At 34.2% G+C, this 72,089-nt stretch overlaps 1 protein-coding gene and 1 pseudogene across 2 annotated transcripts; both read right to left on the bottom strand.

Moving 5' to 3' along the window:
* Positions 1-18,001: 18,001 nt before the first annotated feature.
* On the bottom strand, positions 18,002-19,870 carry LOC149540458 (uncharacterized). Its single transcript, XM_089802686.1, has 2 exons — positions 19,836-19,870; positions 18,002-19,704 (listed from the first exon to the last, which is right to left on the bottom strand). The coding sequence occupies exon 2, from the start codon at positions 19,232-19,234 to the stop codon at positions 18,002-18,004; it is 1,233 nt and encodes a 410-aa protein (XP_089658812.1). The 5' UTR covers positions 19,235-19,704; positions 19,836-19,870.
* Positions 19,871-36,298: 16,428 nt separating this feature from the next.
* On the bottom strand, positions 36,299-51,269 carry LOC149540459 (ISWI chromatin-remodeling complex ATPase CHR11-like; annotated as a pseudogene). The gene is made up of 26 exons (XR_016356532.1): positions 50,925-51,269; positions 50,712-50,808; positions 50,211-50,338; positions 45,469-45,572; positions 45,309-45,355; positions 44,971-45,068; positions 44,685-44,864; positions 44,359-44,580; positions 44,047-44,181; positions 43,668-43,950; positions 43,472-43,545; positions 43,167-43,387; positions 42,955-43,080; positions 42,232-42,326; positions 41,132-41,320; positions 40,852-40,883; positions 40,602-40,678; positions 40,419-40,515; positions 40,264-40,333; positions 38,534-38,591; positions 38,383-38,441; positions 38,127-38,292; positions 37,721-37,899; positions 37,273-37,488; positions 36,962-37,081; positions 36,299-36,852 (listed from the first exon to the last, which is right to left on the bottom strand). The product of XR_016356532.1 is annotated as an ISWI chromatin-remodeling complex ATPase CHR11-like (transcript).
* Between the last annotated feature and the right edge of the window lie 20,820 nt (positions 51,270-72,089).

Raw genomic sequence — 72,089 nt, forward strand, 5'->3', positions numbered from 1 at the left:
CTATAGGAATGATATCAAGACTCAGAGGGAGCTTGACACTTCTTCAAAAGAAATCATGGATAAGGAGCTCTAATAATGATATTCAAAGGGAGTTCAAAAGTTGTTATGAGTAATAAAATAATTTTAATGGGTCTACAATTTGTGAACATCATAAGAAAATGAAAAATTCCTTAAATAACTGGCATGATCATACACTGGGTATTGAGTATGTAAAATTGTTTGATGATATAAGAGTTGGAATTTCACATTGTGGGGGGTAAATATAATAAACAATGTTCCAATTCCCACTTGAATTTGACATTTATGGATTGTCATAGAAAAATAAGTAATTCTTACTCTTGAGCATTATAGTTATCTACTCACTATAGTCTCTCTCTTTTTTGGTTATAAATTTATATGTACTATAAGAGTTAATTTTCTTTGACCTTTTCTTTTTTACTTCATATCTGAGGATGTTCTTGTAGGAAAAGAAGGTCAGTACTATACATATGCTACCAAATATTGTGCAGACTCAATCTTATGAAGTAGCTCCAAAGAAGTTGTGATCTAGAATTCATTAGTCTTATGATGATTAAGTTGGATAATGTGAGGATCTTGAAACAAATATCCATGATGATTGAGATTATGAGTATCCTTCTTTATTAAGAGGGAGTCTAACATTTCTTCTAAGGCAACATTGGAGCTCAAAATATTTATAATCAAAGGGAGTCTAGAAATACATGGGTGTGTCTTCGTGATTTTGATGGGCCTACTCTATGTACGTCATGAGGAAGTATTGACTTATCACCTAAAGGTTGAAAAGATTATTATTAGATTCAGAGGGAGTAGACCATATCACTTCAGAGGTAAACTTAATATGATTAATGTTTTTTGTTTCTTATGCACTTATTGACTAACATCATATGGTTGATGATTATATGCATACAGTGATAAATCTACTCTTGTAGAAAATGCTCCATGACTTAATGTCATGTGACCTTGTGATATGTATCTTAAGAGTGATATTGGTGCACTTATCACAAGGATGATTTATATCATTTAGTTGATATGGAGGTGCACTTGCATCATTTAGTTGGTGTCTATATGTCATGAAAGGTGATGATCTTTCATTAACATATGTTTCAAGGTATCTATTGTAAGGTGACGATCTTATCAATAGATGACCCTCCTTCAAATGTGTTGAAGGTAAATTGGTGTCATTTTTCTTCGGGTTGCATTTTTCCGGACACATTGATAACCATCATGGTTCTTCGGGCCAGATTTTGTTAGACATCATGAAAAATCTATTATGGTTCTTCGGGCCAGATTTTGCTAGACACCATAATTTGACCACATTTTAAGTGGTGTATAACCTTGTGTTATAATTCTTTAAATTCCCTCTTTGCTAAAGAGGGAGAGTTGAGCAATTTAGCCTCATAGTGAATTGAATTAAATTCCATATGTTAAATATGATGTGTGTTGATGGATTTATATTGATATTCTTAATATGCCATTCTAAGATCATATCTCTTCATATACTCAAGAGAATAATGTGTTATATATCAATCTTCCCTATTTAAGAGGGAGTATTAAGGATGTTAGTAATTCTATATATTGAAACTACTAGTGGATATTCTATTAGCCACATTTGAGTGGTACTCATACCTAGTAGTATAAAGATGTTTCAAACCCTCATTGCTAAAGAGGGAGTGTTGAATGTAGTTTTGATAAGTTTTAATGTCTGATGGAGTATATGCTTAGACATGATTAAATCAATTTGGATATAATGCTTTGCATTATTATTACAATCAAATTATTATCTTGATTGTAATATTAATGCAAATCGCTCTCCTTAAAATTGTTCTTGTTTAACCTTTAATAGAACTCCTTGTGTATTTGTATAGATCAATCTGGTTAAAAGATGGTCTAATTAAGGAGATGTTAAATAAACTAATCTATTAGTTAGTGGGTAAAGAATAGACATGATCTATGTGACCATATTCATGAAGAGTTAGGATTCTTTCACTTACTAACCCTTTGTATGATATATGATAGAATTATATCATAATTAATTCATTAAGTGTTGTCTCAAACCAAGTCTGATATCATAATATCTAAGTTTATTATCATGATAATTTATTCTATAACAATCCTCCTGAGCTAAGAGGGAGTGTTAAATTGTAGCTTCTATAGGATTGAACTATCCTAGAATTAATCCTTCTATGGTTATTGGTAATCATTAATTAGACATACTCATATATATATATATATATATATATATATATATATATATATATATATATATATATATATATATATATATATATATATATATATATATATATATATATATATATATATATATATATATATAATGTAGATATGTTATAATTAATGATTAATTAATATATATAACCATAGAGACATGTCTCTTCACAAGACATGTCTCTTAAAGATATATTTATATATCTTGGAAATATGCAATTGAAACACATAGAATTACAACAATGTTATTACATTTGCAGAGATACTAAAATTTAACAGTTTTTGGATGTTTCTAATGTAAATTCATTACAATATTTATAACATTAATTGTAATAGATTTATACAATCCATGATATTCTATTTATGCTTCTCGGTGAGATTGTGTGTGAGTTTATCAACATCAACATTTTAGATCATACTCTATGGTCCACCATCAGGATGAGAGAGCTAAGAAAAGAATTGAGTATGATCCAAAACATTGACATTGATAAACTCACACACAATCTCACCCAGAAGCATAAATAGAATATTAATAACAACTTGCCCTTCATTTCTAATCGTCACATCAAGTCTGTGATCTTATTTTTTCTTTTCTTATTTAATAAATTTTACATTGGCCATGCTCTTCAAATGCTATTTAAATTGTGATCTAGGTAAATCATGGGGCCCTTTCAATTTTTGAGACTTGGATTTGTACCATGGTACTCAACCAGATATTGAGATAAAAATGTCTTGTTTGGATGTCAAAATTTTTTGTAAAGTGGCTATGAGTATGGTCTGTTGCATTTTTTGTTGTTCAAATTTTGTATTACTTTTTAGTTTTAGAAACATTTTAATGCATTTTTTATACCCTAATAATAAAATGTTACTGTATGAAGCACCATGACATCAAATATTATTGAAATTTGTTACCGATGAATTTTTAAGTCCATTAATAATTAGTCTACATTAAAATTTTATAATTTCTTAATCACTAGCACATATTCTATAATCAATATTATGTCATCTTATGTCATTATGTGTTTCTTTAAGAATGTTCCTATGGGTATTCCCAATTCTACTATGGGGGATACGATGATCTTGAATCCTCTAGCTGAAATGCTAAGAAATAGACAAGGTCAAAATATTACTATGATGGTGCATGAGGTAAGTTTTAAAATGATCTTTTATAGGCTCAATTATACCATGTTTTATATTATATTATGTTAATTTATGTTTGTGAAATGCAGGCCATCTCTAAAGTTGTTCAATCCCCTATTACGTCTTTCAATACTTCTAATACTATGCCAGTTGTAAGATGTTTTCTAAATTTTTATGCACTTAATTTACTTATTTCAGCTTTTATATTTTACTAATATTTTTAATTTTTTGATAGGGCATTCCTATAGTAGCTCCACCAAGCACACATCTTGTTGGTATGCAAGACCCGATTATGTCATCTGATACATCCAATGTTATGTAAAAGGTAAGATTCAATCGTATCTTTGTGTGGGATTAAAAATAAATTTAAGGAAAGGTGCACGGAGCCACTATATAATCATTATTAATATAGAAGCTAGTTTAGAATGTTGTCTTGAAAATGAATCTACAATCTCTTATAAAACTCTTACATAGTGTAGAAGGAAATTCCCCATACAAAAAATGATACAACATCCTCCATCTTTAATAGCATAATTCTTGAAATGTACTACTAGACTCTTATGCACTTGATGTTAAAATCCCTTTTATATATTAAATGAACACATCTTCCCTACATTCTTAACTATTATAAGCTCTCCACTTTTGTGTATCTCTATTGTGATATCTGATCCACTAATAAGCTCACCTCTCATGTATGATTGTGGATAGATAGACTAGTTGGGTAAAAGTACAAAGTTGTGTCACCTTTCAGGCTGGCTTATAAGAATGAATGAATTTGAGTATTTCCATGTAGATATCAATTATGTTCAAACATATGATCTTGATAAATTTATTCTAGCTAAGTTATATATGGTCTCACACTTTTCCAATTGGAAATGTCTATTAAATAGATGTTTTATACTAGTTAGTATCCAATTACTAAAGAAATAATATTATTTCATAAAACTGACCTTTCAATAACTCTTACTATTTTTTATGATATTTTTTTAATAACATATAAACATCATTTTATAGAGCTCAAAGTCAAGAATATTCTCATATAGAGTTCATAGTATTTTAATTAGATATAGTATATTGTAAGTAAAAAATTCTACAAGTACATATTTTAATAGTCGAGAAGATTTTGATTTTGAGAAAGAAAGAAATATTAAATCATATCAAAAAAAATAAAAAATTATATGATGTTCTAGAAGAGAGAGTCCTCTTCCAAAATGTATAATTTTTCTTTTGGTCAGAATAGATTTTTTTTTTTAATGTGATGGGAGATGAAAACTATCAATTTGAGGTGAGTTGAAATTTGAGTTGTTATAAAAGAGAAAATATAGGTCTAAAGCCAATTTTTTATTTTTTATTGTTCTAGCTACATATGTTATCTATAACATAATCTAAGATCAAAAGGAAAAAAAATTATTTCCATGTACTTTTGTGGTGGGAACTAGACCCCTAGTTTCCAACGTTTTTCAACAACTAAATAGTTATCTTTTAAAAATAGGAATATATATAATTTCTTATTGCAAAAAAATATTAAATATTATAATCCTAAACTTCATCCATTTCTACATATTTCATTAGTTTACTTCATTTTCAAATTTTAAATAATAATACCAATTTTATGTCATTGAAGGTGAACAGTTACACTTTTGTTAGCCTTTTCCTTTGTAAAAGGGTGACACAGGTTTGTGCTTTTACCTAGTTAGAATATGTTTTAAACCTTCTCTGACCTCTTCATCAATTAGAATGTTAAAGCTCCCAAATTCTAGTCCTTCCTCTCCAAGAATTCGAACAACCTTCAGACTAAAGCCACAACATCGCTCTTCTGGAGTGCCCTTCACAAATTACATGATTGGCATGGAATTAATGATTTCTTCTAGTTGAGAACTTAATGATTCAATTATACTAATTGAGTCCACTCTACTGCCATTGCTATATTTTGAGATAACAATATCAAGCTTGGGTTCATAGAAGTAGCTTTTTCAATCAATACAATAGACTTTTAGTAGTTAAGAGAAAGTCATAGTCGTTAAATATTTGTCCAGTTCCCCACTTTAATGTAGTTCAAGGGTGATATCACAACCTCCAAGAAGCTCTCCCATACAATAAACTTATAAAGTTGTGGAAATCTCAACTAGTTGGATAATGCTTTCAAGCCCTCCCCCCACTTGTTCATCACTTAGAATATTAAATCTTCCATATTACATGCCCTCTATTTTCAAAATATCCACAACCTTTCTAGTAAATACACATATTGGTTCCTCGAGTATCTCTTTTATATACAACATGATATATTTTGAATTGACAAGTTGTTGCAATTTTCTCTTAACAACATTACTGATTTCTATATCATTTTAGCAATCTAAAATGATTTATCTATTTATTTCATTGTCTCAATAATTGTTGAACTAGCAAACATTTCAAGACCAGTAGGACTAGTTGTATCAACAATGTCAATGGAAACATGCACCTTTTTTGGCCAATTCTGATGGATTTGCACCCTCTAGTGTATCTACAACCTTCCCACCCTTAAAGAAGACAAAATATGTCATCAAGACAGAGTTTGCATCAGAAATATTTGGTTGTTGTCCAACTTCAAACCTGAGGAATCTGATTATGTTATTTATCTTATTATAACATTTTTAGATTTATGTTTGTGCCTCATAGGATATTTCAAGATGTGTCATGCTCTCCAATCAAGAGTGGATACACCCATCACAAGAGTGACATCAAGTGCAATATTTCATGGCACACCATCTACACCAAACGTGGATGGTCCTAGTATTTCTATCGAAATAGACAATCATGCCCCTGTTAGGAGTACATCACGATTAATAAATAATCCATCATGTGTGGGTTCAGTTTGAATTCTTCCATTAACACCTGAATAAGTTTCCTTAGGAGTGTTATGGAGTCACAATCAAGAATGTTAAGGCTTTTACCTGACACTGTTGAAAATGTTGAAATGAGGAAAGAAATACTAAAACAAATTGACTTACGTGAGAGGACATTGCTGGGGAGTGGAGGGATTACTTCAACTGAATAGCTAAAATTATCTTTAAGTATTATCTTATTACTCTTTTGTAGTTTTTTTTTTCTTCAGCTTTATATATTTTATTTTTCACTGTTAAATATTATTTAACTTTTAGTACACAACACTTTTTTTTATTTGAAACACCTTTGTAAGGTCTAAACCTTATACTACACCTATTAACAAGGTATAACTACTCCCATGTTTAAAAAGGTATAACTACAAACTTTTATTGTTTGATTGACACTTCTCTCTTATTATTTTGTTGTTATTTATCCATTGTAGTTGTCATTTCATACCACTTGTGTTTCAAGGTATGACTCTAATATTTTTTATTTTTTTGACATGTTTAACCTTATTTGTTAGCTCTTTGTTTGTATTTATATGAAATATTATACAAGGTTATTTCCAATGTATTCTCTTTTTATTCTTGTCATAACTTTACTTGGACTATCTTGGTTTGGGTCAATATAATTTAATATTGTTATCTTACCTTTACTTGGTTCATGCATTCTAAAATGAATTTCTTCCTCCAAACTTATTTTTCAATGCCATAACCTACCATTTGTTGTCCACTAATGATGTACTTTGTTTTGTCATCAAAAATTTTGTATTTTCATAAAATATTTTAGACATGATTATTGTCAATATAATTTATTTTTATTGTTGTTGTGACTTTACTTGGATCAATATAATTTAATATTGTTGTCTTATCTTTACTTGGTCTATTTCTTCAAACTTGGTTTTCACTGCTATAACTTTCTATTTGTTGTCCACTAAGCATGTTTGCTCATTCCTCGTAATAAAATTTGTTCTTTTTCCATTGGACTTATTGTCCTCTTAATGGAATGTACTCCTTCAAAGTAATATTGTTATTTTCTTGATTTGCATATGTTGTCTTGTCCTTCAAAAAAAATTGTTCATTAGGATAAATCTGCATCATTTTTCAAGAATTCGTTTAACTCTCAATGCAAAAATACAATTTTAAATCTAAAAATACTTGCATATTTTGGTTGGGCTTATATCAATTTCACAATCATTATGTAATTACAGGAAATAATTAAGGAGTGACAGATGGACCTATAGGTGCACCTACCTCAACACCTAAGACATCAACAATATCTTCAGTCACTATAAAAGAGATGCAATAAGTCACAATCTTACTCTCCTCTGATGGTAATGTTTTGAAAGATGAAATGGGTATGAAATTTTTCACTTTATTTATCATTGTGCAAAGAGTTTTTTTGGTAATACAATTCAGATGGATTTGAGAAAACAAATGAATGCCAACAAAGATCAAATTTTTAAAGATGTAATATTAGAGTTTGGAAATCCTGGTTTTAATTAGGAATTTATTTTCGATATTGTAAGAATATATATTCATTCTAAACAAGATAATTTAAGGTCTAAGTTGACAAAGGATTTGAGATATCCACATCCAGCTTGGATTATAGATCAATTAACATGGGATGAACTTATAAAAGATGCAAAATTCAAGAGGAAGATACACAATAATCTGAACGATTGGCCATCTCCACGAGTAGGAGCTAAAAGGTGTCTTTGAGACAAGCAACTGTATCAAGTATTGGATCCCATAGATGAGGATCTAGTGGATACAATAGCATTCATGGTGGCTACATGAGTAATTTCATCTTTAGTATTTTCTAATTCATAAAAAACTCATAATAAACATGTTTCAATTGTATCTTTTAATTCATTGTAGCTTACACTTTTGTTATATTTGTTTATGTAGGTTCACCAATTTCAAAAGGAGGCTTCAGAGGAGGACTTATAATATGCCTTACTGTATGGTTCTCAAGGTCTTCAACAACACTTTCTAGACCAAGGGGAGAAATTAGTCACTGACCTTGAATATTAGGTAAATTCTTTATAATATTCTATGACATGCCATAATTTAATCAGGTGTATTCAGTTATTTTAATAAGTAATGTGTAGGAAGCCCAACAAACATACTCATCCAATAGTAAGCATGAAGAGGAACATACTAAAAAAATTGTTGTACATAATGATTCAACTACCATTTCAGAAGTTCAGCAGGAAATTATCCTTGAATTCCAACAAGTTGGAAAAAACTATAATGAGGGTGTTCAATGTTATGACAATCCACACGCACAATCACAACAATGCCTCATAGAAAGAGGACGCAAAGAAAGAGGATGGATTAAAGATAGTGTTGAATTTGAAAATTGGGTATGTAGTAAGAAATTACTAGAATATATTACTGTTTGAAAGATCCAAGAATCCTTGAACTTGAAGACAAACTTTATGTTTATTGTTACAATATTCTTGTCACAATTGTTTTCTTTAAACTCTATCAAAGTATAGTTTATAATAAGTCCACTTTTCCACTTTTCTTGTATATTTTTCATGAATGGATTGTTACTCCTTTCAAATAGATTGATGTTCATTAACATATGTAAACTGCTATATATGCATTCTTCTTGTCATTCTATTCACAAAATTCATTATTCTTCTAATCTGAAAATTATGGTCTCATCTTTCTCTCAGGCAACTAGAGAAACATTAAGAATATGGAATGGCTCGTGTTTATTTGAAAAAGATTGTTGTGTAATTACATCTTCAAGTGGTCATTAACATGTTGAAAAAACTACAGCTCCAACATGTTGAAGCTAAAATATTTTCTTCTTGATATCTCAATAAAAATATGTATTTAGATTAGAATTGTCAATTAATAAGAGATGATGGTTATTGGTACTTATAATATGTAATGACAGCCAATGCAAAAGATACACTTGAGGCTGAAATAAAGAGTTTATTGTGCAATTTCAAGTTTCAATATTCTAATGTGAGATTTTATCAAATAACTGACTTTTATCTTGATCGTCTTTGTAAAGTTTACTTGTGTATACTCTTTGATTTTGAAGTCTCTTTTCCAACAACTTATTATACGATAGATCATGTTTCTTTTTATGTTCCTTTTTTATATGTCCAAACTTGTGACATTAATGACATTTGATTATGTTTAAAACTATACTTGGTCACTTTTTAAAAATTCACATTGCCCGTCCTCCCTATCATCAAGATTACAGGATCATTCATCTTGACCAGTTGATACTTGTATCATCCATTCATAATTGTTTGGAGTTAAATATTTGATGTTGTTAAGAGTAAATTAGATTTGTATTGAGAAAACAATAGCCAATGTAACATTTCAGTTTTGACATTTAAACTTTTTCCTAGCCAACACATGATTGACCAAGAAAATTTGATTAGCTCCATGTATTTTTCAACAGACTTAGTGCAGATGAATATTGGATTGTAGCAGAGTTTTTATTGTATTTTTTCAGCTCGGCACTAAGACTAATTTTGGTAAGTAATAGAGTTTTTCTAGTATGGAAATCATTTTTTGTATTATTAAGTATGGTAAAAGGACTTGATATGGTGGAATAACCATGAGAATAACCATATGCTACATATTTAGGAAGAAAATCATGTAGTTGTGGTCATTTTCTATGTGGGTGAATGATTTGTGTGCCTATTTCTCTTCAAAGAGGGGTATATTGCAGTGTATGCAGCGAAGTTGTTTTTCACACGACTACAAAGAGGGGTGGTTGAAAGACAACTTTTGAGACAACTTTGTAATGAATTGTCTTCATTTGAGATAAAATGAAAAATTTATCATCCCGCATATGTCTGCAATTGAGCATCTTAATATGTTAAAAATTGTCTCTGTAAGACAAATATTACTTTAGTTTCATATTGTCTAACAGAGACAATTTTTAAAGATAATATATTAAGACACTTGCTTAAAGGCATATTTTAGACAATACACAACTTTTTATTTGTCTTAAATGAAGACAATTTATTGTAGTCTCTTCCCTACTTGTAATTCTATACATACTATAAGAGTTAATTGCATTGATCTTTTCCTTTATGTGTAAGGATGTTCTTACAGGAAAAGAAGGTTGGTACTTTACACATACTATCAAATATTGTGTAGACTCAATCTTATGACATTACTTCTAAAGAAGTTGTAATCTAGAAACCATTAGTCATAATCTAGAAACCATTAGTCATCTGATGACTAGGCTAAATAAAGTGAGACCCTCGAAGCAAATATTCGCGATGACTCAAATTATGAGTACCCTTCTATATTAAGAGGGAGTCTGACACTTCTTCAAAGGCAATGGAGGAGCTCAAAATATGTGTATAACTACATGATTTTGATAGGCCTACCTCTATGTACATAATGAGGAAGTAATGACTTATCACCAGAAAGTCAGAAAGATCGAAATCAGATTTAGAGGGAGTTCGACAGGCATCCTTAAGTGAAGAGAGATCTAAGGGAGTAACTAGAGGACTTGACTTCCCAAGATTTTTGTTCAAAGGGAGAATTTTGAAGTGTTATCTCTTCTTTATAAGGGAAAAGTTTGAAGTGAAATTCCTTGTAATACATTCTTCTCTATGAGAGAGAATTGAGGTGAAAGTCCTTGTACCATCCTCTAACTTTGTTCATGGTGGTCACTATTTCGCATATGATATGTAATGAAAGGTGACAATCTTTCATTGACATATATAAATAGAAGGTAACCATTATAAGGTAACGATCTTATAAATGGTAGACATGTTATGATGAAAAACTTCATCAAGTTATCCTAGAGTGTTGGAAGTCATGATAACGAATGTATCATGCACAGACTTCATTAAGTTGTTGTCCCAGAGTGCTAGATATCATGATACTTGTCATGATAGAGTTCATTACATAGTAATTCCTAGTTTTCTAATCAACTTCATTAAGTTGTTGTCCCAGAGTGCCAGAAATCAGATAACTCATATTGTACTAGGATATAACATATTGTTTTGGTAGGCATCAAGGATTTGATGCTAGTGCACATCCCAAAAGAATATAAGTATGAAAAACATCACATGATTGACATTTCTTGTTGAATCATACTTAGGCTTATATTGAAAGATAACATCTAAATTGATGGATATATGTTGATATGTCATTCCAAAAATATCATATTGAGATGATATCTCTCTATATGCTTGAGAGCATAATGTGTTCTATAAATCCTCCCTAGCTAAGAGGGAGTGTAAAAGTTGTAGCTTTAGTCATATTAATTCAGTCTAAGATACATTGTTGTTATTTGGTAAATTATCATTTCCTCTGTGTGTGTGTGTGTGTGTGTGTGTGTAATTTTATATATACTAATTAAATGATGATTAAAAACAATGTCTCGTCCTCTCGTATTTATGAGGTTCAAATTTGCATTTGGAACACGTCAATTACAATGTCCATGCTAGTACATTTGCAAAAAATTATCTATGTTTCTCAATATGGTATCCTCGGGCTTTACCTAATCCACATCCACAACTCATTGTTCCACTTAACTGGTTGTGCGGTAATCGTCAATTTATGATACCTTTTGCCTAATTTAATTTAATCTTATTAGATTTCCACAATCCATTTGAGATATGAATATTTGTTTACAAATTTGATTGTCTATTTTTTTAGCATCAACATTTCAAAGCACACTCTATGATCCATTATCACAATGAGAGAATGTAAGAATGTATTACATTCCATATATCCATATAGTTATAGTCTAGCCAGCTCTATAGACGTAGACAGACGAATCCCCCCCCCCCCCCCCCCGTTAGTTTAGTTAAGGGCAATGGAAGGATCCTCCCTCTCCCAGAGTGGAGGTTGGACGGAAACATGCCTACTCCAAACCCTTATCCTTAGAAGTATGTAGTTTCTTTAGGCCCTCGGCCCCCCAACACTAGAAAAAAGGACAACCTAGCTCTTGACCAGGATCAATCTGAGATGAAGGAGGCAGCTAGTAAGTTGTTGGAGCTGAAGATTAGTGCAGTAGAAATGCTGAGAGATATAGCCTAAGTACCCTAGCTTTTTGGGGGTAGTCTTAGCTTTTTGGGGGTAGTCCTAGTTTTTTGGCATCTCTCCCTAGCTTTATTTTTGTTTTTATTTTTGTTTAGGGAGATGTTTTTTCTTTCTACTTTTTGGCTATGTTCGAGGCCTTAAGTGTACTATTGTTGACCGTACTTTATTTTGTTCAAGTTTCAAGGCCCTTCTAAAGCCTAATTTCCATAATCAAAAACATTGTGATAATATTTCATGTAATTATTTAATATTGAGGGGAAAAAATTCCAATATTAAATGTGGGGTCAATGGGTTAGGTAGAACATGGTTTTAGCACATGGTTTAAGTAATACCACCTGGTGGTTTTGTGAGACTTGCTACTATATAAGCAGCCACAAGGGTAGTTCTTGGTGAAAGGAGAAGACAGAAGGCAAAAAAAAAGGAAAGAGTCAATCGGGACAAGGCTTGACAAGTTAGCCAAGGGAGCATTTGTGAAGGTTGGAGCACTAGTACATTTGACCTCAATTTTCGACCAAAATTTTTTACCATCTATTAAAATGTTTTAGATTGGTCGGAATATGGAAGGAAAAATATCTTTTTTTTAAATCCATGCCCGTGTTGGTCAAAATTTTAACCAACGCCAGCTTACAATGTTAAAATGAAAAAGGGCAATTTCCTATTTCATTATTATGTTTAACATGAAGCACGGGAGCTGCAGGAGCTGTAGGAGCAAAGGAGCAGGGTTTCCAATCAAGAGCTAACAACATATCAATCGAAGGAGCAGGGTTTGCACTTGAGGCAATTTGTGAGGTGATGTGTGAAGGGTTCTTGAAGAGCGACGGGCGGAGCTATTAGGGGCTAAGTTATATTATGGGATGTGCCATAGTCATTAAGAGACCCAATTGAAAACTTCTACTTTATGCACTAGAGTTCAAGAGATTGTTTCAAAGCATCATGTAGTGTGCCACAACAGAGAATTATTAAGGTATTAAGGTATGAAGTATATTGAGCCTTCCAAACTTAGGTGAAAGTGTTCATAATTTGTCCTTGATGTTGATATTTGCTATATTGGATATGAACATTTGATTAAGTTTGATGATGTGGACCAAAGACACATTTATTGGTTGGCTTTATTACCATGGTTGAAATTTGTTAATAACATATTCAATGACATGGTTTGTGATTTGGCATCTGACCTAGGTTTAGAAACTGTGATCATATTATGGATTGCTTTGGTTTAACACCTTGGTCAAAGATATGCCATGTGGTGACTTTGTATAGATGAATTTCAAAGTTTATATTTCAATCATTAACAAAATTCTCAAAAACTAAAGGTATTATAAAGCTTCTCTTACGAACCCTAGCAAACAGGTCACCGCCATGGACTTTTGCTTGATCATTTTGAAGATTTTTTTTGTTGAGATTTGTTCATGGGTTCAATATATGTCAATCTACATAATGTGACAAGTTTTTTTGGTGGTCTTTTTGTGTCAAAAGACAAGGATATGAACAGTTAAGAATGAGATTTCTGTTTTGAACAAGATTTTTTTGTGTTTCATCTAAAATAACTAACATTCAATGACAATTTTTTCAAGTAATCTTTATTTCATTATTGGCAGTACATAATTTATTTCTAGTTTTAACATCATTTGTGTCTAATGTAATATTATGAAAAAATAGAGTAGTACTGGGATTTGTGTGAATCACACTATTCATGAAGGATCAATGAATTTGTCTCAAAAACTACATAGTTAAATTTTAATAGAAATATCACAATTTAACTTCTTGTGAAAAATATCTACTACTTATCATATTATGTTTTGTTTTCTTGTATAAATACGTTGAAGAAAAAAGTTTAGACAACACAATTTGGCAGTTGTGATTATACATGACACTGATGATAAAGTTACTTCTTTTTTATTAGAAAAAGTTATAGTTATGTTTGATTAAACACAATAGTTTAAAGAGGACTAATATCTATCCATAGTTATGGTTTTTTAATGTATTGAAACATTTTTTATTTAGGGGCTAACAAAAGGTTCATTATAACCAAATAGTTACAGCCTGTTGTAACTGATATGGAATAGTGAATGACATATTTTGCATCCCTATATAAGGAAGTATAGGTATGCACATGATATATAGTAAGTGTGTGTATTCATACTTTATTTTGTATGGAATGTGAGCAGTATTGATTGAATATTATAAAGTTATATGTATATGTATGAATGCATAAGTTTGAAATATACTTGTGTATGTATATATGATAGTTTATGTTAATGTTAGCATTGAGTTGTTAACAAATTGATGTCATTATGCAAAGACAAAATGTTAATCCATTCTCAGAAATTACTAATCATGAATAGGTACCTTGATGATGGTAATCAAGCCTGATATGGATTAAGATAGCGAATTATGATATGTTCTGATAAGTAATTAATAATGGAAGGAGGCAATTAAAAGGCTGTGTTACAATTAGCTATTATGAAGAGTGACATTACAAAGAGATAGAGAGAATTATTTATCCTACATGACTTCTCACACCAAGCGCATGGTATAAAAGGACATTCGTTATCATTTATTTCAACATCAATTTGAAATAAACATGTTATGTTGAATGACTGCCTTTGGCATTATTGGTTGTACACATTTAAAGAAAGATCAGACATAGCACCCATGTTGCAAGAATTATTCGATCATATCAGGCATGGTGGCATTTCTAGAATTTCATAAGCCTATTAGCAAATCGGAAACATCAAATCTCACTTTAAGCAATAATTAGATTTGATTGCAAGCATTGAAGGATTATATTAGAAACAACATTAATATAGTTGTATTGCCATTAGCAATAAATAAGGATTAGATATTGCATGTTATCAAAGTCATACTAGTGACAACAATTTGCATTGGTAGAAGCAATACCATTACATCTCCATTGCATATAGTTTATATTGACATAATTGACATAGCAAGGATCATTCCACTAAGTGCAAGAAGTATCAATTCTTTTTAGCATATATATAATTGTATATATCAGAGATAGCAAGTGAAATTGTTCATTGTTATTTTCCACACAATTATATTCATAGCGTCCATTACATAGTTCAATTGTGAACTCAAATCTTCTAAGTTTAGGGATTGCAGTAATTATCTTATAATGAAATTAAATCTGCCAATCAATTATCGTTGACATAAATGAAATTAAAATGTTGAAATCACTTATAAAATATACTATGGTAAATGTTGTCTGATGACCCATAGCCATTTCTATCCTAGCTTTGATAATGCTTATTTGGACCACCTTCATACCAAGGAATTGAAAAACCCAAATCCATCTACCTCTCATCTTCTCATCCCAATAAGTCATCTTTTCTGCCACTTTTATTTGGAAGGGTCTAAAGCCTAATCAATTCATCATCTGCATATCTTGAAATCATAATGCTCCAAAGAAAAGAATGATGTGCTTGAATAATGCACACTATTTCTTTAACCCACTTTATTTGGATGCCAATTGCTTGCATCACCAAGTTCAGGTAGTGTAACTTGTAAAGTGCCAAAAATATGTGCTCATATCTTGCCTCAACTGATGTAGAGTCTACAACCTTAATCCACCAAAATCTTCTTAAGTGCCTAGTAGCACCCAACCCACTGCAAGATGCCAAGCAAGGTTAACAGCCTTTATCCACCAAAATCTTCTTAAGTGCCTAGTAGCACCCAACCCACTGCAAGATGCCAAGCAAGGTTACCAGCCTTTACCCAATGCTGACTCTGTCTCTCCAAGTGGACTCCACTTCTCTAAGGTCTTACCCCCTCTCTAGGGCTCTTAGCAAACTTGGGTCAAAATTAAGGCTTTAGGGACACTAGCTCTCAACTGGTCCAAATATGGCAAATTAGGCAACATGTTTTCAAGGCTTCAAACGAAGATTGGTTTTGTAATTCCTAGTCCTATATACCTTAGTTTTTATTGAATACAGATAGAAGAACTCCACCACTTAACCTTTGATTCAAATATGACCCCATTTTCCAACAAGATTATCTAATATGAATCCTAAAATCTCTTCCCATGATAGTGGTTGGCTTTGACATGATTTATGCTAAGTTCATTTTTGTGTATACAGGTTGGAATGGAGCATTGGGCTCACTGGGTTCACCAAAAATTCTAGCATGGTGCTCTCTGGAATATCCACGAGGTATGAAATTAATGCTATTGTAGTTTGAGCTAAAGTGGATGAAAAAATGATCTTCAACCCTAAAATTCCACTATAACAAAAAAAAAAAGGTTTACTTACTCTTTTCTAATCAAACATTCACTTAGTTTTGCAGTCTTGTCACAGGCCTAGCGATGGACCTTTTGAAATAAACAATATATTTACCATCCTCAATTCCATCCTTGCCAATGTCTTACTAACATACGGACTCTACTGCAAAGACCTTGTGCCAAGTCTTTGTTTTGGTGCTGTATGGACTAACCCTTACCTTGTCTTCTATATTTTTATGAATTCAATCTTGGAAAACGGTGCAATAATGTTAAGGATCCTGAGATGATATAGCATCTACTCATACAGGCCAAGGATCGGTTGCCACTTACTAGAAAGACCTTTTAGCTTGCATTCAGGAAAAGAAGTTTATTTGTCTCTTCCTTTGCACAAGTTACCTTAACTGTTTACTAATTTCTTTATAACCAATACATGAACTTGTCCTCATAGCAATTTCTTAAATGTTTTTCATATTCAAATTTGATCTATTGCATTGTAATATTCCAATTTTCTTCTTGCATTTTGTTCCCAGTGAATCTAAAGAATACTTGGCCAAGGAGAACTCATATGCATATGTACATGTTTATAATTTCAGAATCGCTTTACAGCATAAGCTGTAGTAATTGCTCATGATATTGTTGTTTTAAACCTTTCCTTTTAGGAAGGACTTGTAGTTCCACGTTTTGGTTACTACCTTTTATTTTTTATATTAGAATAGTTTAATCACTGGATATAATCAGTTGAGCTGGATATATTCAACAGAAAAGTATGTCAGGAGGTCAACAACAGGTTCATCTTCTATAGTGTTATCTTGGTTGAACGAAAATTTTCAAATCATCTACATAAACCCATATTAAGGCTATGTTAATTGAATAATGTTGGCTTTTATTTGGTAGTAAAAAAGAAAAAGAAAGCTCATTTCAAACTGCCAAACAATAGCATGTTTACCTAGAGATCGGCTTCACTTGAGAAGGGTTGATCAAAATCATGCAGCAAACGAACATTACCTTTTGCTCCAAAACTTGCAACCACTAACTATCCTACTTCTAATTGTGACATTGCTTTACATATGGTAATGAGAGCTTCAAGTGCCATATGACCACACTGACTTTCTGACATGCTTCGAGAATCATCAAGTGCTAAAACAACCTGGTATTGTCATTTATTGGGCTTTGTGCGATGTAGCCAGATCTTATCTTTTCGAAACTGATTGGCAATATAAGGAATGACTTGAAATATGCAATGCATAGAAAATTCCAGAATACTTTAAATTGCAATAAAGAAAAATTATATAAATGTAATGTCTCACATCACTTACAAAAGAACGAACAAATTGATTTTCTTACCTTTTTCATATTAATACGCTTCCCAGTTTGGTAATCACCTTCAAGCCTGCTTGCTAAGGTTGGTTCCATGATCAATCTTAGCTGCTCTGTCAAGTCTTGTGAAAGCCTTGTAGTAAGTTGGTCATACTTAATTTGCCCAAACTACTAAAGCATTTTCAGAAGCATTGTGATGTTCCTTGAATATCATCTCAATGTCCTTCCTCAATTTTTTGTTATCTTCCTCAGTCCAAGAAGAGTCACTAATTGTTGACACATTATTTGGGTATAGATTTTTATGTTGATGTTGTCTTTCAATTGACACAAAACTTCCAAGTTGATCCCTTGCTTGATTTTCGTGATCTAAAGCCATGTCAACATTCACACTTTTTGTTGAAAATGATGATTCATTTCCAATAACTGTATCATGCTCTATCTTTGATTTATTCTTCATGATTTTAAGAATCTTCTCTAAGACAGGGTTATCTTCTGCTTCTATTTCTTCAGTCTCATTTAAAAAGTATGAATTCTCCATCACACTAACATCTTCCTCCATAATTGAATTGTTTGTATTTAGGTTCTGGTCAAGTTGATCAACAGTAGCAGTTTCTAGTGCTTGGGCATGACCTTGATCTCCTTCACACACAAATTGAAACTCCTCTCCCCCATCCATGTCCAACTCATCCACTTGCTTAGAAGATTCATCTCTATTAGGATCTTGTGATGCCATATCTGATATTTTTACCCTCTCTTTCCAGTCTTTCAAGGCATTGCCAATGCTACGAAAAGGATTGGCACTCATTCTTTCTAAAGATTGCAAATGTCTTTCAGATGATGCAGGTACATTAGGATCAGGCATGCCTTCCTTTCCATTATCAAGAAATGATGATGGCAACTCAGTAGTTGCTACACTTAACGCACCTCCAATATAACTATGTCCATCTGCATGACTATCTTCAAGAATAATATCATTTTGAACCTCAGAAATAATGTTGTTTTCTAATCCTTGATTTGTTTTATGATAATCATTTCTTTTTGCCATATTTGGAATATGTTGAAAATCTGGAAGATTCTGAGAAGCCCCAACTTGGGAGGAACTTTCATAATCTTCAACTGATTGTTCAACTCCTCCAGATGAATTTTCTTTAATTTCATCATTTTCAATATGTTCATCTTGTTTTTGCTCCATAGAATCATTTTCAACTTGCTTGCAATCTTCCATGTAAGAGTCTTCTTTTGTTGATTCCCCATCTTGCATATTATTTTCAGTGGTCATATCATCGAGGCATGAATCAGATTCATCCTTAGCCTCATCTGAACCTTCGGGCTCATCCACCTCCATATCATCATTAAGTTTGAATTCCTCCTCCACATCGGGTTGCATCCCTGTAGGTTCTGAATATGCATCATCTTAGTTCATGGTTAACCCCTCAGGAATGTCAGTCACATCAGCACCTGAATTGTCAGGAATTTCCATGTCATCATTTTCAACACCTTCCTTGTCATCCTTATTTTGTTGGCTTGTTTCACCATCATCCATATCCTGCTTTGCTCTAAGCTCCACACAATCTACACCCGTCTGCTGCACAGAAGATCCTCTTTCATATGCTCTTTTTTATTTTGTGGTTGAACATCATCCTCTTTGTTCCATAGCTATTCATCAACCATCTTGTCATCCTCACCTGTCTCCCCCATAGTTGAATCCAAATTTACATCCTCATCATTCTCCCCACTATCATCCCCTAAATCCTCGCTAACATTGTACATATCACTTGCAGAAAAGTCTTGCTCCATTTCTATGCCTTTATCATATTCACTAGGACCTTTTGCAGATGTAGAAGGTTCCTCACTTGGCTGAGACATGAAATGAAAAGGATGGTAATTAAAAATCCTACATGCTAAATGAATGGACCATAAAAATGAAGCCTTAGATATATGTGACAAAACTAAGCATAGCAATAAAAACCAAAGTGTATAATAAATACCTTGTCAAAACTGCCAAGAAGTTGATCCTCGTCTTGGATCTAATCACTTACATCCTTGGCACCTTCACCCTCTCCCATGCCTGTTCCAGTAGCATCTTCAAACTTGAGATTATCTCCCTCATTCTCAAGATCTTCTTTAGTTACACAGAAACCATCAGTATACAATGCTACAAAGATGTTTGAGAGGATATAATCCAATTTCACTACCTACACAAACACAAATCAAAGGTGTAATATATGATCGGAGACATAATATATGACATTATAGACATGCCATAAAAACAAAAACAAAAATTGAAAATCTAGAAAATCTAGAAGGTCAAATCAAAATCCCTTCTCAAAATAGTTGGCTAATTAAGGACCAGCAAACTGAATAGAATGCCTATCGGGGAACAAAAAAGAACTTACTGTCTTATGCATGTTTACATAATCAAAATAAAAAAGGACTGCCTTTCCAGCACTTATGATCATATGCACAAATAAATATAAACTGCCTAACATTTTTTCTGTGGAGATACAAAGCTCGTTTTTTATCTTGAGCTCCACAGTTGATGAATTTAACCTAAAAAAAAGATAACATTGGAGGAATGAGAAATATGAAGAATATAAAGTGAATGAATCAACTGCACACCAATAACATATGAAACATGACAAAAAATTATTAAATAGAACAGGAGAATCGTCTTACAGCAGCTGAAATTGTTTCAAAAAGTGTCCTCTATATGGTACCCAAGCGAAGGTTTGATATTTGTTGGCTAAACAGGGATTCCCATGTTTTCAAATTTCCTCCGAGATCCATATTCTCAACTGCCAAAGAAGACACTTGCGTATGAGACAAACCATGATCTCCCACTCTATCATTCAATTTCTTGATATTTTGCACTGCAATCATGATTGCTGAAATAGATCTTTCATGAGATTCTTGAAAACAGGTATTCAGTTCATTGATGTTGCAAGAGAGCCTTTCAGTATCATTAATGTATTCATGAAACAAATAAAATCAAAAAGCATACAGCTACTAAAATGTTTTTGGTCAATTGTAAAAATTAAGATCATTTTAGAAATCATGAGGGATATTGGTGCATCTATCTTATAATGATCTTACTCAATATTTTAATCTATCAGTGAATCCAACAGATTGGAATGAAAGGATTGTTATTCATGCAAATCTTTAGCCCTTCTAGACTAAAGATTCGTCCAAACACAGTTCAAAAGCTCTGGCAGCCAAAAGTTGTGAAAAATCAAACTATTGCAGTCACTGATTATTAATCTCGTATCACAAATGATTATTAAACTGCTGAAAATAAATTCCCAGCTAATATCGAAGAATAACACAACTGCAACTTCACTTATAAAATACGGAAAGAAATGCGCAACACAATGAACACAATATTTTCGGACAAATTGTCCCTGGAAAAACCCCTAAGGGAAAACCAGTTCTATAGATGAGAAATTATATTAAACTTCAGCAAATCAAGAGATACAAAATTCCTTGCCTCACACTGGCAGAACTCCGACAACCTCCTAATTTCTCCCGCTGATATTTCTCACTGCTATCCCTGCGCTAACACTGCGCCCTTGCTAACACTGCAAGACTGTTTGCTAACACTGCAAACTGCTTCACAAAAGCTTCTCACTGTGCCCTTGCTAACACTGCAAGACTGTTTGCTAACACTGCAAACTGCTTCTCCAAAGCTTCATTGCTAACACTGCAAGACTGTTTGCTAACACTGCAAACTGCTTCTCCAAAGCTTCTTCACTATGCCCTTGCTAACACTGCAAGACTGTTTGCTAACATTACAAACTGCTTTTCCAAAGCTTCATTGGTAACACTACAAGACTGTTTGCTAACACTGCAAACTGCTTCTCCAAAGCTTCTTTTTGTGCCCTTGCTAACACTGCAAGACTGTTTGCTAACACTGCAAACTGCTTCACCAAAGCTTCTATGTTGTGCCCTTGCTAACACTGCAAGACTATTTGCTAACACTGCAAACTGCTTCACGAAAGCTTCTTTACTATGCCCTTGCTTTGGTCTTGGAGCTTCTATTGGCTGCTCATTCTGATCATCTGCTGGCAAATCTCTGGATCTCTTGAATGCCTTGTCCTCCATGAACTTGACATCCCGTCTGACAATAACTCTTTTAGTCCCCGGAATGAAAATCCTGTATGCCTTTGAGGTCTCACTGTACCCAATAAAGTACCCCCTCTCTGCAGTCTGATCTAACTTTGTACGTGTATCTCCAGGAATATGACAATATGCCAAACTCCCAAATATCCTGAAGTGACTAACATCTGGCTTCTTCCCTTTGAAAGCATCCTCTGGTGTCATCTTCCCTAGCACCTTGTGTGGAACTCTATTCTGAATGTAGACTGTTGTATTACACGCCTCTGCCCATAAGTAACGGGGCATGTCCTGGTCATGTAGCATAGCTCTTGCTGCCTCCGATATAGAACGGTTCTTCCTCTCAGCAACTCCATTCTGCTATGGATTGTAAGGAACAGTCCATTCTCTCTTGATTCCTTCTCTGGTGCAGAACTCCTGGAAGACATTTCCTTTGTACTCGCCTCCATTGTCTGACCGAAGAACCTTTATCTTCTTTCCTGTCAAGTTCTCCACAAGAGCCTTGAACTCTTGGAATCGACTGAAAACCTCATCTTTAGTCTTCAAGAAGTATATCCAGGTCTTTCTAGAGAAGTCATCAATAAAAGTAACATAGTACTCATATCCTCTGAGAGATTTCGTTGACATTGGTCCACAAACATCTGAATGTACTAGATCAAGAACACCCTTAGATCTGGTGTCACTCCTTGGAAAAGATGCTTTCGCAAACTTCCCCAACACACATCGTCATGCTCTGTGCTCACCTCTGGAACACCTGTCACGGTCTCACGAAGCAATCTAAGTTCTCCATGATGAATATGGCCCAACCTCCTATGCCATAGCTCTCCAAGATCTCTAGGATTATTGTTGCTCATAAGTGCCTTAGGAGTATCAAACTGCAATCTATAAATGCAACCACTCCTAACTCCAATAGTTATGGGTGATTTCCAATCCTTGTGCTTAATCAACACATGTGTCCCTCTAAAGAGTACATTATACCCCCTATCCTGAAGAACAGATACAGAAATCAAATTCATACCTAAGCCCGGCACATATAACACATCATGAAGAGGAATTATCTTTCCATTCTCCCTCTGAAACTGAACAATCCCTTTCCCAACAGGGTTGAGTTTGGACAAGTTTCCCATAGAAATCTGGATGTTGGTGTCCTCCTCCTTGTAACTGGAGAAGTACTCTCTAACTCCTGTCATATGAAATGACGCCCCACTATCTATATACCAAACACACTGTGAGGTTGAGCTAACCATACAAGCTATGAGTGCAAACTTATCTTCCATTCTGCTGGAGAGTTCTTCTGCCACCTGCTTCTTACCCTTTTTCCTCTCTGGGCAATCACTGACATAGTGGCCAAACTCGTGACATCCAAAGCACTTGACCTTAGAAAGGTCCTTCTTCTTCTTTTCACTTTGTGAATTTGATCCTTTGCTAGATCCCTTCTTTGCTTTCCCTTTACCCGCTAGGGCAACGTTCTCTTGTTCCACCTCATTTTTCTGACTCTTGTTGGCCCCATTGACAAGACTTAGTCTAAACTCCTCTTGAGTGAAATCAGTCCATAGTCGATCCCAACTCGGTAAAGTATCTCGTCCACTGAAAACTTGAACAAAGACACTCCATTGTTTAGTAAACCCATTTAGGGCTATTCTCACTAGCTCATCATCACTAGGCCTATCTCCAATAGCTGCTAACTCATCCTTGACAAGTCTGAGCCTGGTGAGGTAACTTGTGACGTCTTCTCCCTGATTCATCCGGGTATTCTTTAGCTTCTCTCTGAGAATCAACTTCCTGTTAGTGGTAGCATTCTGGTACAGATTTAGAATGGCGTCCCACATCTTCTTTGTTGTATCTAGCTCCGAGATATGTGGAACATTATGATCCTTGACACCATCAAGGATAATCCTCCTTGCTTTGGCATCGTCCTTCCTATATGCTGCAAGCTGTGTTGCATCCGTTGGTACAGGTACACCACTGGTAGCATAATCCTTGATACCATTCTCTTCCAACAATAAAGAAATTCTGGCCTTCCAGACACCAAAATTTGAGGCACCATCCAATCTATCCTGATCTCTCAAACCAGCTGAAGCCATCTCAAGGGTTTAAAGCAATAATAAATCTAAAGAGATCAAAATTTCTTTCCTAGGGCAAAACTCTTCTACCCTTAACAATTCTCTGATACCATGTGAAAAATCAAACTATTGCAGTCACTGATTATTAATCTCCTATTACAAATGATTATTAAACTGCTGAAAATAAATTCCCAGCTAATATCGAAGAATAACACAACTGCAACTTCACTTATAAAATACGGAAAGAAATGCGCAACACAATGAACACAATATTTTCGGACAAATTGTCCCTGGAAAAACCCCTAAGGGAAAACTAGTTCTACAGATGAGAAATTATATTAAACTTCAGCAAATCAAGAGATACAAAATTCCTTGCCTCACAAAAGTGACAGAGGGAAAATGGTATATTTCAAGTTTGTAACATATAAAACACAGAATCAAGTATTTTGTAACAGAATGAAATATATAAATTAACTGATAAAGAGAATGATAGTTTTCTTTCAACAGTGGTACTTCTTAGATACTCGAGAAGATTAAAAGGATAATAAATTATATTTCCCAAAATGTTAGGTTCCTTGAGTCACTTGGAATGGTATGGGTGGAACAATGTTCAGTATAACATTTTCCATTACAAGCATCCTCATTTTCGACTCAGAAGCTTGATAGATGCTCCACAAAGAACAATTGATATTATTTCCACTTTCCAAAACTAATGGATTTTACTTAACACTTCCGAAGACTATATTTCCATGGTCTCACTGAAGAGAGAGGTGAGATACTGTTCAAACAAGCACCTTCAATCACAAGGACATAAGTGGCTCCTTCAATCTACATTGAATGATGTAATTATAGAAATTGATCTTCAGATACTTCATAAAGGAGTTATCTTTGCTTATATTGATCATGATGTTCTCCAACTTTATGGAGAACCTCAAATTTATTTGCAATAAATGTCATATCATAAACTACAGGATGCCGGGTAAACTTCTTATAAACTGCAGGGCGCCGAGTAAACTTTTTGACGTAACTGGTAGCGCTGGTGCGACACGCCCACCGATACCACAGGAACGGGAGAGACTAGAACCCGTGACCAACCCCCCTGGAACAGGGAAGATTTAGCCAACCAAGCTAGGGCCCCCGCCCTCATTCAGAAAATTTTGATAAAGAAGAAATTTTGAAATTATAGCAGCCCACGGGAAAGGTGTGTTTTCAAGTGTTGTTCGTGCAAAGGATCTCAAGGCTGGGAAGGGAGAGCCTGAAGAGATTGCAATTAAAATTATTCGAAATAATGAGACAATGTGAGTGCTTATTTCCACTTTTAGACTATCAATTTCAGTTACTGATTTGGTCCTGGTCACCTGTGATTTATGTCAATCCTTTGCTCCACAGGTATAAAGCAGGACAAGAAGAACTAATAATATTGAAAAAATTTGCTGGTGCTGACCCTGAAGATAAACGCCACTGTGTCAGATTTCTTTCCAGCTTTAAGTATAGGAATCATCTTTGTTTAGCACATGAATCTTCGAGAGGTTCTTAAGAAGTTTGGTCGTAAGATTGATCTTAAATTGACTACAGTGCAAGCGTATGCAATACAATTGTTTATTGCTTTAAAGCATCTAAGCTTATTTGAGCTTTATCTTGGAAAGGTTCTTTTCCCAGGATGATATGCTTAGACTTCACATGGAGCTGAAGGGTCCCTTCCCAACGAAGATGTTAAGGAAGGTGAGAACCCTACTACATTTAAATGAGCTAACATTTCCTCTTTTCACCTATTAGAATTAAATAATTTTTAATTTTCTGAATTGCCCTCCAATATTGATTAAATAATTTCAGTTATTTGATTAATTCACACATTATTTCTTTTGTTATTTAATTCCTTATTCTCTCCAAAAGTAATAAAATTAATATTTAATTATTTCTCCAACAGTGCTTGTGAGTTATAATTAATGAGTTAATTAATTTAATTTTGCTGATAAATCTACCTTGGCACTTCATTTCCTAATATTAACTCCTACCCTGTCACAATTTTTCTCATCCACTGATTCTCCTAAATTATCTCCATTGCTGATCAAATATCAAGTGAAGCATATAAAATAAAACACTCCAACTCATTATTCCTTGACATATCCTTGATCATTATTGGGAGAGCAACATTATTTACAACCACTATCTAATATCTACTATCATATAGCTATCCTATCTATTTATTAACTTTGAACATTATCATCACTAGATCAAGTTATCATATAATCATTGTGCTATCATGATTATGCTACTTCGAAGGGAAATCCACTTATCAAGCATTAAAGAAAATATCAAAGAAGCAATGGAGCAAACTAGGTCCTTTCTATGATATAATTGCTTATTATTTTTTAAGTTTGTGCATAAATATTAGACTTTATTAAGTGAGCTTGATTGTAATATGATTCTTGAATTGCATTGTTCCTATTTTACATGATTCACATTTTCATCAGTCACAAAGTTTTTTGCAGCCCATGTGATGGCACACAATGGAGCAGTTGTGTATGAGAAAGACTTCGCAAATTTCTAAAGGTATTGAATTGCCCCTACGAAGCTTGTAGTCTTGATTATGGCTATGGGCTTTTGCCAATTCATCATGACCTTTGTCTTTGAGGGATGAGTTCTGATTTCACCATTTCTTGTCATGTGTCCCATGGTATAGACTACTTACAAATTTCTCATGTTAAATCACATTTTTTAAAATAGTTTTCACTCATTCTTGTTATTCTGCAGGATAAGGATTCCCTGTCCATTCCAATAGGGAGCGCCCATATTTGATGCAGGACAAGCATTTGCAATGATGGTTGTTGCTTTTGTCTCAGTCATTGAGGTTAGCTTGTCAAATTCCAAATTCTAGTCTTCATATTTAGTTGTTTTTGTAGTTGTTGACTACTTTGTTAATTATCCATATGCTGCAAAGTGTATTGATTGTTGTGCTTTGAATTGGCAGTCTAGTGGTGCATTTTATGTTGTGTCAAGGTACGCAAGTGCCATGACTCCTGCTTCATCTATCCTAAGCCGAGTTATAGGTTGGCAGGTGAGGAGTGGACTTTTTCTTTTTTACTTCTCTCGTTCCTCTTTTCCTTGTGTCTGGACATTAGCATTATTAGAGGAAGGTTAGGGAGGAGATCTAATAGGTATTTTTGCAAGGAATTGGAATCTTGTTGGATGGGATGTTTGGAACTCTAAATGGGTCCACTGTATCAATGTAAGAAGCCTGGCACTTTCAACTGCTCCTTGGCCCTCATGAAAAAGGACTAATTCAGAACTCTAAATTGTGTGTTTTCTGCATGCAGTGAGAATTTTGGTCTTTTGGCATTGACACGAGTTGGAAGTCATAGGGTGATACAGATAGCAGTAGGATTTATGATATTCTTCTCTATTCTTGGTGATAATCATCTTCAGCTGGGCTCTCTATTCTCTATAGTATTTGGATATTATATTTTAAACCTGATAATTTACATAGCTGATTTTGAGCTTTTGTTATTCTAGACAAATTTGGAGCAATCTTTGCCTCCATTCCAATATCTATTGTTGCTTCTTTATATTGCCTTTTATTTGCTTATGTTGGTATGTATGAGCAACACATATTTCCATTATGCTACAATGTCAATCAAGTTTCAACTATTTACTCATTTCACTGTCTTGGTTTTTGCAATTTATGAGAAAGCCTTAGATAAGCTTATGATTAGTTTGCACAAATTAATACTTGTAGTCGGAAAAATGGTAACTCCATGTTGTTTTCTGAGTTTTTGTGATTTTGATGAGTAGCTATTGGAGGGATTAGCTTTCTCCAATATTGCAATCTAAATAGTTTCAGGACAATTTTTATCCTGGGTTTCTCTTTGTTTTTGGGCTTATCTGTACCTCAGTATTTCAATGAGTTCATAGTTGCTTACAGAGTATTTTTAGATGTCATCTTGATTCAAAACTCTCAAGATGCACATGTTGTGCACAGCTAGCTTAATTTGGAAAGTGTAATTATAAAGCTGCAATGGTAAATCTTTAATTATTCATGCTTTTGATAGAATTGAACCAATGAGCATTTATTTTGGAACCCTCCTGAAAGAGGGATCAATTCAATTTTCCGAATCTCTCCTTTTCTTAGATGGAGGAGTGCAGTAAAAACTATTGTATTTTTTACTAGAAAGTAAAAATTGTGACAACTTTAACTTATTTTTAATATTTACCCTTTTTTTGTTCAAAATGATAATCTTTGCAATATTCTTGGTTGTTGGAATGGCACTGAACATTTTTTTAAATTGAGTAGTGATAAATTTACTTGTAGTGTAGTCTTTTCTTCTAGAATCCATTCATGGAAAGAGTAATTGTTTTTTTTTAAAATTGATTTTGGCTTACAGATGGGGGAGTTGGTTTGTCTCATCATCAACAACAATATGTTTTGAATATATTACTGTTAAGGTCCTAAAGTTGTATTGGTTGCTTGTGAGTTTATCATTTGTGAATGCATGTTATAACTATTTTGGTGGTGCAAAGGTAATTGTATAAAACAATTCATGGCTTGCAAAGAGACCACATTTCTTTGAGGCATTCTATAAAATAGTTCACATGCCTTACCTATGATTTGACATTTTGCATGCATCATGCACTCTCTCATCCTGATGATGGATTACAGAGAGTGATCGGAAATGATGATGCTAAAAAATGCACACAATCAAATCCAAAACGAACTTGCATTACAAATGGATTGTGGAAATCTGATATTGTTAATTTTGCATGCATGTCTACCAGGTTAATCACAACTTAAACATATATATAATAGATTATATATATGTTTAAGTTGTGATTAACCTGGTAGACATGCATGCAAAATTAACAATATCAGATTTCCACAATTTATATATATGTTTAAGTTGTGATTATCCTGGTAGACATGCATGCAAAATTAACAATATCAGATTTCCACAATCCATTTGTAATGCAAGTTCGTTTTGATTTGATTGTGTGTGTTTTTTAGCATCATCATTTCAGATCACTCTCTATAATCCATCATCAGGATGAGAGAGTGCAAGATGCATGCAAAATGTCAAATCATAGACAAGGCATGTGAATTGTTTTATAGAATGCCTCAAAAGAAATTTTGACCAATGCCTGGAAGTTTTCGACCAAGCATTGGTCAAAATTTTGACCAATGCCTAGAAGATTTCTACCAATGCCTGGTAGTTTTCGACCAAGCATTGGTCTAAATTTCAACCAATGCCTAGTAGAAATTGCGTCAAGGCTCTAGAAAGTTTTCGACCAACAGATTGGCCGAAATTTTGACCAAAAAAACTTCGACTAATTGGTTGCTCCAAATTTTGACCAACCTAGGTCAAAATTTTGACCAATATTGGTCAAAAAATGAGGTCAAATGTACTAGTGGAGGCATGGCATGGGATGTGTGGATCATGATTATTCACATGGATTTCTCGGTGGTGGCTATGACTTTGAAGGCTTCCATGGTTGTATTGCAATAGTATTTTTTTGTTGAATAATACATGATGCTGGATGCTTGTGGAGGCTAAATTTTTTCCTCAATGGGGGTTTCCTAGGGTATATCTTATGTCACAATTTTTGTGGGTATGTTGTTTATTCTCTTGCATGTGGATTTTAATTTCATGTTTATTTCAAATCTATTATGGATTATGTGGAAACGGTTATATTCTTTATTGCTAGTTTCCTTACAAGTGGTATCAGAGTCAGGTTTTATTATTGTAACCTTAGATTGAATCCATGGAAATGCATGAGAGGATAAAAGAAAGAGCAAGATATATGAGTGTTTTATTGTAAATCTGAGGGTTTTGGGTTTGCTGTTATGATGGGATGTTGAAAAATTTTGAGCATGTGAAATTGTTGGACAAAAGAATTTTTGGATGTTTCATTTAAATGAGGTTTTAGATAGTAGCTTACAGAAATGACCTCCTGAGTAAAAACAAACCTCACCATGGATCCAAGTCAACATTTCCATAAATTTTTAATATATAATATACCCTAGTTTGGCCATGTTCAGAGGAAATGAAAGAGTTTTTAGTTTCAGTCCGTGATGGCTGTCAAATTTAATCCCATCAAAATTTTTCGTTTAAAAAAAAATTTGCGGTGAAAATGGTAAAAAGGTTGTCTAAAACAATCATAACTTTCTCTCAAGATATCAAATTTCAGACTTCTTATAGGCGTTGGAAAGCTAATTCAGAGCACTACAACTTGGTGTAGGTTTGGTTCTGTGATTTTGACATTTTGTCAAGTTTTAAGAACTTGAAAGTCAAATGTTATTTACTTTGAGCACAGATTAGGGCATACGAAGTCAAATTTTGGACTTCGAGTAGTCAATGGAAAGCTCTTGGAGAACTCTACATATTGGTTCAAATTTGGTGCAGGTTTGGCATGATTTATTTGAAGATATATTGATCTGAACAATTTATGATATATATTAACTATGGTAGCACTATGAGTTTATGACATTGTATATTTTGGAGATTTGGATTTGATGTCATTGTATACTCAATTCATATTTCAGATTGGTCTCATGATAATATGGTTATCAGTGTTTGATTTGGATATGTATGATAACTTGTTGGGTCTACAAGTTGTGCAGTGTTGTAAGTGGTCTATACTTACAGGTTGCATTTATGGTTTGATTATGGGTTGTCTTTGCCCATAGATCTTTTATTATTGAATCATATTCAGATTGGTGGCTTGTATTTGGGTTGTCTATGCCCTAAGTCACATGATTTACTGATTTTTCTTCATGTAGAAGGGATGAGATGTTACTAGGTACACTCATGGTGGAGGATTGTGATTGACTATTTTATGTTGACAAGTTGAACACATTGAAAGTCAAATGCTCAGTTCATGGATGTGATCATGGTGCCATAGATTTTGGCATGACATGATTGGATATATAGGTACACTCTTGATGTTCATTGGTTTGGATTCTTGATTTGGTTATGGTGGTATATCTTCTTAGTTGAGGATCATGCAGGTTATTTAGTTTCTTTTAAGGAGCTAGTGATGTGCACTTTGAATTCTTTGATGGTTTGATGCCTTGGGTGATTCTCATAGTTAGAGAATGGATTTTTCATCATGATGTCATGGATAGCTTGGATACATAGTTTAGTGGGAGCTTGTGACAGTGATGCGATGATAGTGCAAGATTAGTTCCTGGTTTGGTTTATATCTTCTTGGATTTGGAGATCTTGGTTTCACTTGGTATTGATACTTTGGTTGTGTGTGCATAGACCTAGAGGATCTTCATGTAGGAGATGGATTTTATGATGCCTTAGTACCACGGTTGAGTGGGATTTTTCTAGCATTGTTATTTATTGAGTGTTTGCAGATGTTGGAAGTTTGTCTTAGATCATGTTGCTGCAGAAGCATCTTTGACATTTGCATAGTGCACTTGTTATCTTCATGATGTGTGAAGATGGTTAGATCTTAAGGACTCATGGAGTTCTTAGTTATCTTCATGGTATGTGGAGATGGTTCTTCATGGTATGTGGAGATGATTTTCTTCATGGTGTGTGGAGATGGTTGCATCTTGAGGACTCACAAGGTTCTTAGTAAAGGTGTGGTTTATACTTTCATTTGACATATTTTTTATTTTAAAAAATATGTTTTGAAGGGTGTCTGAAACCTTTTAAACAAAAGATTTTCAATGAAGCCCGAACAAAAGAGACCACACACAAAAGGAGAAACAAGTCACCAACCAACAAAGGGTGACCAAGGCGGCCCTGCAAATAACAGTGCAATTTTGCCGCCAATTACAACTCAAAAACAATTAAGACCCCCTACTCCCAAAAAAGTGAGATCTAAGAAGACGATCTGAGGACTGTTGGGGATGTGTGTATTTTTTACCTTTAACCTTTGTCCAACCTTCCTCCACCAGAGAAGCCTCCTCCTCCCACACCAAAGCATCACCAACTGACCCAGCTGGCAAAATAGGTAAGATCACATCTGAAGCAATGTCCGATGGAACCCGAACCCTAAAGGGAGGGGAAGCCACAGAATCTAAATCCAACAAAGGATCAAGAAAAGTCCAGCCAGAACAGGGCAACTAGCACCCTCAGCTTCCACAACCAAGGGGGCAACCTTAAGGGCAGCATCTTTAAGGACAAAGTAATGTTGAACCAAAGCCCCAAACCACCAAGAAGGTATTTTCTTTGATTTCCGAATTTTTGCAGGGCAACAAGCAGCAATATGACGAGTCCCAGAACAGGCCCTACATCGGAAAGGGATTCCTTCGTAGTCTAGAGTCTGAACCTAGGAACCATTAGGGACCTCAAGTTTGATCTTCTCAAGTAGTCCCTTCAATGTATCCACCACCACAAGGATGCGAGCATAAGTGGTATGCAAGATATCAGAAGATTTGGAGTCCACCATTTAGAAGTCACCAATGGCATCTCCCATAGCTACATATTATCCTTCGTGTGAGGATGGTTTTATTATCATGTCATGATATACTCTTGATATGCGTTTAAAGTTTTGACATGTTATAGTATGTTCATATGGAGCATGTTATCTCTTTGATTGAAATGGTTAGATCATGTTTATGTTCCTGAGGCCATGGTTGGAACTTTGACATTGATCTTAGTTTAGTTTCTTGGTATTAAGCACATTGATCATAAGTTGGATACTTCTTGATATTGTTATGTTGCATTTGGAGTTGACATGGATTAATTGGTTACAGGTGCTCATGGATACTTAGAGACGGTGGTGATGTTGTTTTCTCTTGGATTAGAGAGAAGTACTTGTTGAGATAGTTGATGGTTTCAGCAAGAAGTTCGAGGGGCATTCACCTGATATGGATTTGAGAGGAGATTGTTCTTAGATGAGTCTTGGTTGAAGACTTGGATATCTTGATGAACATTCACATTCCCCACTCTTGGTCTACTCGGCGGTTTGCTACTTGAGAGGTATAGCCCATTATTTTTTTCTTCAGGTGCATTATATTTATGTTTGTCTTTCATGGATATGGATCTTGAGCTATGGAACATGAGTTGGTTCTAGAGGGTTCATTTGAAAGATGGTTTAGCATTGGTTATCTCCATTTGCATATGTTGTTATGCTGGTTAAGTTTGGGAGATGGTTTTATATTGGGCATATTCCTTGGATTAGGAATGGTTTATGAGTTTGATCTTCTTATGAAAGGCTTACATCCATGATTAGTTATATGGTATAGTTTGAGTGTTATTGTGGCTTCTTGTTGGGGTTTTATGAAGGAGATCATACTTGCACAGTTTACATCTAGAGGTGTGTGTAGAAAGACATGATACAGGTTATAATTTGCATGGTTTCTCTTTGGTCTTGGTTATCTTTTTGGATGTTTTGTTTTGCTTACATTGGATTTGAGATTGGTTAAATATTGTGATCACTGGTTTGTACTCATGTATGTCATGCGAGAGATGGCATGATTATTCATTTATCTCTTTCCTCTGTTGGTAGTGGAGAGCTTGGGAGATTGTTGAATATTTTTTATTAGTTGTTCTTGCAGATTATTGATTTATGTGTTATGGATGTCTTTGAGACTACATGGATTCACTTCTTTGAGATGTTGTGAGTGGATTGGTTATAGATTTGACAATATCTTTTGCAATGGGAGCTTCTTGATATATATGTAGTAGGTATTGCTTTTGAAGCTTGTGATTGCAAGTTATAGATTAGATATGTTGATGATGTGAGATTCACTTGGTATACCTTTGGAGGTATGGATAGTTGAATGAGTTTGGCACTTGCTGTGAGTGTTATTTCAGCTATGGATATTATTTTGACAACTATGAATACATGTGATTACCTTTGGATCAAGTCTTTTGTGCTTGGCATTTCAATTGGTACAGGATTTTATGATCTTCTAATGCAATAGATTGGGTGGCTTTCTCTTTAAATGACTTCTATGTATTTTCAGTGACAGTGGCATAATAAGAGGTGAGATCATTCATATTTGATATGCTAGATAATTTGATTTTGTGAGTACCAGGATGGTGGATGCATTGGGAGGGATTGATCCCTTATTCATTTATGTGGCTACAGATTAACCCTATGCAATGTATACAATAAGTGGGAGATTGTTAAGATAATGGATGTTGCACACATTGCATAATATTATTATATTTTATTATTTTATTTTATTATTTTATTTTATTATGTAATGTTGCTCCTAAATGGACATGCAACATGTAAAGATTCTCATGGGATATACTTGATGAATTGTATTGTAACATTGTGATATTTTGTGTAATTATTTAATATTGGGGAAAAGAAATCAAATTTTCAATATTAAATGTGAGGTCAATGGGTTATGTAGCACATGGTTTTAGTTTAGTGCATTGTTCATGTAATACCACTTGGTGGTTTTGTCGAAGTTACTATTATATGAACAGCCACAAGGGTAGTTCTTGGTGAAAGGAGAAGACAAAAGACAAAAAAAAAAAAAAAGAGTCGAACATGACAAGGCTTGACAAGTTAGCCCAAGGAGCATTTGTGAAAGTTGAAAGCATGGCATGGAATGTGTGAATTCATACTTATTCACATGAATTGCTCGATAGCTTTGAAGGCTTCCATGGTTGTATTGCAATGGTATTTTCTTGTTGAATAATACATAATGATGGATGTTTTTTAAGGCTGGGTTTTTTCTCTCAATGAGAGTTTTTCAAGGTATATCTCATGTCACAATTTTCATGGATATGTTGTCTATTCTCTTGCATGTAGATTTTAATTATGTGTTTATTTTAGAGCTATTATGGGTTATGTGAAAACAATTATATTCTTTATTCCTAATTTTCTTAAATGGCGAAGTCGAAGGCCCAAAGGCAAACCCTGGCAGAAAAGACACTAGGCAAAGTAAGCAATCTTTGGCTCTGTGATAATATGTCAGACAATGGCAAATCTAAAACTCTAATCTTATGCGAAGAATGCAAATGTCAGCACTAGTTGAGAGTGTCAACCATTGGAAGATGGGGCACCAACGACCAATACCCTAGCCTGGACTTATAACTGGTCATTAGAGTGGCAAGATACCACTTCCAATCTTTCCACCATGGACGTGATGAGTTAATTCCCAACCTGTGCAACAAATTGAGAAGAACCGCAAAAACTAGAAGATCAATTCTCTGTCGATCTAGACAAATAAGCTTATACTAGCCCTGCAGATCCTCCCATGAGTAGAGGCTCATAGTAATCCCGGAGAATATATCTCGAGGAGTTTTAATACCCTTACGAAATAATTGCAAAACACTAGCTCCTTGAATTTTGGCTAAAGGCACACCTTGCATGGCAAATAAGGGCAACCACCAGAGGTTTTGTTGATTCATTGAGAGCCCATCTTTGATTCCATTACCAACCCAACAAAGCCAAGGTTTGAGAGTTTCCCAGGACTTCAAAATGCTCTTAGCAACAAAAGTGCCCTGAATCTAAACATGTTTAAAGGTCACAAGAAGAGTTTGAAGACCAATCCCCTTATAGGCTAGATGGTTAACCGAAAAGCCTGAAGAAATGCAATGTCACAGCGAAATTTTCCAAGCTTCATCCGTTGAGAGAGCCTGTTAAGAGATTACCTCGCTTAAAAAAATCTATCCCATGAACAGCCAAATCAACCAATGGCATGCAAATGATTGCCAAATTCAAAGCTATAGGGCGATAACTAGTGCTGATATCCCTTGATTTTAAGCTAAAACCATGACAACCACCACTACTTTGTTAATGCAATTATGAATTCATTAGAGATGAGTAAAATCCTTAAACATGTATGTGTCAACTGACATTAGTAAACAAATTGATACCAAATTTAGTACATATGGTAATTAAGGACAATAAACAAAATACATACAAGTCTTATAGGCAACCATCAGTAATGGAGATGGAAACCATCACCATTAACATAATTATGCATCACAAATTATGTTAAATTAATAAAAATGCAACAAGTGCCTAAATTATACTGTACAACTGAATTTTTATGATTAATGCAAAGATTATGCATTGCAACATAAAAATTAAGCAACGTTAGCCATAAAAAGGATGAGCACAAACAGTCTCTTAGACCAAAGCTTAAAACAATTATGTAAAACGTCACATCATCAAATCCAGAACCTGAACCAGACGTAATGAACAGAACTCAGTAGTAGCTTCAAAACAATATTTTACATTCAATTAACTTTTGCACCCGTGAGAAGAGAGATAATGAGGGTGTACCTTGCTCAACTGAGAATGAAAATTATGCTAAATAGAAATTAGCTAAATCTGAATGGGATAACCATGAAAAAAGATTTAGAAAAAGATATGCATGGAGATTCATAAGCAAAATAAATATTGCTTGTACCACGAAAGTCTTACAATTTCAACAAAGGGCACATCATAGCACAATGACTATTTCTCTCAATGTCCACCGCAATGCTGATAACAAATTATATTTGCGACTTTTGGATGGCATCAAAAGGTAAGAACTGGTATGTTTTATATGAACACAAGTGGTTTCATATTCTATAAAAGGCTTCCGGGATCAATCTGCTTACAATTGATGACTGCAAGTGGTTTAATATCCTAAAAAGATTTAAAAGCCCAATATGCTCACAAATAATTGAATGCAAGTTTTTCATATCCTTAAAAAGGATTTATAGGCCAGTCTGCTCAAAATTAATCCAAAGCAAATTGACCAAGTTGTTGCTTTAGACCCTCCTGTTTGTCACAACTCGCGGGATCTTACTCAGCTCAAGAAAAATGAAGATATATAATACAAAATCAGCCTGGCAGAACTGCCAAAAAATGACATACAAATTACCAGCTGAACCTCACAAATTAGTTTTCACCTCCTCTGCTTTCCCTGCTGCATGTACAACAAAATAATTCAATAAAACAGATACTCAGGGTTTTAAGATAGATGAAAAGTCAAGAAAGCAATTGAACGAACAGAAATCTACAGATATACATACAGAACTAAGAAAGTCATCCATACTGGCTTGTTTTCTTCTCTTAGCAGACATGCCACCAGTACTGGACGCAGGCTCAATAGCAAAAGTCTTTGGAGGTGGCCTTTTTGAAGGAGTTGTGTTCTGAAGTCCAACATATTTTGTCAATGACTAACTTTCTACAATACATGCCAATTAGTTTTTATAAATCCCGACATTTTCAAAAACTTTTTATTTGCCTCAACCATAACAATGTAACTTTGGATATGTATAAATTATTTAAAATTTAGTTACGGAAAAAAGAAAATAAACAACTAATGAATCCTATCCTATACCTTAGCAAGTTTCTTATCCTTATGGGCCTGACGCTCCCTTTCATCTACTTCCTGGTTTTCCTTTTCAACTAATCGTATGAGTGTATCGCAACGCCTTGCAAGTTCAGCTGCAGTGCGAGACTTAACAAACCAATCAAAACGAAAAAGAGGTGACATCCGAAATGCAGCCTTCAACTCATCCCAGTTTCCGTATCCAAGCTTATGGACCGTGCACAACTGCAAATAGAAAACCCCCATTGAGATATCTAGTGATAAGAGTTCCCCTCTAGTACGAGTTATAACCTAGGCCTACTTGGGTCTCAAAGGGTTAAGAGTTAAAATTACAATTTGTCAACTCAACTGTTTCTTGCTTTACTTAAATGTAGCCAGATCAACCAATGGTCAATTAAAAAGCCAAAATATAAGGCAAGAGTAGTTTGATAGGATCTGGTTGGCAGATAAAAGTTACCATAAAGCGATTGCATTCCTCATTATACAGCTTTCCTTTATTCTGACCGTATTGAATCTTAAGTTCCAACCAGGGATTTTTATAGCGATCCAACTTCTTCCCAATTGCTTGCATAATCTCATCCTTACGAGATATTCAAGCCTCTCCCCTTTCAATATTTTTAACTATTCTGTCATAATCTGCAGTCACACAACTCATCAGACAGACCTTGGACAAAATCTTGAACTTAGAAAGTGGTATAAATTTATTTGAGCTGATCAATAATGTACTACTTTACAAATTTAAAACTTCACATCAAAATAATGACAGAACAAAAATATATTGATCCACAATCCACACTACCTTCCTTCTTGACCATGTACAGACATTAAATAATAAAAATGCAGAAATTAATACTCAAACATACCATTTAACTCCTTATATCGATCTTTGAAAACCTTTGCATATCTCTCAACTTCATCCTCAGCCTTCCCTTCCATTTCAGAAGCAATACTTTTGATGTCATTCCGACCATACTTCTCACATGCACATACAAATGTATTGAAATCCCTTCGAGTCTAATTCGAGAATCCCTAGTGCATCACATTAATGTCAGCTAAACACTCATTCACACAATTAAACTTGATAATCATAATCAAAGCCTTTTTTAACACCATTCTCACCTCCTCCAATAGCTGTTCTTTCTCTTCTTGTTCTTCAGCAATAAGTGGGTCCCCAACATCTACAGTAAAAAAAAAAATTAACAGCAAGATCTGAAGTTTAGAACAGAAAAAACGTTCAATAATCTAAAACATAAAACATTATCATGCATACCTTCTGTGTCATCTCCTTCACCGATGGTATCTTTTGCTTGATTTCTTTGATTTGATTGCTGCAGGACCAAAAGAAGTAAACAATGGGAATTATAATAGCACATAATTGTTATTTCTAGTTAATGAGTGATACTTTGAATACATGCAATAGAAATACAATAGCACATAATTGTTATTGTTTTGGTAGCTTCAATTGAATAAACCTATGAGTCTAAACTATTGAAGATATTATATATGTATTTAATTATAGATATATTACACATATTGGGAGAAATTAATACAATATGATTCATGGAAATTAGTTATATATATAAGGACCACAACTCATGCTGGTGGTGGCTCAGAATTGGACATTCATGACTTCACTCTCTCACACCCAATATCCAATTCAGGAGGGTTTTGAATTTGTAAGAGTTTTGTCAGGGAGCGTTTGACATTAAAATGCTAACAAGTGCATGGTTGAACAATGAGTTTAAAATAAACATTGCCACCATCATTTCAAACGTGGGTAGAAACATCGGCATATCATTAAACTGATAAAAGACTTCATTAGACTTGTCCAACACCGATAATGAAAAAGTATATAGAATCATTAATATTAAACCTACTTAGAAAATTGAGAAGGTGTCAGACATGAAGTTGGAATATTGCTGATAACAGAACTGAGAAATGAAATGCAAATAGTTACACGTTAGAGACGGATTGAGTTTTTCACATAGAGAAAGACATCCACATTCAATAATTTGTTAATCACAGAATTACAGTTGCATATGGTCTTGAAGGTCCTGCCAATATATGAAATGTGAAGATCCATTGCAGCATTATGCAGTAGAATGAAGGCATGACTAAACAAAGGAAGGAGACCATCAAACAAGAGAAGCATTTTCTGATTATTATATCTTGAGAACTACCTTTATTTTATATTTTCATAGTTAATCTCTTATTTTTATTTCTGTGTGCTATTACTATAAGAGCTATTTGCTTTAATCTTTTCCTCTCTCTGGGGATGTTCTTGCAGAAAAAGGAGGATTGATATTAGATTCAAAGAGAATCTGACACTTAATCAGATGCAACAATGAATGAGGAGCTCATAAGATTGATATTCAAAGGGAGTCTGAAATTCTCTGAGATCCAAAACAAATTAATGAGCCCATTTATTTGAAGTCTTTTCAATAGATTTTACAATGAAATCATTAGAAATGGTTACAAATTGCGTAAACATATTTATTATTGAATCATAAATATGATTATAAACTGTTACAAAATCTGCAAAATGGAACTAACCATGAGATAGTGAACTGCCTTCTCATATAACTCTGTCAAACAAGAGAAGCATTTTCCCATTATTATATCTTGAAAACTACCTTTATTTATATTTTCATAGTTAATCTTTTATTTTTATTTCTATGTGTACTGTAAGAGCTATTTGCCTTTGATCTTTTCCTCTCTCTGGGGATGTTCTTGCAAGAAAAGGAGGATTGATATTAGATTCAGAGAGAGTCTGACACTTCATCAAATGCAACAATGGATGAGGAGCTTATAAGATTGATATTCAAAGGGAGCCTGATATTGTCTGATCCAAAACAAATTAATGAACCCATTTATTTGAAGTCTTTTCAATAGATTTTACAATGAAATCATGAGAAATGGTTACAAACTGCATAAACATATTTACTATTGAGTCATAAATATGATTACAAACTGTTATAAAATCTGCAAAATGGAACTAACCATGAGATAGCGAACTTCCTTTTCATATAACTCTGTCAATCGTTGAGTATTAAAGAACTGAAAGTCGTGCCTAGCAACAAATAATCAAAAGTCTGAAAAAATCCTTTTTATGATACAAACAAAATAATTGAATACAGACAACTCGGTTTCCCTACAATTGAGGCATGCTAGGAATTCGTGGCTTTCTTGGTTTTGGTGGTCCCCCCTGTCTCATTGCTAGTTTGAATTTTGAAATAATCTGACTCAGAGTAGCTGCAATGCAAACACAGAAGAGTTATAATAAACAATAAAAGATAAAACAATTGATAATTTTATTTCAATCAGTTTATTACACATACTTGCGTTTTCGTTCTTGCTTTGGAGGCTCAATCCAATTTTCAGTAACTACCTTTTTCAGGTCAAACTTGCTGTCGTCCTTAGTTTCAAATGAAAAGACAACCAAAGATCAGCAATTTCAGTTTCAAATGAAAAGACATCCAAAGATCAGTAATTTCAGTTTCAAATGAAAAGAAGAAAGGAATCCAAAGATAAGTAACACAACACCTCAGGCAATTTTTATAAAAAAAAAGTTTCAGGAATTCTTCTAACCTTGTCAGCACCAAAATTATATAACTCGGCATCTGCATCAAACACAAGGCATCATCTTTACAAACTCAACTCAAATTCACTTTTTTATATATAATAACACAGATTAATTCAATACACATATTGTCCCCTAAAATAGGAAACACTACTGTCATACAACTTTCCCCAAATATTAGCATCTTATTATATTCTATTAACAAATACTTGCTAGTACATAATTTAGTTGCAAAAGATACACAAAAAGACAGCACATAAACTAGTGCATTTGGAAGGGATCACATACTGTCATCCATCTTGAATTTTATTGCATCTTCTGTGAACTTCTTCATCTTTGCATCAAGTTCTGCAGTAGCCTCCTCTCCTTTTGCAATTATTCTGTCAATATCCTCGTCAGTTATGGTACTATCTTTTGAGCTGAAGACCATCTCTGCACCAAACCTTACCATCTGCAACAACTCATCCTTATTCACAGCTGCAACAAGAAGAGAAACCATACTATTAGCATAGTACCATCAAAATACAAGCTAGATAATCTACATTTTGCCAAAATCATCACAATGCACCAAAATAACAGGTCGTGTTCCAATTTTATAAAACACACAGCTCAGAAAAGGCATTTACTTTTAGCTATAGACCTCAAAATAATAAAATCTGATATTCAAGTGGTCCTAGAGTAAGAAAAAATAACTGCACCATATCAAACTAAACTGAAGATACATCACCATGATGATTGTTCAGTCTCTAAGACCTTTTATAAATGATCACAAGCCAGGGAAAATCACAATGCATCTGTTAAGCTCTAGTTTCCCACCCAATCAGTAAATATGCATGTACAAACTTGTTAGGGTTCCCTTGTCTCACACATTGTCAATGCGGGGACAATCACAACTCTAAATCTTTTGTTTTCAAAAAAATAGTGTTCTCTATGGTTATTCCTCCACATCTAAGAAACATTTGTCATGCCCAAGTCAAAGTGGCATGGCTTCATTTCACGTTATTTTGAAAAACTAAATAAAAACAAAATAGCAACGAGTGATACTATGCACATAGAATGGCACATTGATTAGTGATAATTACAACATATGATATTCATAAGATAAGAATATTAAAAGTTTACAAAAAAATTGATTTCAACAGCATACATCATTTCCATTCCAAATGTTGACAGATTTATTTTCCGTAGGAATATGCTGGGTCCATCTTTTTTAACAAATTTTCTACAGCTGTCTCCGTGAAGATTTAAATAATGTCTCTTATCAGTTCTGTCCCAGCCCCCTCGAACAAATATTAGATTAAGGCATCAGAACTTTAGCTTCGGTATTGTTCAATATGACCTCGGGGATTTCAGACTACCCAAGTTGTATATTTTTATTTTGATGATACCCCAAAAGCATTTATTTACTCGAACTTCAAACTTTTCCAAAAGAAAGTCAAACAGAATGGCAACAGTGTCCCCTGATTTCACTTTTGGGAACTTCCTGAGAGTTCGATTTTAGATAAGAAGATTTATATTACTTCATCCAAATGCCTGGCATTACAAAAATATCAAGCTTTATATTCAACAGTGTTCACGTTGAATTAAGCACTTTCCTAAAGTGCTTAAGAAAATAAAAGAATGAAAACTGAACAGCTCATATTATGAGCGAATGCAAAGATAAAAAAGTTTAACATCTTAATTGTATTTCTTATCAAAAAAAGAGGCCCTGCCTCATGCAAGAGGCCCTATTTCTTTTTTATAGGTAATGGGCCAAAGCTTGGATTATTTACTTATTATTATTATTTGTTCAGATTAATTATTATTATGTGTTAAGCTCAAGTAGACTCGAACTCAAGACACTCCACATGTTTTAATAATTCTATTTAGTAGTAAGTAAATATCAAATGTGACATTTTGAAAACATTTGCTAGGTGAACTGAAAAACTGTGAACACAACCAGCACTGATGGTCACTTACACAACAAATAGAGCTTTTAATGCAAAAACAAAAGTGAACCATTAACTTTAATAGGCAGCAGGGCTATAACTTGATTCATAAAAATAAAATGAACTAGCATGTAATCACTGCAATTATATAGAAGAGTAAATCTTTAAAAATGACAACAAAACTTGGAAATATTTTGTTCATCTCAAGTAAAAATGCAAATCTCTGTACAAAATCGGAAGACTTGAACATCTTCCTTCTGGCCAATCCTATGTGCACGATCTTGTGCTTGTAAATCTACTTGAGGATTCCTGTAACCCTAAAAAAATTTAATTCCAAATACTCTGGTGGCAATGTTCACGCCTAATATAATATTCCTCATATAAAAGGTGCATACCAGTCACTGTCATACAGAATGACAACATCTGCAGTGGCAAGGTTAATGCCCAGACCTCCTGCTCTGGTAGAAAGCAAGAAAATAAATTTGTCGCTGCTCTCTTGGTTGAAAGAATCTATTGAAGCATCACGCTCCTCGCCATTTGTATTTCCATCAATTCGGCAATACTAATATCCTCGGTACATACAATAATCCTCCAGAATGTCCAATAGCCTGGTCATCTGTAGAAGACAAGAAATATTCGAACAGGCTCTTGCATGGTTAACAATACTACTCTAAAACAATTTCATTAAACTACAACTTACCTGAGAAAAAATGAGAACTCGGGAATCACGATCCTTCAGCTTTGGAAGAAGCTTGTCTAAAAGAACCATTTTGCCTGGTAAATGGCAAACCCCAGATGATATAATTAGCAAAAGTAACATATTAAACCTACAAGTGTGGCAAAACCCAAGATAGTATCAAATAGAACCCACAATGATATGCCAAACCAACACTTACCTGCATTTGTGACTAAATGGTCTCCAGTGGTATAAGGTGGTCCTGGCTCGGCAGCTTGGCAAAGATATGGATGGTTACAACATTTTCTCAGTTGCATAGCTATATTCAGTAGGCACTTACGCTCTCCTCCAGCATTGACAATCTCCAAGTCCTTTTGAAGAAGGGCTCGGTAAAACTGTTTTTGCAATTCTGACATCCCTACTTTCAATATTGTTTACTTTTTAGGGGGCAAACCCTTCTCAACATCAGATTTAAGCCTCCGCAACAGAAACGGTCGAAAAATCTTCAAATGAAACAAATTTTAGCCAAGGAGACCCATGGTTAATGCATACAAATTACCAAGAAAGAGTAGATAACAAAAGAAATTTGACTAAAGTACCTTGTGAAGCTGTTGAACAATTTCTTCTTGATCATTTTCACCAGATATTTGGAACCATTCATCAAAAGTCTCAGCAGAACTAAAAATTTCTGGGAGTAAGAAATTCAGTAATGACCAAAGTTCATGGAGATTGTTCTGCAAGCACAAGCAAATAGACCATTTAAATAATAGTTAACAAATAACAAGGCTGCTCGTACTAGCTATAAGACTCATTTGTATTGGACCAACATCCACAGAGTCAAGTTACATGTCAGCATAAAAATGTCATAGGAACATAATATAAGTCTTGGAAAGACTAGAGATGCATCATACTTGAAGAGGTGTCTCAGTTATAAGAAGCCTGTAATTGGTGCTCTAGATTCTCGTTGTTTTTGCAAGGAGCGAATTTTCATTCTTAATTCGATGTGCCTCATCAATAATAATGTATCGCCAACTGAATCGTTTAATTGCTGTTCTTTCTTTAATTGCCATCTGAAAACTAGTGACACACACATCAAATTTCCCTGGTACCAACATATTTTCACGGATGTTTGCCTGCATAATTTAAGAAGGCCAAAAATCATCAGCAACTGATTAACAATCCTTTAAAAATGAAATAGGTTAAAATTGGGCAATTATATTCATCAGTAAATACAAACCCTTTCTTCTTGGCTTCCAAGAAGCTTCACTGCCCGCAAAAGTGGACAGAATCGTTGAATCTCATTCATCCAATTACCAAGGGTTGATTTGGGTGCCACAACCATGTGTGGGCCTGATATTCCTCAAAATTCGTGTAAATATCCAAGTAAGGAGATTGTTTGCAAGGTTTTTCCTAGCCCCTGTAAAATAAAGAGGAAAAGCAAATGTTTAATGCATTTACATAAAGTCTTCTGTAGAAACAAACTACATTCAAATCATATAATAAGTTTAGAGAATGTCCACTACCATTTCATCTGCAAGTATTCCATTTATCCCATTTTCATACAATCAGATGAGCCAGTTCAATCCGGCTAACCAGTAATCTCTCATTTTGCCTTGAATGCCTGAACATATACAATTAAAAAAACAGCAAAAATCATAAAAGAAGTCTCCAAGTTAACTATGAAGTAGAAGAATCAATTGCAGCAACGATCATCTCCGCATACAAAAGTCAAATGTTCCAGAGAAACAGGATTTATGTCTTAATACATGCTGACTTTATTTCTATTTAAATAAATTAACTTAAATTTGACATAACTATCTGATGAATTAATTAATTAGACCTATTAAACAATGTAACAAACCAGTTAAAACAAGAATATAAAAAAGCCCAAATGCTGATGTCAAGGGCCTATTACATTGCACAACAAAACCAAACTAATCAGATGCAAAAGTTTTCATGTCATCTAAGGACACAACAAAATGAGAAAAAATCTCTGTTTGGTTAGACGTTGCCGTACTCACTTTCCTCTTGGTTTTTTTCTAGTTGCTTTAGCACCTTGAGCAAAATGAGAAAAAATCTCTGTTTGGTTGAGTAAATACTTAAGTCGCCCTTTTGCTTTGTTGTTCTGATAATAGAGAAGCATTCCTTAAGGAGGTAGAAAATAATTCTTGCTATTTTTATTCTCAGATCTATCAGTAATTTTACTAGATTATTAAGTGTTAAAATTATTCTAAAGAAATTGGTTAATTGGCTCCAAAAATATTGTAACGCCCCGCTCGGAAATCCAAGAGAAATAAACCTAACATGTTACAATGTTTACTGAACTTTTTTTTAAAAAAAAGTTTAAACAACATCAAGATAACATTAATGCGGAAGCAATATGAACATACACACATAATCAATTACAGATATAGTTTCAATTCCTCAAAAGTTCCTTTACGTTGAGTCACATTTAATAATTTTAAATTAATTAGTTTAAGTTTTCAAGTACAATGTCTCATGATCATAAAGAAATAACAGATACATAATCGCATAAGCAAAGCATAAGTATATCTAATACAATGAAAGTACATCCACTAAATAGCATCCACTGCACATGTCGCAGGGTATGTGAAAATAGATACAATACATCATAATACATGATAACATATATACATCATCTGAAAAGAAGTCTCTGAGATAAGAAATAAGAATGATAAAGGTACATCTTCTGCAAAGAACATCTAACAGCTGGCAATGTGAAGGGGAACCCAAATGGTAAGAAGGCACTACCTCCCGACCGCGTGGTTACCTAGTCAGGCTTCCACTCCCACCGTGCAAGGAAGATAATGAACGATCCACATACGGCTATCAAACATAAAACATTCCTAGGCAAGGTACCCCTAATAGCCAAAACTACCTCAAAGGTAACACATGCTACTCAAGAAGATAAAATAATTCAAAGAAAGAACACTCAATCCAATACCAACACCACATAACCAAACATCATACACAAACCAAGTATAAACCAAATACCAAGATCATAAGATAAAGTCAACGAAAGATAATCATCTCAAGTCAAAAGCCACATGTCAAAAGTACATCATCCATGAATCACCAATCTTCATCAATGAAAGTAAATAACCATAATAAACACATCTGACAATAGATACACCACCAGAGATACACAAACCTACAGAGGAGACTCAGGCTACATACTAGGGAGTGTCATCACATGGTTGCTTGAGTTACCCTGGACTGATCTCTTAATAGACCCCAGACCCTCAAGCGTTGAGTTACCCTAGACTGGTTACTTCGAACCCCAGACCCTCAACATCACACATATGGAAACCAGAAAGCCCTCTCAAGAAGACGAGGCACTCATCTCATTCCCATCCTTAGTCTATACAAGCACTCAAGGCATGGGTGGATCAAATCTCTAACTTATCTTTTTAGTGTGTTTCCCCCCCATAAATTTTCATTACTAGATTATCACTTATTACATAACTTGCATTAGGTTACCCTGGCACTGACCACTTTGGGTCCCGGACCCCTATGCAAGCCACCCCCAAGTCACGTACCTAGACAACCTCTCCTAAGCACATAAAAACACAGTTGTGTCCCATACCACAACACTCATAAAGATCAAACTTGGTTCCTTAACAAGCAACCTGATAATAAGATGGTTCTCCCATTCAAGTACACATAAATGCTCCATAAAGTAAAACTCATAAATATAACCTCAATTTGAATCACAAGACATATCATGACATCCAGCCACATAAATGGTATAACAGAAAACTCACAAACCTCTAGTGTACATCCTAGACTGGTCAACATCTAAACAACACCAAAATCCAACGCATAGACAATACAAGCAAAACAGTACAGTTTTATAGTTTGAGTTACAAGTAAAGTTTCAATTTTGTGTTCAATGTACGTTTCAAGTGTATAAGACTTTCAGTATCACCCTTATAATATACCCGTTCTTAGATCAAATTTTACCCTTATTGATTTTAAAACAGTTTTTCTAAAAATAGCCCCATAGGTAATTATTTAAATGATTAAAAATAATGCTTGTTATTTTCCAAGAAAATAATTTATAATTTTATTAAAAATTAGTGTTATGATAACTCAATTAAACAACTTTCGTTATTAATTAATTCTAATTAAATTCTATTTAATTAAATTAATTAATATTAAAAAAATCAATTCATGATGATAAATTACTATGATAATAATTTAATTGACTTAAATTAATCATTATCATAATTTTAATCAATTAATTAATACAAATAATTTATTTAAACATAATTTATATTAATATAATTTGTAACTCATTAATATTTTATAAATTAAAACCTAATTAATATTTAATACACATTAAATATCATTTAATATTTATTTAAATAATATATATTAATACTAATTAATAATTATAAATCATTAAATACAAACTATTATTAAAATTTAATAATGTTAAAACTTTTTATAAAAAAAACAAACTTTGGAAATGCGATTTAATCGCATGTGCCATCCCGGCGGCCGTTGCAGTGATTCTGCTGCTGCCGCAGTAGGGTACGCTACATCAGCAGTCGACGCAGCAGGGTTGCTGCGTGGCAACAATATTAAAGAGGGGAGGGTGTGGGGTTTCCCCCACCTGACCCATAAATAATAATGTATATATTTTTTTATTTTTATAAATTTTAATATTATAATATTTGTAAAACGTTTTTTCTCTTTTTTAATATTTATTTATTTTATATTAATTCTATAATTAATAAAAATAACCATCACAATTAATATTTAACAAATAAATCATTTTTATTTTACTTCAATTTTTTTTATAAACAATTGCCATCTTATTCTGATAGGACAAATATGAGCAATGATCGAATTTTTTTCTTTCTAAATTAGAATTTACCTTTCTTTCAAACCCTACGTGATTTAAATTAATTTTTTCTACGATTTTCTTCATAAATATGAATAATGAAAGACTAATTTCAATCAATCAGATTTGGACAACAATCAAGACAACAAACAGAATTTCAACCACCCAAACAAACACGGAGCACACAGATATTTTCCAATTTGAAAATGCATTCACGGGATTTCAAACCCTACCTCGTACTGATGCTAAACTTTGACAATAAGATGAAAATTCTTACACAAAATCCTTCAAGCCACGAGAAATTCCTTTCTTTCGCAAACCCTCTGAATTGCTCTCCAAAACCCCTATGTGTGCAATAATGACCCAAAACCCTCTAATATAGAATCTAATTACCTTTTAGGATTTCTATCACCACTAGTCTAAAATTATAATTATTTTATTTAATTAATTCGTTCATGCACAATTAATTTCCTTTTTAATTAAGATATTCTTTTATTATTCTTTCATGCACTTTAAGTGAATTATTAAATTACTTTATTTAATTTTTCCACTTGACTTCACTTTTTAAATTAATTTATTAACTTTTTAAAAATCTCATGCACACTTTTAAAATATCTTAATCAAGTGCACATATTTTATCTTTTAATTAATTTCTTATATTTTAAACTCATTCATGCGAACTTAAATCATTTTCATAATTTAATATCTTTTCACTTTTTATTTATTTATTTTTGAACGTTTAATTTGATAAATATTTATTAACTTAAATAACAATAATATTTAGCATTTATTTAAAAATGAACTCTAAATATATATTATTATTAAATTAAATAAATATTATCACGTTCTAAATTTATTCTTAAAACTTTTATCTTCGAATTCAACTCTTTTTATTTAATTAATTTTTCAATTAATTAAATATAATTAAATATTTGAAAAGTCATAATAATTTCCATTAAATTAAATCATTAATTTAATCTTTTAATTAAACTTAATTAACAAAAAATTCATCAAAGACTCACAAAACAACATACGCACAAAATACTCACGAGTTTTAAAAAAGGTAGACAGTCTATTACGAGTCCTCGTTGCAGGACAAGTATTTTAGGCTATGGCTAGGATTGGACCTGATCATTATCTTCCCATTCTCACCATTTGAGTATTTGTAATAAGGCACGCTCATTGTAATAGGGCATGCTCATCCTGGCAATTTAGGGAAGTCGATGCCCGGTACCTGCATCCTGCATAAAAGACGAGCATGTACATGTATAAATATATCTAAACTAAACAGACAATGGCGGAGAGTGGTTCATCGTGTAGATCCCGACTAGCAGGTGACTACGACTCCCTCCCTTAACCACATCAAACACGTCAAACAGAAAGATAAAACAAACACGCGCACCATACACATGCAAGTATGGGGTAAGTATCATAAAAATCACAAGTCTAATATCAAATGTGTACATATAATAATGGATCTCTATCAATACAACATAATCATCATTAAAGACATCATGTTAACATTTTTATAAAAGAAACCACATTTACTAACTAGGATCATCGAAATATTATTAACAACACATGAATGAAATCAACTAAGCAATAATAAGTGATACATTTGTAATCAAAGTCATGAAATAATATCATAATATTACAAATCTAGTATCTCTAAAACTAATCAAAGCATAAAATCAACCTAAAAAAATTTGACAATGATAACAGAAATGCGATCTAAGAGTAGGCACTACAAATATCTCCGGGCTAATTTATACTGAAACCATCTAGAAATAAAATGAACGCATACTTTACATGAAAACATAAGAAAACTATATCGATTTGCACTGAAGCTCTATATAACTAATCACGGTTATGAATTATTTAATGTCATATTACCATATCGGCATCTACTAATGCATTTTGTTGTGACAGCACTTGATGAAGTTTGTCTTTTTTGAGCTTTTGAAGCTCTTTCAGCCTTTGTCTTTCACGCTTTGCAACCTATGCACTCACTGGCTTTGACCCTGAGTAAATCCAATAATAAACAGTTTCTTATTATTAAAGATACGAAGAACATGTAATCAGTTTCTTCACATCCACAATTCTATTGAATCCTTCCAAACCTATAAGCCAAATTATATCGAATGTAAAATGACTGGAGTTTTTTTTCAACAGAACACGTCTCTCCTAACCAAGGAAAGCCAATATTCTCCAACGAAAATCGGACATGGTGTTTCACAATTTTTAATTAGTAAAATTGAAACATAACCTAGGGCTGGAAAGTATATGTAGCTCAAAATCCATACACATATTACGGGCTCAATACATATAGGGTTCACAAGGCAAATAAAGAAAGTCATGTCCTCATAATTTCCAATTTTCATGTCGGGAACAAACACGGAGACACTTTTAAAAACATAAAGCCTACTTCCAGAACCTTCCTTATTTCTCTGAGAGAGATGCCAAATAAACGCTGGCTCGATTCGACTCGGAGCTATTTGGCAGTCATTTTCAAATGCCCAAGTAAAAATTTAAATATAAGCAGATAGAGAAAACTGTAGCAGAGCATGTACAACTCTAGGGCAAAATAAACCAAGGATTTTAATTTACATCGTCATCCGTGGGGAGCTCGTCGCCTTCTGTCAGCGTCTGGATTAGATGCATCTGCAGCAGGATCATCTGCTTCGGCATCGTCATCCTCTTCCTCGGAAGGAGCCATCCTGTTCACGGCCTCGATCTCCTCCTCATCGTCGGGGCCCAATTCATCAGTATTGTTCCGCTGCTGCTCTTCTTCGGAAGAAGACGGCTCTGCTTCAGACGAAGATGCGGACGCGCTCTCAACCTTACGCTTAGCCATGGCAGCTCAGAGAATCGATCCGACGACCTCCACTAGGTCAAAGGTTTGAGAAATTCACAAACACTAGGTAATTTTTTTCCTTCGATTTGCTTTACTGAATCGAAATGGCGGTAACGTTAGCATAAGATATTTATTGATAAATAAACAAGAGCTGGGTTATAGCATGAGTCCCGCCTAACGGGAAAAAAATGAAATTGAGAAAAAATAATGAAATAATTCTTATTTGAGAATTCAAAACAATTTCATGAGGGTAAGTTATTTTGAGAGTTAACACTCGCTAAAATATATGTTAAAGATTTGTAAGAGTTTTTTTTTGTGCAAGAAAATCATTTAATGATTTTATGTAAAGAAATTTTAAACACACATTGATAAGTGAACTATAAAATCAACAATACATTTTGTGAACTGATAGTGAAAAGTGATAAAATCTAGTTGAAAAGACTAAAAACAATTACACCCAAAAACAAAACATTTTTTAAATTCTAAAAATATAAGAAGGATTGCCAACTATATATTATACTTTGTAGTTTAAAATTTTTAATAGTCTATAAAATTATATTGGTCAAATTAATAGCATCATAGAAGCATTATAGAACTCAATTAGATCATTCAAACAATAGCCTTCTTTCTCAATTAGATCATTCAAACAACAACCTTCTCTTAAGAACACATAAGATGAATCATTTATCACATTATTGAAAAAATTAAATAAAAGAACAATTATGAATTGAACTCAAAAAATTTCTAAAACCAAGCTCCATCACAAAATGTATTGTTCTATAATATAGAACTATAAGTTGTGGCATCTATAAAAAAGTGCAGGTGTCTAATCTCGTGTCTAGTCTTAGTTTACACGTTTTGCAGTCACTTCTAAATGTGGGACCTCCATTAATTAAAAAAATGGATATGATGACATCCCAACGAGACTCCCATTTAAAGACGTCTGAAGATAGACGGTGTTATCCTCCACAACCCCTCCTTAGTAATTACATATGTTTGGATGGTCGTAGATAGATGGATTTCATGAGAAAGATTATTTATACATATGCTTTTTGTTTTCTATGGTTTAATGGTTTCCTTTCCTTTCTTTGAATGAATCATCAATAAGAACATGATAGCTCGTCATAGCCAATTTGATGGGCAATTTGAGCAAAAGACCATTTGAAAATTCCCAGCGATCTATCAAAAAATGCTAAAAAAGCATCACTGGTAACAATGGCAAAACTATTTCTGCCTTAATTGGGTGTCAGAGATGGCACCCTTGAGCCATAAACCACATTGCCACTGATACTGCCCTATTGTTGAAAATCTGTACAAATTATTTTATTATTTTTTCTCAATTTCATTTTTTTCCCATTAGGCAAGACTCATGTTGTAACACAGCTCTTGTTTATAATAGCTCCAGGCAATGTCAAATATAATAGAATTCTTGTTTTCAATATGATTGGATTTTCTTTGATTTTCTTTGATGTTGCAGGTGTGTTTACCTGACATCAAAAGAAAATATGTTTTTACAAACAAAATGGCAATAATAGTCATGCAGGTAAACAAATTCATTATGTTCCACAAACTATTTGGTAACTCCATAAGGTTAAGCAAGCAAAGTGAGAATGACACAATTGATGGATGGAATAAAAGGTTGTATAATATGTTATACATTTGGCATGTGTTAGAACAATTTGGATATCTTAGACACCGAAAAGGACCTCTATGTTATCTTGTGTGCATCTTTATCATCCTAAATGGCATAACCCTATCACTACCTTTGTAAGCCAATGGGACAAACCTTGTTTAAAAAAAATAGCACAACAAATTTGAAGCTCAAAAAATGTCACACTATTTGAATTCCCTAAGCTATTTGGACAAGCCCCCACTGAAGGAAGTAAACCTTAGCACCAATAAATGAGTATGGCTAATGAGAAAATAGCCACAATTTGCAAAAGTGTTGAAAGATGTTATTTTAATCAGTAAATAGGGTACCATTGTTATTAGGGAGTCTTGGCAACTCAAACTAGGTGAGTAGAATTGGTAGTATAAGTTTTATTATTTATATTGACTATCATCTTTATTTCTAACATTTATATTTATTCAAAGTGATATTGACAATTGAATCTATATTTTTTTGTGAATTTATAGCTGCTTCATTAGGTCTGCCTTTCGTCCCACCTTTTCTTAAGGTGGGAAGGATGCCATTCTCCTTAAGGTTGTCTAGAGTAAATTTTGCAGTTGCAGGTTGCACTGCATTAGAATCTTTTTTCTTACATAGGAGAGGTGTTATCAGTGCAACACCTATATCTGTAAGTTGTCAAATAAATTGGTTCAGACACATGAAAACAATCTCTTGTAGACAAGATTCTGGTATTATATTACTTTAATTAGTTTTTTTTATTTGATTTCAATAATTGTTTTGTGTGTTAATTTTATTTATTCTTCTTTAAAAGTTATTATCAAACTGATATTTGTTTAATCTATTTTATCTTGCAAGATGTCAAGATCATTTTTCAAAAGCTCTCTACTTTTTTGGTGAGATAGGAGCCAATGACTATATAGATGCTACTCTACTTTTAAGGCCAATGGAAGAAATACAAAGCTTTACCAATCCCATCATTGCTCAGATTCAAGCATCACTAGAGGTAATTGTTCATACACTTTATTGTGAAATTAACTATAATTTAAATTGTACATGAATCCAATTTTAATTTCAAAAGTATTTATTGAAACTAAAGGCCCAATACAAATGAGATATTATATCAAACCCTATTTGTAATTTATATCTAATCATATGTGTAATGCATTCATAAGCTTAATTGTAATCTATGATAGAGATAAATTATAATTGTAATTTCAAATAAAATAATTTTAAGAGAACATTTTTCAATACTATTAAAATATTAAGATTTAATTATACAAAATATAACTTCTTCCCTTTTGAAATAATTATTTTTACATTTAAATAACATGCATAGCTAGATAGAAAGAAATAAGGAAAAAGAAGGTTGTAATGCAAATAGAAATAATTGACAATAGTGTAAATAAAATGTAATATTTTATCTATGAAAATACCCATGCATCAAGTTTTTTATTATAATCCTAATATTTAAAATTGATCAAAACTAGAATTTTGATTGATTATTATCATTATTTTAGAATGACATGCAATAAAATACATTAAAAGGGGCTTTTTAAAAAGATTTATATTGCAGAAATATATTTTATAAATTTTAAAATTTTAAAATATAATTATTTTAATAATTTTATTGTTTAGTTATAGTATATATTTAAAAAAATAAAAAATTTAGCTTTATTGTATTTCTTAGGACTAATTTTTTTGGTATTTTGCAGTGATATGATCTCATAATTAGTTTAAATTGTAGCTTGTTGAATGATATGTGGACACAATTTCCTCATTCTCTTCACATATATGAGGTTTCCAAAATTGTGGCCCTTCAGCAATAAAATAAAAATGACTTAGTTTGAAAAAGGGTAAGGTAAAGCATGGTAGATATTTTTGAACAACTTTTAGGAAGAAAACCCTATCCTCCTCATTCAGGGTAGGTTTCAAAATATGGTGGCAAGGCGTAAAGTGCGAGTAAATATTGGAGGCTTTTACAAACTGTAATAACGAGGTGAATTTGTTAGCTAAAGTAGTGAATTGCTACTGCACTTCTCCTGCAATGACTTGTCTTGTGCAGTGAGAAGGGACGAATATCCTCTCCATGTTGAAATATCATTGTCATACTGTTTTTGTGCCTTAATACAACCCGAGGGTTTTCCAAGAGTTTAAGAATTTTAGAATACAAAATAAAGTCTCTGAAATTTAAGTTTTGTTGACAAAAAATGTTGAAATCAACAACGATGATGACACGTTAGTAACCCTTGTAGGAGGTGCAGTAATGTGTGACAATGCAACCGTCTAGGCTTACCAGAGCTAATTTATTTGGCTGGCACAATAAACCTTGGGTTTTATTGTGGTTAATGAAATTAACATGCAAATTATGTTGTTACCAAAAAAAGGGGTTTCTAGCAAGAATTTGTACAAATTTTATTAACAAGGGAATGCTAATGGTTTTTTCCAATAGAATAAAATGATTCTTGAGAAATCTGTTAACATAACTGCATACATAAAATATATAATTTGAAGATAACCTTACAATTCTACTTGTAGAGGTCGTAGGTTGTAGGTTGCTTTGTGAATTTGTGAACCCAATACTAAATGATGGAAGTGTAAATAGAGAGATAAAAAGTGGAGAATAAGGATCGACATGGAAGAGAACAAAGCTGTAAAAGGAATGGGCAACAGATGGTCATTGAAGAATTATTAATGAATTAAAAATCACAATCTTCAATTTTAGTCAATTCAAAACATACGGTGTTGGATGGATAGATGTTGTTGTAGAATGCCGCTAGCCAACACATTCTCCCTACTTCTCCACGTGGCACTCCAAATATACCTGTCACTCCTACTGCTTCTACCACAATTACAAAATCGATAAATCATCATAGAAGTCCTCAATTCAATTTCAAAATCCTTAATCCAACGCCAACTATTCACGAGCAAAATCAGGAAGTCACGAGCTCATATTTTCGTATGCTAAAATTACTGCGAGCAAGTTTGAATTTAAATACATAAAAAAAATTTCTTCATCAGTGCATCTAATTAGGGTTTATAGCCAATGCGCGCAGGTCTAAATTTAAATACACAATTTGTTTTTTGGCCAGTGCATCTAATTAGGCTTTATAGCTACTGCGCGCAGGTCTAAATTTGAATACACAAATTTGATTTCTTTGCCAGTGCATCTAATCGAGGTTTATAGCTACTGTGCCTAGGTTTAAATTTAAATACGCAAAATTGATATCTTTGCTAGCACATCTACTTAGGGTTTATAGCTACTGCGCACAGCCTGGATTTAAATACACAAAAACTATTTCTTTACCAGTACATCTGATTAGGGTTTGTAGCTAATTAGGGTTCGTTGTGGCGGTGCAACTGAACGAAATAGGGGAAAGCAAGGGCGGCAAAAAGAAATGGAAGGTGCCGGTGGAAGATCTCGATGAAGGAAGAGGGGACGATCATTTAGTGTTGAAGGGTGTTAAGCAGCACTTGGAGAAGGAGATCAAAAGGGCCAAGGATATGGTGAAAAATATCCCTTAGAATACAAAGGAGATGAAGGAGGAAATCCAAGATTTGGGCAGCATCACGAAGGAAGCTGCAAAGAGAGATTTGCACAAAGTATGGATGATTGCATCCAGCCATATTGGAAAAATGTTTTTTTTTCTAGATGAAAAAATAATTAAAACCCCAGGAAAAATATTAATAGCCAATTAGAAAAAAGAAATAATCTCCCAATAAAAAAATTTAAAAATACAAGTACTATTAACCATAGCAAACTTAGGAAAATATTTTAGATTGCACGAATTTCAAAGCAAACTAATGCATATAGTTTCAATGAAAACAATAGTTCTCGGGACTAATAATAGGTGATGCGAGAATCATGTTCCTACCAGTAGTTTGTACATGTAGTTAGTGAGGTTAGGGTAATAGTGAGGGAAGACAAGATAACCTAATGATGATGGGTGTGGTTGTGAAGAAATTGGGTTTAGTATTGTGGATAAGTTGTTATTCAATTGATGGTGCATTCTATGATACAATTTTAGAGTTGTGAGTTTAGTATTGGAAAATTGATGAATTAAATTTCAAAATCTTTTAATTGTTATATTTTTTGTTGTCTGTGGTTTAACAATTTTTTTCTAGTCAAGTAATGTATGTTTCATTGATGTAAAATTGAGAAGGGTTACATTACAAAAGTTTTAATTTATATAAAATATGAAGGTGTAAGTTGGTAATTTGTGGGTTTGAATTTTAGCTTGCAAGTTGATGAATACAAAAATGTTGTATTGTGATTTGTGTAGTTTATTTACAAGCAAACAATTAGACTTTTGTAAACTTGAAGGAATAGTTTGAATTGATTGAAATTGTTTCTTAGTGGAATGTTCTTTATATCTATATGAATTATATTTTCAAATTGTGGTTGACAAGAAAGAATTACACTGATTTTTTTGGCAATGTAATTGCAAATTAGAATTGTTGGACAACTTTTTACAAATTTCACAAATAATTGCATTTTTCTCAAATATTCTAAAAGTATCGGTAGAACTCATTGGACCATGTGGTTGAAAATAAATACAAGTGTATAATTTATATATATCAAACCAACGCACCCGGCGGACTCCATCGAGCATTAGAGCGAGGTTCCCTCTTCTACATGAAGAATTGGAAGTTGGGCATCCCTACAAGAGCTCTTTCATTACCGTGAAGATGGTCAAGTGAACCATTATGCCTTTTTTTCCATTCCTCCACCCCCCCCCCCCCCCACCCACCCCCCCTAAAGGTGGATTCTCTACATAACATGCCCATGCACAACTCCCTACCATTTTATAGGCAAGAGTGAGCATGCACACTAGCATTTGCTAAGGTATGTTAGGGATTTTACTGCCCCTAGATATGTGGTTGAATATTGGTTCTCTTGGCCTTTAGAATAGTAGGGGGTTGTGGTGATTTCGAGCAAACAGATACAACCATACTCAAGAAATGATACAAAACCATGCCCAACAACAACACATTTAGGCTAAGGGGCACCCTACATGCATATTGAGGTGCAAGGCAAGCTAAGGCCCCGTTTGGTTGCAGGAATTGGGTGGGAATAGGAAAATCTAAATACCCGCATTCGCTAATTTAACGTTTGTTTGCAAAATACAAAATGGGAATTAGAATTCGCCTATCCTGATTTGACCCCAAAATGAGCATTGCGGAATTCCTAAAAAAAAGATGGAATAAGAATCCCTTATTCTTATTCCAGTTTTTAATAAACCCAATTTAAGAGGTTGTCGGGTTTGTGACTTTGTCATTTGATTGTATTTTGCTACTCAAATGCATTTTTCAACTATTTTCTCTCTTCATCATAAGATATAAACTACGTCAACATTATTTAACGTTTAATACATGTATTTTTTTTAAATGACAAAAAAGACTAATATCATATTTGATATATTTTCTAAACTTTCATAAAATTATATTTGCAAATAAATCTTGTGTTTAGTCTTATAATTAAAACTATTTTGAAAGAACTTAAATATCATATTAATGATCTTGACTTATTTGTATTTTTTTATTTTCTTTAATATTTTTTTTTAAATGATTTTAATTTTGATCTTATACTCATTAAAAGTGGTATATCTTTCACTTATAAAGTCAATTTTAAAAATAAAATAAAGGCTAATTAAAATAATTTGGCTTTTTAAAAATTATAAAAAAAACCAATTTTTATAAATAAAAAATCTTGTTTATTTAAAATATTACCAAACTAAAAAAATTAATTTAATTATTTAAATTTTAAAACAAAACTTATTCCAATTCCTATTTCAATCATTGCAACCAAACATAGAATATGCATATTTCAACTTGTCTTCCAGATCAACCAAATAGGTTCATATGATATTCCATAACTTATTTTAAGAATGCACAAATACCAAAAGAGAGCTTATTCCAACATAGATGAATGCTGCATTCGGCAATTCTTGCAACCAAACGGGCCCTAAGCGACACATTCAAGGGATGAAGGTGTGTGCAAACAACTGGTTTAAACCATTAATTGTGTAGATAGAGAACTATAGGTCATAAGCCATAGCAAAGTAACAAATGAGTTCAAATATCACAAAAAAGAATTCAATTTCAAATGCAGAATCAAGACAGTGTGAGGAATCAAAATAATCAGAGTTCGTTGGTGGTCAGTCAATCATTAACAACTCATGCATACACAACAAGCAAATCATCATGAACAATGCATGCAAAATCTTGATATGTTGCGGGATATAGATGTAAACCTGCCCCTATGGGCAGGTGGTCCCTGCCTTTACTTATTATGATAGGTAAGGAATTGGATCTATGCTCAACCCTGCTTCTAGCTTTGATGCTTCTTTCTCAGTAGGATGTCGATGATGGTGCTAGTGAGGATGCTAGCCTTGTTATTGCATTTGGATTTTGATCTCTACAACACTAGAGTAGTTCTGGAATTGCATGCACCTAGCTACACTCGAACGAAAGGATTTGTTGGTGGATATGTAACTGGAGAAATTGGTACAATGAGCAACAAGGATGGACCTGTAGCAGCTCTTATAGCTTATCCTAGATACGACATACTTGACGATTGTATTTTTGGCATCTAGCGATGACAAAGCTTCTTTAGCTTGTGGGGATCATGTTATATCATGTACAGTGGTGGATCATGTTATATTACACCGAAGGGCACGCTATGAAGGCTTTCGTTACTCGTATGTAAGCTACAGTTAGTAGGGCAAGGCATGGAGGGAGGCATCTTTAAAGTGCTTCCCCATTTTAGCTTCTTTTGTTAGGCTCCTTTTATTATGTTCAATTGTATACACACTCACTAATGTTGGGACAAGACTTATGGGAACATGTACAGATGCCTCCACATGTGTTAGAGGTCCATCACTTGGTCAAATTTTGCTAGATGCATTGCCCATTTGATGCAAAGCCACTATCTCATCCAATTTTAGTGCCTACTAGAGATTTAGTTTACCGAGCCCCTTAGGGATTTGATTTATCTAATCCCAGAACCAATTGTTTATTTTGTTGACATGGACCCAACGACAATTTGATAGCCAATTCAAGAGCAAATCAGTTGAACCCATGCATGCATACCCCCTATATTGATGCAGAGGGCCCCCTTTCATAGTATTGATTCCGACTGACCACTAGTATAGAATCTATATTTTGTTGATCGCAGGGTGGGGACAAATAAAGATATAGTGTTAGGCACAATAATAATGAAGGGTTAGTAGTCTTGAATGATTATGGCATTAATTGAGGATCCTGTAGCATCTAGGGAAAAAAAAATTAGGGTTAGTTATTAGGTAGGTGCCTCAGTGTAAAGGATGGCTCTACCACTAGCAGGATAGGATGGGATTCAACTAGAAGGCCCTATTATTTTACTATTAGGATGAAAGGAAGGTTCAATCAGCCTAAATATGCAACATGACTAAGATCCATTAGTTTGTTCTCGCAACACCCATTCCATTTCAAGGGCGAGCATTAAAGCTAGCATTCTTACCGCCTATTCATTAACCTTTCTCCTACCCTCAGTATCCTTCATGGGCATATCCAGCCCCTGAAACTTTAGGACAGTTACACCTATTCTCCTCACCCCCCCACCCCACTATTTTAAGGGGAGGGGAGGGTAGTTTCATATCCTCTACTCCTAGATGAAGTTGATCTAATTCCAACCCAACTAGGGTTTACACATGTATACCACCATCAATATTGGAGGCAACAATAATTGGAGGTGGGCTAGCAAGTTAATACCATAGGATGACCTTAAAATAGTAGGGGCTTTGTTGTTGGTTCCAATGTTAGGACTCCTAGGGCTGCACGACAATCAGACAAAGCCAGCCAGTGACTACCTCCCCACCTAGCAAGCTAGTAAGTAGTAACTCAATTCCTCTATAATGAGTAGTTCTCGTTGAAAGTGAGTAACAAGGTAGCAATCCAATTATGTCTCCTTAGTTTCCTTTGTAATGACTCCTTATTAGTCAGGCCTGATAGATAATAGGGCCTTATCTTCACTCTATTCAGACCCTACAATTCAATCGGCAGCTTGAGAAAGCGTGACTCCCTAGGTCAACCTCGTAAGGCCTCCTTTATTAATGAGGGTGGCTAATGAACCAAGTTATGGAACCAAATTTTGGTTAACGACCCCTTGATTTCCTTTGCTAACTACTCCTTTATTGATGAGGTTAGTTGATTTCCCTTGACCACTTTTGTTTGCCTTTAAGTGCAAAGGAACTTGGCCACTTAGGGCCCTTCCTGGTAGAACAACTTGAAGGATCTTAACTCCTAGCCAGTAAGAACATAATCTCTTTCCCACTGACTATTAGCAACTTAACAACTATGCATCTTCATAACCATATACCCCCTAGCATCTTCCTTATCATTGACCAGACCATGTCATCGACCAGAGTATTCATTAGACCTAATAACTTCATCACCAACATAACACCCCTTAGCTTCGACACTTATTCTTCATATAACCGACATGCATCTGATCTGTGCTCTTCCAACTAGGAGAGGGAGATAAAGATAGATGTGCTCAACCAACCAGTCTCCCTTTACTTCAATGACCCCTACCATGCCGCTTATATACAATGATTCTCTATTTTAGAGTCTATGGACTGTAAGGTTGGAGTATATCACATATATGAGAGGGAGAGCTTATATCTGACATGGAGAAATCAGGGAGACCTACTTAGTTAATTCCAAGTTAGAATGCACCCTACACAGTTGGACTAAGTACATATTGGGTTCTGGCTATGGTTGTCTATAAGAAGTAGTGTGTTGGCTAGGGCTTAGGAGTGCTAGGTTTCAACCAAGAAGCTACCCTCATACCTAATATACAAAATGCATAAGGGCCCAAATAGACCAATTGAGGTGAATAATAGGGGCATCCTACTAATATGATAGGGGTTGGTAGGGTCCTAAAAATTGAGTACAATATGGTAGTGATCATTTCTATCATTTATAATCCCCCTGCTATTATAAGGGGTCATCCAAAAAAAAATCTATATGTCCTACAAAATTGTAGGGGCCCTCTGCATTCACGCACACACAACCTAATTTGAGTAAGCTCATCGCCAGATAAATACCTAGAACCCTAGGGACTACAATTGGAAGGCTAAAGGGGTCACCCTGTGTTGAACTGTCATTTTGCATGATGCTTAACGACAAGAATCCTTTCGAACTCCTCTCTTGAAAAGCTAATCCGAGGATCAACTCCAAGGTTCTGGGAAATCTTGTGACCTACTGGAATCCGCTCAGTTGAAGATAAATGTGATTGTTCACAAGGAGCCCTTTGTTGGTTCTGATAACTTTGGATAAGATGTAGAATTTGCTTACTATCAAATGAATAAAACACACAAAAGAACTATGTTTTTTTATTTTCTATTTTTAATTATGAATTCCTAAATTAACCAAGTGTTTGTAAAAGCAAATAACGAAGATAGGGTAATAAGAAGTTTAAGCAAATAACATGAAAAGTAAATCCTAACAGACATAAACTATGGAAACAACACGTTTGCAAATTAAGCTTTCAAAAAGATCGGTGGGTAACCAATGAAAATAGGAGCAGTGCTTCCTTAATTCCATTGATGCAATTGTCGATGGGAATTAAGTAACCATAAGATGTTTCACTTTTCATCAAATTGCAAGGCCACAAAAAGTGTGCTCATGCGAGACAAAAAGCTATGCAAGAACAATATGATGATCTCTTCTCGAACTAAGTATGTTAGCAGAATTTGTAGACCTGTAGCAAACACCAGAATTAAAAGATCGCACAACCAGAAACAATGCAATAAAATTTTGGCTCAATTACATCCCATGAACATACATTCACAAAATATAACACACTTAGGCAAGAACGACTACGGTCCAAATCCAAGCACCAAAAGCATATATTATTGTAAAAATAACAGCGGCCCAGAATACATGTTACATTCTTGAATTTATAAAAATAATCTCCTCAATTTGTGTTGAGAGTGAGAGATATCTTTCTACAATCATATGCTTCTAAACTAATAAAAAAAAACTATTTATGTACAAAATAACTATTAAACTAGTGCTAAGTAGGACTCCATCCATGTTTATATCATTAATTGGATGCATGAGCCTTTACATGTCACAAAACAAAGAAAGCATGAAAGAATAAGAAAGAGAAAGCCTTGAGATGATGTAGAAGTGACTGGAAGTGGCAAAAATAGAAGATCCATCTTCACTAGGCGTTTGTAGGAGTTAAATTATCGTTAGAATGCATTTTCGATGCATGGAAAGCTCTAAATTTGGAACTGGAAATTAACTGTCAGTGCACTTCTAACTTGCTTAAAACTTTTAGAACATCACTAAAAAAGGCACATCAGCGCACTAGCGCACCTCGAAAGCAAGTTTCCAAAAAATGCAAAATGTCACTAAGTGTCAAAATTGAAATTCTGGCATTTGGGTTTTGTTCCCCTTTATACCAGAGCTATGTCTGGGTATTTGCCCTTGAATTTCTTGATTATCTCAATAACTTGAGCCGCATCTGGAAAATCTAAGGCTTCATATTTGTCTTTTACTTTTTGCCTATAGTTGCCCACCTCGATACGAGTCTCAGCAAAATCTCCAAGTTTTACATCCAACTCTAGCAAGGCTTCTTCTATTCTAAATGCTTGTCTAATGTCATCATCATTAGTAGCTTCCTCAAAAGTTCTCCATAATTGTTCTACTACAACTTCTACCTTTATTAATTTGTCTCGTGCATCATCCTCAAAAATGTCTAAACAAGCATCGCTATAATGCTTCTCAGCTTCCAAAATTTGCTCTTGGGTTTGATCCTTGAGCCTATGAATCTTCGCATGTAATGTCTCCATTACTTTATTGCCATCCACAATCTTTTCTATCCAATCATCTATTTTATCTAATTCCTCAATTGTATACACTGTCATCAGCATTTGATACCTTTGGCCTTTAATTTCCTATAATGCTTGCAAGTCTTTCCCACAGGTATGTACTTCATCCATCAGACCAAAATCTTGATTCAAAATGGATACTAGCCTATCCATATTCTCCTGCATGGCATGTAATAGCTTCAAATTTCCTTGAATGATCTATACACCTTTCTCTTCAAAACTTTCTCTCCACTATTGAAAAGCTTTCAAAAATGGGTCAAGGTTGACTGTCTCCTTATCTCTTTTCTCCAATGTTGCGTTTAAAGTTTCCTCAGGATGTTGAAGGTCTAAGGGACCAAAAACTTCCCTTAGATATCCATTTAGGATCTCATTTTGTCACTGAAGTGTTATCAATTCTGCCCCATCCTATGGCTCCTGAATACCTCTTTCATCCCTGTTGTAACCATCAGCTTAGCATTATCCAAGGTAGGTTTCTGAAGCATAACCTCCTTGATCTGAAAATCTCATGGAGTCAATTCTTCAACATTTAAATGCAGAGGAGGGATAGCCACATGAGCAAACAAGTCCTAGCCCTGATCACTCATAATGAAGGCTAATGCCTGTGCATCTTTTGGTGGTGACTAAGGTTTCCTCAGAACTTTAATTAATTTCATTCTATCCTCCTCTTCAGTGGTGAATTTTTGCTTCTCATTTCTTATTACTTATTTCCTTAGCCACCTTGGGATATTCTGTAGCGGGGATTTTCCTTTTGAGGATGAAGGATTTAACTTGGCTATGCCCTTTCCCTTATCACTCCTTTCTGGAGTCTTCTCCTTTTGCGAGAGATCTGCACTGGGAGTTCTCATTTTCGTAGAGTCTACAATCCTCACCTTGGTGTCTTGGGAAGTTTGTTGAGGTTGTTCACTTATCTTCTCTTCTTCCAACACTTCCTTGGTGGATACTTGCTCTCTCTCTTCCTCTTGTCCTACATATACATGTTCTTCTTCATTATTTGGAGGAAGGGGAGTAACTGAACCTTTATCCACACAAAATGTAACATGATGTGGTGATGGTGGAATTATTTTAGGTCCTTGTATCTGAGGTGGCAACTGACTCCACTCCTCCTTTTGAGGTTGATTAGTTGGAGTGTCAACTATCTTGTCCCCCACCAATTCAGTACTGACAGGCATGCAATCAAAATCTGAAATCTCAAAGACATCAATGTCTTCCACATCCTGCTCATCTATCCACTATTGCATTTCATCTTCCGATGTTGTAATCTGAAGAACCTACTCAAGAATAGGTGGTGGTGTGATTGTGGAGCTTCTTCTCCTTTCTGACTCTGTAGCTCTTGCAAGACATTAAGTCCTCTAGTTCAAAGGTAAATTATCCTCTTCATCCTCATCATCCTCTTCTTCTACTTCTTCCAGAATAGGTTTGAGGATTGATGGGAAAGGAATCACTTTCCTATTGACCTTTTGTCTCCTCTTTACTAGAGTCTTAATATTTCTTCTCTTCTTAGGCATGGAGGGGGAGGCTTGTACCTACTGCTAAGGTATTTCTTGGGTTTCCACTTCATCTCCTCCTTGTCCTTTCTTAGTGGGTGGCACTTGAGGATTGTCTTGGATCTCTGTAGTTTCAACATTTTCTAACCCTTGTACATTTTCTTCTCTAGTCTGTGTAGGTGCCTGAATTTCTCCCTCTTTTGGTTTGGCTTGTTGAGGAGAATTCCTCTTCCGTTTCCTTTCTGAACCCAATAATACCCAACTAGTCTATCAAGTTGGTGCATCGTTTTTGGTCTTACTGGTGACTAGGTTGTAAATGTAGGCACTATGACCTTCGCTCCTTGACCTTTAGCTGGGCGGGCTTGAGCATGGAAGACCACTATTTCAGGAATTGGATCAAGTTTGAAAGGCCTCTTGATCTAATCATTTGTCAATTTGATGACATGCCTTGCCCTGTGATTAATGTCCGAGTTCTCTTCTTTGTCAATCTCGACATTCATTATAGGTCTATCACCAATCTTATCCCTAATAAACAATGGATCGAGAAGATCCTCTGTATCCTATTGCACAATATTCAATGGAATCTTGATCTTCAAAGCACTCTCTACTAGATACAAAGTCATCCTACAATAATCCCTTATGCAAACATCATAGTCGGATGTTGCATTCATCTAATGATCTTCAAGGGCATCTTCATGCTGAAATGTTTTACTTGCTAAGTATTGCACTCTCCCGATGTTATCAAAATAAGGCCAAGGGGAATTATAATCATCCAAGGGATACTAATCCCATTCACATTCAAAAGATGGAATTTCTTGCCTCTGGTCCACCCTACAAGGTCTTATAGTCATAGGCCACATCCAACATATTTTGTGCTACTTTCTAACTATGTCATATGCAGACAAGAGTTGTCAAGAGATCTCCAAGAGAATAAGTCTATCACTGAGATACCTAGGGAGCTTCTTAGGGTTGAGAGTTGTACCTGCTACCCTCAAATATGTAAATGTTTGAAACTAGATGTAGTGAGCTCCGACTTTTGATATCTTTGCAACTGCCTCTACTAACATCCTCTTCGCATAATCCCCCTCTATAAACTAGATTATTGTGAATATGAAAGCATCATTTACAATCTTATATTCCTTGCTTTTCTCTGAAAGCTTCTTCTTTACCAGCTGAGGGTATACAATGTAAGGCCATGCATTTGCATCTTGCATGCTACCTTTCTTATAGAGCCCTAGATAATCTGTCGCCCTTGCAGCTAGCAAGTACACCAAGTATGATGTCATGTAAAAAAAATTGTTGTTCTTCACCGCCAGCAGCTGCTCACCCAAGTTCTCACTGAGAGTAGAAGCCCAATCAAGTGGCATCTCTGCTTTTTTTATCGTCTCAATAAAATGCACCATAAAAATGTTTAGGTGTCTAGCTACCGACAAACCCATAACTCTACTTAAGAGTATGATCGAATATCCAATATCTTCCTTCATATAACCTCTTGTCATATCCACTCTGCCTTTTTTTTGCCCTAGAGGAGTCTTCTCAATGAGATATGAAGACTGGATGATCTCAGAAGCTTCATCTATATGTTCCCTATACCATCTCTCCACTTGCTGATAGGTTAATCTAAAGAATTAATCTACTCTTGGGAGATGGAACACCTTTTCAATGTTCTTGGGTAAGAGATCGAGGATGATCTCTCCCGTAATGCTCCTAACTACCCTTTCTTGAGGAACTTAATGCTCTATGAGTGTCATAATTAATTCTGAGGATTGCACTAACATTGGATGTGATGCTGCACTAACAAGCCCTGATCAGATCAACACAAATATCATCTAAGACCTTTCTATGAATTGGTTGCACAATGTCAAGAATGCACCCAAATCTGTGTGACCTAAATTTGTGTCCTAGATTTTTGAGTACTCATCCTAAAATTGTGATTTTGTAGGAATGCCTTGAAACTTGAATACCATGGGCTTTGGGACCATCTTTTCTGTAAGGGAGGACGATGAGGGCACCATCGAATTTACACAAAAATATGTTCATTAGTCTGGAGTTGAAGAAAAAATGATTAAATCAAACCCTAAAGGTGACATGATCAAAATCCTAAAAAACCTAATTGTTCAAAATCGGTAAGCTTAGTCATGTCTTATGTTTATGTCATTAGCTAAGCCAGCCATCATTGTGTCTTAGGTAGTTTAGATGGGAAACCAGCCGAGGTGTAGATGGGAACCGACCTATGTATATAAGTTAGGATGTGTAGATGGAAACCCATCTAGGTCAGTCTATTCGATCATAGCACTAACCAACTCAATAGGTGAGGCTTAATGCCTGTTCTCATAGTTAGTTGGTTTAGTTGTGCCGTTAGCTAATGATGATACATCTTTATACATGTAACATATGTCATTTAAAAATGGTGTTATTGCCATTGCTCTGATTATTCTGACGGATAACTTGATTTTTATATCTATTTGATTCCCCTACCTTTTCTAGTGGTAATGATATTTATGAGATTATTGACTTACATAGGTATTGTTGGTTGATCCATAGGTGTAGGTAGAACCTTTGCTTGCATTGTTCTTGCCATTTTCCCGCCCTAAAATTCTATGAGAAAAAAACATTAGTAATACCGAGGGTAGCATCGGGGTAATGCCCCACGTCTATAAGCCACTGAAGCATGCACAGATTTATTCAATTGAAACTGCCCATTGAATAGTAGGGGCACTACCTATAGCCAATAATATTACATAAAGACCAAGCCTAGATGCATAGTTCGAACCAATACAACAATGCCTATACTAGAGAGAACCCTTTGCATGGATCTCAAAGCACTTTGTGCATGCAGACAAATAGATAGGGGGTGCCCCAATCGAGGCCCACCCTATAGTTTTCCATTCTTCTAGCTTAGGATTAATGCCACTTGCTATAGTAAGGAATATTAATTAGTCAATTAATACGCTCATAACAATTGATGATTCCCTTCAATAAATCCCCTTATTAATCAATAAATGCCATTAGCTTGCTTCCAGACCACAATCACCCTAATTTATGGACACAGAACCCTCTGGACATACAAATACATAGCTTATATGTAGTGCCACATGAAAATCCCCATTTGGATCTATACAGAACTTAGTGATGTTGCAGGGTCAAGCATTGCTACGATATGAATTGAGTGACCTATTGGGGTATATGGTCTCGTAGTGTCTGATCTGCATAGCAGTCCTTTTGACTTCCTAATATGTGGTTCTATATGTAACATGCCCCATAGAATAGTAGGGGGTTATTTATGTGGGCAATTTTGCACAATTATTCATTGCTCCTAAGCAATTATCCAGCCATTCTGGAAGGTGCTAACCTTGAGAATAGTAGGCATTATATGTTATTTTTCTTCATTTTCTAAACAATTCTCCTTTATGAATGGGGCCAACCTTGAGAATAGTAGGCTTTATCTACTATTTTGCTTCATTATGTGAACAATTCTCCATCATGGAAAGGGCCAACCTTGATAATAGTAGGCATTATCTACCCATATAATTGATAGGGCATCCCTAGTAGGGGATGCTACTTACTATTCTAAAGGAGCATCCCTTGTTACATAGTAGGGGTCATTGCTAAAAAGGTTTCACTTATTCCTTGATCCCATTTAATTATCTAAAAAGGGGCAATAGTAGGGGTTAGACATAATTTGAAGGGGCTGAATAATTATTTGTTGATCCTAAGCCCTTGAGAATAGAAGGGGGATGTTGTAAGGATTTATTATCCACTTCCTTATAATAATGTCTGTAGTTGAACATAGCCCACCTCTATATATCTCGAGGTGCTGAATATAATTTTAGGGGGCCTAAAGAATTATCTGCCCATTATTTCTATTGGGTGAACATGCATGCTATATGCGCTCAATTATCTATTGTTGGTTGATCGAAGAAGGGTCAAGGACCTACCACTCCTAGTTACTCACCCATGCAAATGACCTATCCTATTGAACACCCCATGTTGGTGATGCCCAGAGTGATTCTCAATTCCAACAAACAAAAGAATGTAGTAGGTTGGTGATCAGAGGGACTGGGTGATTAGAGTCACCACTTTACTTAATAGCATCCAAAATAGTTCAGTGCATGCAAAGGCATATTCCTTATGGAAGAGAAACTAACAATTAACTCAGGTGATCCAATAACATCGACATCCTATTGGGCCAACAACATAAGATCCCTAGTAAGCACCACTCCCCCTCTGAGATTATTCAACAGAGACATGGGTGGGGTAGATCTCTTGGCAATATGACTAAGTAGAACAAGTTAGAGTTGCCATTTATGGCAACTTATATATCAGGATTAGAAGACACAACTTACAAATAAAGGTCTCATAATCAGATACCAAAAATTGTCTAAGTATCAGATAATTTTATTGGTAGTATAGAGACGATTTTGGCATGTGTAGTCTACAGAGTAATATTTGGCATGTGTGCACTTGAAGATTGTTAGTATAGAGTGTTCTGATGATGTGTGCAAGAGTGCAGTATGATATAGATAGTATTACATTGGATAGAATGATTTCACCAGTAAAGGCAATGAACAAAGCAGAACAAAGCACATCAATAATTTGGTATTTATGGGTTAAGGAATTATTTTGGTGACAAAAAAAATTACTTAACTAATTAAGGATGATATCCTAGGTGTTAAACCTAAGTTATCAAGAATTAATTTTTTATTATGCCAAGTGTGTGAATGTTTGAAGGCCGACAAGACAAGTTTTGTAGAGAGGAAAGGTATAAGTAAAAGATAATGACATGTGATGTAGTGTGGCAAAATGTGTAATATGTGAATATGTTGAATATGATATGCAAACTTATGTGAAAGCTATGCAAGGAATATATGATGTGAATTCTGATGTATGATCAGAGATATGAGAAGTACAACATACAATAGTAAATAGGTTTTTGTATCTATCTCTTTGTATATAATAATTGCATGGTATAATTGCATGTTTGGGTAGTGGGCTCATCTTGCATACATTTTGTATTTGTAATACCAACTCCTAGCAGGGCTGAAGCAACTCCTAATAGGGTTGAGGGTTTTAACTAGGCCCAGTCCTCTAACAAGGACCAAGACACTATATGTACTTCATAGACTCCTAACATATCCTTAACTAGATTCCTTTGTTTGGTGGATCATTGTGCGGGTACCATCCCCACTGGGGTTTTCCCTTGGCTAGGGTTTCCCTAGTTAACAAAATATGGTGTTATGAGTTCTTCTTATGTACGGTTATATTTACTATTCAACATTGTTGGTTTTCTTTCATATGCATGTTATAAAGTAATTAACAATATTGAGTTGCGAGCAAAAGTTTTTAGAATACCTATTCACTCCCCCCTCTTAGTATTACTTATTTCTAACAATTAGTATTAGAGCCCAATTACTTAGAAGAGGCTTAACAACTTGAGTAAGATCCCTGTGGATATGGAACAATTGTAGAAGAATCTTGAACAAGCCCTTGAGCAGATCAATCTTCTTACTAAAGAAATAGACATCTTGAAAGAAAGGTATGAAGATGCAAAATATTACATTGGGAAATTGAAAGATAAGATTGATCATCTCAAATCTAGAAAATAACCTAGACAACAGACAAATGATAGTAATGAGGTAGCAACCTTAAAGAAAGAAAATGAGATTTCAAAACATGAGTTGAAGATTGTTGAACTAAAACTGAGTCTAAAGAAGGATGATAGCAAGATTGAATTAGATCTGAAATCTGAGAATGCATATCTAAGATCCCATATTTCTAAAGTAACATTTGAATTGGATTCTATCAAAATAGAGCATACAAAACTTGAGAAGTACAATATTATTGTGAAAGGAGAATCGACCCAGGCTAAGCAATAGTTAGAGAAGATATATTCCAGTAGTGAGAAAATTGATGAACAACTATTCTATCAGAGATCTTCTTATGATAAGACATGTCTTGGATATCTCATTGGAGAAAAAATAGCAAATAAATCTGAAGCTAGAAAAGAATTAGATCTAGTTGTTGAAATCTTTGAACCTAAGAAGAATGATCAGAATGAAATTGAGCCAAGAAAATTTGATAAAGTACCTAAAGAAGTTGAGCAACAAAATCAACTCGAGAAATGTGATGAACCCAAATAAACAGAGCAAGTTGAACCACCTAGAGAGGTAAGATATGAATTAAAAGGTAGATGTTTTTTATGTAATGAAGTTGGTCATGTGAAGAGAGATTGTACAGGTAAGTCTTTGAAACCTATTACTAATTTCTATTGTTATAATTGTCATAGTTCTGGTCATAAAGTAGTTGATTGTAGGAAACCTAAGTTTGATATTAATAATGGCAATAGTAGAATGTTTAGGGATACTAACCCTACAGGTAATGGAAGATAGAGATCCTCAAGTAGATCTAATGAAGGAGAAGGAGCTAATGGAACAAGGAGAAACATTACACGTTACAAGTGTAACAACTTTGGATACATTGCGAGGAATTGCAGAGCACCAATCAATCTGAATGGACCAAATCAGAGAAGGAGTACACTTGTATGTCAGGTATGCAATAACTTTGGTCACATTGAAAGATTTTTCAGAATAGATATGAGGAACATCAACAGGAACCCAAACTTTAGAAGGAACAACAAAAAAAATGACAGAAGGAATGACAGTATCAATAATAGTCAGAAAGATGCACTCAAAGAACATGTTGAAGAATTCAAGAAGGTATTTGTGAAGGAAAAAGATCCATCAAGTTCACATGTGGTATTAGAAGAACAATATTTTGATGCACTTGATGAGAGATTGAAGTCATCCATTGTGTGTGATTCATCTTATTTGAATTAAGCACTTTACCATTGAAGACAAAACACCAAAAAGAGAGAATAGAGGTTAGAGATCAAGTTAGAAGTTGCAAAGTTGGCAGAAGGAAAAG

The sequence above is a fragment of the Cupressus sempervirens genome, chromosome 9, assembly GCF_028749045.1.
Source record: "Cupressus sempervirens isolate cs-2001-9-10 chromosome 9, ASM2874904v1, whole genome shotgun sequence".
Lineage (NCBI taxonomy): Eukaryota > Viridiplantae > Streptophyta > Pinopsida > Cupressales > Cupressaceae > Cupressus > Cupressus sempervirens.

Excerpts from the sequence above, each read along its gene's own strand:
- LOC149540458 (XM_089802686.1), bottom strand. The coding sequence starts at position 19,234 with ATGCAACCCGATGTGGAGGAGGAATTCAAACTTAATGATGATATGGAG.